Source organism: Ziziphus jujuba, chromosome 2, assembly GCF_031755915.1.
Source record: "Ziziphus jujuba cultivar Dongzao chromosome 2, ASM3175591v1".
Taxonomy (NCBI): Eukaryota; Viridiplantae; Streptophyta; class Magnoliopsida; order Rosales; family Rhamnaceae; genus Ziziphus; species Ziziphus jujuba.
Window position 1 is genome coordinate 15,772,557 of NC_083380.1, and position 69,530 is coordinate 15,842,086.

The 69,530-nt window shown below is 32.2% G+C and overlaps 8 protein-coding genes across 18 annotated transcripts; 3 read left to right on the forward strand and 5 right to left on the reverse strand.

Moving 5' to 3' along the window:
* Nucleotides 1-7,527: 7,527 nt before the first annotated feature.
* On the reverse strand, nt 7,528-11,899 carry LOC107418755 (uncharacterized). Of its 5 annotated transcripts, none has more exons than XM_048473535.2 (4): nt 11,687-11,899; nt 9,129-9,319; nt 8,760-8,837; nt 7,528-7,868 (listed from the first exon to the last, which is right to left on the reverse strand). In XM_048473535.2, the coding sequence occupies exons 1-4, from the start codon at nt 11,846-11,848 to the stop codon at nt 7,781-7,783; spliced, it is 519 nt and encodes a 172-aa protein (XP_048329492.1). In that variant the 5' UTR covers nt 11,849-11,899; the 3' UTR covers nt 7,528-7,780. The 5 variants fall into 5 exon arrangements, with proteins under 5 accessions (XP_048329492.1, XP_048329493.1, XP_048329488.1 ...); XM_048473536.2 differs by having other exon boundaries at nt 7,528-7,789; nt 11,687-11,898; XM_048473531.2 differs by having other exon boundaries at nt 8,760-9,319; nt 11,687-11,898.
* A 3,019-nt stretch (nt 11,900-14,918) lies between these two features.
* On the reverse strand, nt 14,919-21,827 carry LOC107418760 (nuclear poly(A) polymerase 1). The gene is made up of 13 exons (XM_048473514.2): nt 21,623-21,827; nt 20,845-21,520; nt 20,679-20,756; nt 20,258-20,365; nt 19,292-19,354; nt 19,033-19,194; nt 18,289-18,402; nt 18,115-18,177; nt 17,694-18,023; nt 16,991-17,155; nt 15,935-16,900; nt 15,357-15,430; nt 14,919-15,153 (listed from the first exon to the last, which is right to left on the reverse strand). The coding sequence occupies exons 2-13, from the start codon at nt 20,959-20,961 to the stop codon at nt 15,108-15,110; spliced, it is 2,286 nt and encodes a 761-aa protein (XP_048329471.2). The 5' UTR covers nt 20,962-21,520; nt 21,623-21,827; the 3' UTR covers nt 14,919-15,107.
* A 940-nt stretch (nt 21,828-22,767) lies between these two features.
* On the reverse strand, nt 22,768-31,333 carry LOC107418758 (2-oxoglutarate and iron-dependent oxygenase domain-containing protein CP2). 3 transcript variants are annotated; one of them, XM_048473529.2, is made up of 9 exons: nt 30,734-31,331; nt 28,652-28,699; nt 28,337-28,513; nt 28,097-28,247; nt 27,908-27,994; nt 26,231-26,355; nt 25,143-25,261; nt 24,283-24,394; nt 22,768-23,319 (listed from the first exon to the last, which is right to left on the reverse strand). In XM_048473529.2, exons 1-9 carry the CDS (start codon nt 31,067-31,069, stop codon nt 23,284-23,286), a joined length of 1,191 nt encoding a protein of 396 aa, XP_048329486.1. In that variant the 5' UTR covers nt 31,070-31,331; the 3' UTR covers nt 22,768-23,283. The 3 variants fall into 3 exon arrangements, with proteins under 3 accessions (XP_048329486.1, XP_048329485.1, XP_060670524.1); XM_048473528.2 differs by lacking the exon at nt 22,768-23,319 and having other exon boundaries at nt 23,981-24,394; nt 30,734-31,332; XM_060814541.1 differs by lacking the exons at nt 22,768-23,319; nt 24,283-24,394 and adding an exon at nt 26,050-26,144 and having other exon boundaries at nt 30,734-31,333.
* Nucleotides 31,334-32,591: 1,258 nt separating this feature from the next.
* LOC107418754 (probable protein phosphatase 2C 8) lies at nt 32,592-38,526 on the forward strand. Of its 5 annotated transcripts, none has more exons than XM_048473530.2 (10): nt 32,592-33,043; nt 33,205-33,313; nt 34,068-34,104; nt 34,231-34,275; nt 35,003-35,055; nt 35,608-35,769; nt 36,422-36,505; nt 37,121-37,210; nt 37,297-37,344; nt 38,049-38,526. In XM_048473530.2, the coding sequence occupies exons 1-10, from the start codon at nt 32,724-32,726 to the stop codon at nt 38,157-38,159; spliced, it is 1,059 nt and encodes a 352-aa protein (XP_048329487.2). In that variant the 5' UTR covers nt 32,592-32,723; the 3' UTR covers nt 38,160-38,526. The 5 variants fall into 5 exon arrangements, 4 of the variants coding, with proteins under 4 accessions (XP_048329487.2, XP_060670699.1, XP_060670698.1 ...); XM_060814716.1 differs by having other exon boundaries at nt 38,071-38,526; XR_009635789.1 differs by having other exon boundaries at nt 37,121-37,344; nt 38,071-38,171.
* A 1,617-nt stretch (nt 38,527-40,143) lies between these two features.
* On the forward strand, nt 40,144-45,763 carry LOC107418750 (WAT1-related protein At3g18200). The gene is made up of 7 exons (XM_048473540.2): nt 40,144-40,926; nt 41,169-41,231; nt 41,351-41,467; nt 41,611-41,851; nt 42,181-42,339; nt 42,430-42,581; nt 42,970-45,763. The coding sequence occupies exons 1-7, from the start codon at nt 40,736-40,738 to the stop codon at nt 43,130-43,132; spliced, it is 1,086 nt and encodes a 361-aa protein (XP_048329497.1). The 5' UTR covers nt 40,144-40,735; the 3' UTR covers nt 43,133-45,763.
* A 139-nt stretch (nt 45,764-45,902) lies between these two features.
* Nucleotides 45,903-47,998, reverse strand: LOC107418761 (T-complex protein 1 subunit delta). Its single transcript, XM_016027465.4, has one exon. It carries the CDS (start codon nt 47,728-47,730, stop codon nt 46,123-46,125), a length of 1,608 nt encoding a protein of 535 aa, XP_015882951.1. The 5' UTR covers nt 47,731-47,998; the 3' UTR covers nt 45,903-46,122.
* Nucleotides 47,999-53,123: 5,125 nt separating this feature from the next.
* On the forward strand, nt 53,124-64,227 carry LOC107418757 (DExH-box ATP-dependent RNA helicase DExH3). Its single transcript, XM_016027462.4, has 19 exons — nt 53,124-53,746; nt 54,843-54,997; nt 55,089-55,176; nt 55,409-55,645; nt 56,500-56,595; nt 56,816-57,004; nt 57,334-57,493; nt 57,574-57,704; nt 57,991-58,164; nt 58,246-58,518; nt 59,709-59,903; nt 60,442-60,645; nt 60,843-60,912; nt 61,027-61,175; nt 61,847-62,155; nt 62,554-62,613; nt 62,711-62,863; nt 62,952-63,062; nt 63,225-64,227. The coding sequence occupies exons 1-19, from the start codon at nt 53,312-53,314 to the stop codon at nt 63,714-63,716; spliced, it is 3,681 nt and encodes a 1,226-aa protein (XP_015882948.3). The 5' UTR covers nt 53,124-53,311; the 3' UTR covers nt 63,717-64,227.
* Nucleotides 64,228-64,256: 29 nt separating this feature from the next.
* On the reverse strand, nt 64,257-66,757 carry LOC107418751 (oleoyl-acyl carrier protein thioesterase 1, chloroplastic). Its single transcript, XM_016027455.4, has 6 exons — nt 66,172-66,757; nt 65,907-66,040; nt 65,562-65,675; nt 65,295-65,469; nt 65,140-65,208; nt 64,257-65,019 (listed from the first exon to the last, which is right to left on the reverse strand). Exons 1-6 carry the CDS (start codon nt 66,550-66,552, stop codon nt 64,657-64,659), a joined length of 1,236 nt encoding a protein of 411 aa, XP_015882941.4. The 5' UTR covers nt 66,553-66,757; the 3' UTR covers nt 64,257-64,656.
* Nucleotides 66,758-69,530: the final 2,773 nt, after the last annotated feature.

Genomic DNA, 69,530 nt, shown 5'->3' on the forward strand with positions numbered 1-69,530 from the left:
TATATATATATATGTTCAATTTGTAATATATATGAATATATACAATAACATCCAATCTATTAAATTATGTTTCATATTAATATCTATATATATATTACCATAATTAGTTTAATTAATTGGCATGAAACTATTTACCAAAAACAAAGAAAAAATTTACCCAAAAAAATTGGCATGAAACTTGGTACAAACACCTTTGAGCCCTTTAATATATAGAAAATATTGGTTTTTTGTACTTTTTTTTTTTTTTTTCCAATTCTTCTTCATCTAAAAACTAAAACCTAAAGTATTCTGATTGAGAAAGGAAATCTTTACAAGACACAATGGAGGATATGAGGTTAAAGATAGGAAATCTTTACATGACACAATGGAGGATATGAGGTTAAAGATGGAGATCAGCTGGGAAAAAAACAAAAAGTAAAGAAATGAATATACTCGGTCAAGATTCCTATGGAATTACATGTCCCACTAGCAAAATTGATATCGGCCATATATATATTATCGTGCATTAATGTAAGAATATGCCAATTCTTTTCTATCCAAAAAGTATTTTTACTCTATGATGGGACTCAAATGCATGGGTGCGATGCGATATGAAATTAAGGTTGTCCTTTAAAGAATTAGACTCAATTTTTATTTGTTTATTTTTTTGGCTTGGAGATATATGAATTACAGAGAGAGCAACAATATGTCAATTTTGCTCCATTTCTTTAATTTTCATTCTTCCGTACGTGCTTATTATAAAACTTGAAAAGGCTTTATTTCAAGAACCACTTGATTTCACTCACACAAAATGGACTTTTCAAGATTATTATCCCTTCTAGCAAGCACAATATATATATATATATATATGTGGTAATCCGCATTTCATATCTTTGTGAACGATCCGATCAAAGTTGTTACTTATTTATTAGGTTTTGTGAGCCAGAGATCTCAAGCATATGTACACACATATAGACTTCAGCACCCAGAGAAGACCTGGAAAATATGTACCCTAGTGATAGGGACATAAATTCCATCAATAACGATTTTATTGGCATTTATTTTGTACATTTGACAATCTATATATATATATATATATATATATAGACAGAGAGAGAGAGAGAGAGATCAGTTGAAGGCATACATTTTGTCATTTCTCATATATATGTGTGTATTTAGAAGTCATACGATGGGAGCCCTCAAGCGCTAAAAGGCGCCTATATATAAGCCTTCGGATGTGGCTAGATATCCAGAATCTTGATACATCATGATGCTGTGTAGATAAAAATGATGTGTACATATATATATATATATACACAAATTTGCTCGTGGGGAATTAAAATTATATAGCATAATCAATTACTTAATAAAATATATAAATTATAAGCTTCAATATCATAATTCGTTGTTGAAATATATTAGTAAAGTGAATTTATTGCAGATGATAATACTATAAATATTGCTTTATTTGTACATCTGTTAATTAATTTATTTATCTTAATTTCGTAAGCAGTGTACATTTTTTTTAAAATATTATCTATACGTATATATATCTAAAATGTTCTTGAATATATATCTTCAAAGGACACCGAATTATAGATGACTGGTTAGAAATTGTTTTGTGTATCTTTACGCCAAAACTAACAAAGCAAAAGAAAATGAGTTTAGAACAAAATGTTTTAAATGGAATGGTTGTCTTACATCTTCCAGTTACCTCAACGTCAAGTTGAGGCAAAATTCATCCTGTGATGAGAATAGTAAATCCTCTGTTAATCTTATTTCTCATTGTCATGTGCATTGATCGATCTAACTAAAACAAAATAAATTGTTTTTTAGAGACACTTGTATATATTGTAATATATATATATATATATATATATATATATATATATATATATATATATATATATATATTGTTATATATATTTTTATACATATATATATATATATATGGAGGGAGAGGAGGATACATGTATCAACATTTGAATAGCATATAGCATACCAATTATGTTATGAAACACAAACTAAGCATATACTACTAGGTTGATCCTTTTTTTTTTCTTTTAATTTAATAGAATACCATGTAAACCTTTAATTAGCATTTACGTGTTAATTAAGTTTTGTAAGATTGTAGCCCAAGGCGCACTTAAAGTAAAATTTAAAGTATCTTAATAATATGTTTAGAATCAAGTTAATTAAGTTTTAACATAAAAATATTCTTCAAAGTTCAAAAAATAAATTCAAATAAATTTTTATAGGAAAAGGGATATAACACAATATACTTTTGGGAGATTAATTTAATTAGTGCAGCACTAAGAGCATATCTAATACTGGTTTTTATTTTCAAAAGTATAATATTCAAAATAAAAAGTATCTTGAAGTATTTTAAAGAATAAAAAGAAGGATTTTTTTTCATCTAACTCCAATGACATTCTTTATAATCTCTATTTTACCTTTATCCTTAAATAATTATGCTTCACGTATTCCCTCCTTTGGTTTTGTCTCTTCCTTAGACCAAATTAGTATTTAAAAAAATTGAAATATGAAATTATAATTAGTAAATAATTAAAATTGCTTATGAAAAATTGTATAACAATAAATAATTTTATTGGAAGCTTTATATAGAGAATGACTGGTTTAGCTCTCTACGTTTAGAAAACTAAGTCCTTCTTTTTATTTTAGCTTTTCAATTTACAGAGCCCATTAGAATAATAAAAATTTATATATTTATATATATATATATATATATATATATATATATATATATATATATTAACATTTCAATTCTGTTTAGATATGAAAGCATATATATTCCCTGCAAAGACAACCATGTTCTTAGATAATGATAGTGGATTTGAAACCTATAAATATATATACTTAACTTTTGACCTCTTCACATTGGAGCCTCATTGTGTGTGTGTGTGTGTGTGTGTGTCTGTATATATACATACATATATATATATATATATATGAAAGATAAATAAGCACATATATGTAGCTAGGTTATTTATTAAAGGCATAGATATTACACGTACGATTTCATACATCTTTCTTTAGATAAAAAATTTTAATAAAGTTTTCCTTTTTGCATTTATGCCTCTCTATTTTTAAAATTTAGAATTTAACCCCTTCAGATTTTGACTTTGTTCCAATTTAACTCTGTATATTCAACCCATAAATTTTTTTTTCCAAAGCAAAATGTTGACCCCATTATTTAATCATTATATGACACAGGTATAAATTTAAAAATAAAATTTTCAAATTCACTCTTAATTGATATGTTATTAAACAAGCTACTATAGGTAACACTAAATTTGTCAAGAATTTTACATTCCTTAATTGTTTTTATGTAGTTTGGATTAAAATAAAATGAAGTTAAGTTATGATAGATATTTTTGAAAATATTTTGAACATAAAATTAGAACATTATGCTTTTATATGTCAATCGTTGATGGCATTGTTTTAATTGATAATTTAAAATTAAAAATTTTATTGGGCAAGTGGCAACATAAAAGGGAACTATGTTCCCCAATAAATTAAAATTCTTAGTTACATTAAGGGAAAGGATAAATAGTTAAATACATATATACACCATGCTTACAAAACAATTATGTATTTGTATATTTAATCTTCAAATTAACAATTTTTAGAAAATAAACTCGGCTTGATTTTTAAAAGGGAAAGCATGAGGGGCAATCTTATGAATTTTGTAACGACGGTATTTGTTTCACCAGTCAATTTTAATTTGTGCCTCCTTTTATAAGGTAATTTGAATTGGGGAGGTAATTTGAGTTGGGGATATAAACATGTCAATTAGTATCGATATAAAACGTACGAAATTCTAAAATATGCTTGCAATGCATATTTTCAACAACTTAAATACTAATACATACTTTTGTGAATATTTAATATTGAAAGAAATTTTAGGCATTAAAAATTATAGTGCTAGAATTATGTTCAAGTTACTGTCCAATAATGCGTATATAGGCAGTCAAAGGATAAACCAACCCAAAAAAAAAAAAAAAAAAAAGGGATAAACCAACTTTAATTTGTTTTCCACCACGTAAATAGAATAGTAATTAAGAGAACAAACTTGGTTATTGCTTTTCAAGTTAGGGCACTGAATATCACAATTATAAGCTGAAAATATCATTCATTATATTGTAATATTATTAATTTTACTGGGCTTCAAATAAGACTCTTGTTGTTGGCTAAACATCATGGAATCAAATCTAACTCGGTGTAGCTTTGAAGGCTGATCAATATATATATAAAGTCAAATATATTTAGCTAGCTAGCTCCCATTACAGACACACACACATATGATGTGATATCACTTTTCATTCATAATGAGTTATATAATTTTTATATAAGATTTATATATTTTATTTTATTATTTTTAATGTTGCGGATAATTATAAATTATTGAATTTATATTATAGATGATAATTAAGATTGTCTTTTTGACTTCGTTTTTATTATATATATATATATATATATAGACACACACACACACAGAGACAGAGAGATGATGTAATATCACTTTTCATTCATAATGAAACATATAATTTTTATATGAGATTTATATACTTTATTTTATTGTCTTTAATGTTGCGGATAATTATAGATGGTTGAATTTATATTATAGATGATAATTAAGATTGTCTTTTTGACTCCATTAAGAGCTTCCATATTAATTTTGGATTGTTTGTAGGATAAATTTTATCCCCCCCAAAAAAAAAAAAAAAAACATTTATGGTTTAAATGAGCCTATACCAAGGTTCACTTTGATTCATTTGGATCGCCGCACTAGATTGAACTGAACTATACTATAGTATGTTTGGTGCAATATTTTTCATTGGATTGGAAAATAAATACTCCAGCCTTTACCATATCCTTTTAATCAATTGAACTAATTAATCTTGGGTTTGAAAAAATAATAATAATAAAAGAGAAAAACAAAAAAATAAAGAAAAGGTTTAGATGTGACTATTTCATTAGAAACCAATGATCGATGTTGACTTCAATTGAGTGACGTTGCGAATCTGATGATCGGCATTTACTAAAAGTGCACCAGAGTTTGGCCGAGTCCAAAATTATTATTTTTCAATATTTTAAATTAATTTTATTATAAAATGTATGAATAAAAAAATTATATCTTATAATCCAAAACTTTTATTAGTGTTCCAAAACAAGTAATCACAGTGACTATCCAATACTATTAAATAATTTAATATTACATTTTTAAATTTCTACTTTTAAATTAATCCAATAGCTAATAACAAATGTACTAATGATTTATTTAAGTTGTCTTTGTAGAAGAATGAATGATTATATGTATACATATATATTAGTAAAAAAGTACACCTTACTTTCTAAAATAAAGTTCCTTTGAAATTGGCTATTGAATTTTATGTAATTGGGTGGAGACTTGTAATTTAGTGGAATCCAATAACTAGAATTGACCTCACTTAAAATAATAAATAAATAAAACAAAAAAAGGATGCACCTTATGTAAGCTAATTATATTTTATCCTTCTTTACTTTTCAGATACTAGACATAAAATAGGTCAGCGTCACCTGTCACTTTGATTACTGGTTGATAACATTTAAACCTAATTTTAACCAAAGGGAAACTAAAATATATGATTTACTTTTTCCTATGATATATATATATATATATATATATAGTCCGTCTATGATACGGACGGTCCTTATACGGATCACAGTATTGGTGACGGTTTTTCATAGTATTGGTGACGATTTTCTAAAAAACCGTCTTAATACTATGAAAAACCGTCACTAATACTATGTCCTCATGCGGACCGTCTTCACCATAGAATTTTCATATATATATATATATATATATATAATGTTTTCTTTTGTAGACAAAAAGTGCAACACTAGTTTCTAGCAACCAGTAATCTATGTCTTTTGAGGATCGCTACAACATTGCAATACTGCACCAAAGATTAGTATGAGTTGAACATTTCGAAGTGGTTTTTTGATCAATCAAATGTTGAAGTTGTTCTTTCATTTTATTTTATTTTATTTTTTGAATTTCTCTTTTCTTAGTGCATACTAGGGTATTTCCACTACTCAATTATGGCAAGTTACCAAAGTTTGGCTAAAAAAAAGAGAGAAGTAGCATCACAGGGCTTTCGTGTCCAATTTCAATTGGCTAAACAAATCTCGGTGCAAATTATAACCCAGTAGTTGAAGTTTTCCTTGTCATGCGATGCGACTCATGCCTGTCCTTATACCAAGATATATGGAAAGCGTAAGCAGGAGGTTCAACTGATAATGCTCTCTTTTTATGGCTTTGATAACAAGATTTTGATACAAGCTTCGGACAAGGATAATGCCATAATTTAAGATTCCAAATAAGCTTTAATATTTTACACCCTTCTTGACATTTATGTTTCTTTTTTATTTTATTTTCTTTTGATAAATTTTCTGTGGGAAATGTTGAATTACAATTTCTTGATTCATCAAAATTGAACCATTTTAAACAATTTGAAATGGCTCGCAATTTGGCGTTTCTTGTTTTTAATCTTATAACTTGTTTCTTTAAACTTGTAGCTAGTTAAATGAGAATGATGACTATGGTTTGAAAGTATGCCAATTATATACCACCAAACTAAAACCTCTGAAAAGAAGAAGATGAAAATCAAAAAACCATAAATGTAAACATTACAAAACGAGCACTTATATATATATATATATATATTTAATGTTTTTGACTAATGTTCTTCAGTCCAAGACAAAAATTACCCATGTTAGGTTTCTCAACATAAAAATCAGGAATTGGTTTTCCACATGCACAATATTCCATGGAGATAAGTGTAGCTAAAAAGTTGAATTTTTCAAAGCACAACAGATTCGGAATCACAACGACAGAGAATGATTTTGGAGCAGTATTTGTCTGTGACAGTAACAATTGTTGAAGGAGATGCCTAAATCTACTACCCACTGAAGGAGCCCGACCTTGGTGTCCCCACCTGTGTTGGACCATTCAACCTCTTGGATGCATATTCAAAGTGGTCCAAAACTGTCCCATTTATATATCCATATATATATATATATATATACACACATATATATTAAATTGTCATGCACAGTCTGACATATGTCAGAATCAAGTGGGTTAACAATCCATATTTCTCCATAATGAACCACAAAAATGTCATATTCATTGCCCTTTCCTTCATTTTCCTCTGGGAGTTTTATCAACAAGAAATAAATAAAATAAAAATAAAAGGTGATGCTATGCAGAGTTTAATTATCTTAGTACTGTTTGATTATTTACAGGATTCGGTATAAGGATGTCCAAACTTTAACCCTGAAAAATGCCAAACATAACATGGGAAAAAAGACCATGAAATGCGTTAGGTAGTTAGGAAGTACTCAAAACAATTACGTGTCATTTCCACTTGAAATTTCATATTAGTTGAGTAGTGTTTGCATTGTTTGTGAGTTATGCAAGCAATTTCTGTAGAATTTTTACTGAACAAATTTTGTTCAATTAATGGAAATAGACAGCAAAACTCTCAAAAACGAATAATGTAGAAAGCATTCTCTACAGAATATGGAACTCAAAAAGGCCCTCTAAAAGCTATCAACTACAAAGATATGCTTAAAGAGCAAATTATCAGTATTTATTGGCACTACTGCACCAAGCTTACATTAAGAACAGGTCAACCTACCATAAACTACACAAGATTATCCCACGCCAGCGAAGGTAGAAACAGGAGTTTAGCCATTAAGTAAAGGCGTGTGACGTTGAAAGTCCTCAGACTGATTATTTTCCCTGAGAATGGAGGACAAAGCTCTTAAGGCAACAATTTAATCTGAGAGGCAGAAAGATAGGCAAGGTTTTGCTGAAGTTGCTATGAAACAAAGAAATTCAGTCAGCAACATCAGCAGCAGCAGCAAAAACCAAAAAAAAAAAAAAAAAAAACCACCATGTAGAAATTTGAAATCATACTTGACTAAATGTAGGAGCATATCATAAGTCATAGAAGTTTCATAACTTAAATTTGTAAGCAATTACTTACCAAACAATGCACATATATTCCATATCTCATTCATCAGCTGTAAATTTTTTCTGGGAGCTCTTGATCTACTGTATAGTTTACCAATATCAATGTATTGCAAAATATCTGTCTTGATATCTATTCACCAAGATCATCTGAACTTCAAAAAAATATCATTGACTACAAGTATTTTACCGGTTGATATCATTTTATCCCCAAACTGTCACATTTTCCACTTTATCCTCTAAACTACAAAACAAGCATTGCCCCCGAACAATTGCTTTCTTGTGAGTTTAGTCTAATCATGCAATTTTTCTAATGAAGTTGGTCAAATTAGCCATACATATTTGACTTGAGAATTTATATTACTCATCATTCTGCTAGCAAATTGAAAAGAAGTTTCTTGTGTAAAACCCGACTTTTATTCTACCTGACCTTAAAAGGAAGTTAATATTCACCTCATGATCTGTCACTTGGAGAAGACTTACCAAACGATTAAAATTACTAAAACATGACATGCACATTGATATTCTCCAAGCTCCTAGTTATACAATTCAAAAACTAAGCGTGAAAGATACCAAATAATATGTATTGAAGCATATCCATTTCAAACAGTCAAAACAATAAAAAGAACTACCAATGTTCTAGAAAAATACATCAGATCAGTTTGATTCAATATTTTGACTTCCGCTCGTACTATTTACAGTATTTATTATAAATAACGTAATTTTCAACAGCACTTACAATGATTGACCAACAGATTCGACATCACAGGTTCTCGCATCCTCTTTAATTGAGTCACTGTGAAGTTGTCTTGTAAAACTGGTGGTTGTGTCCAAGAAATAGAGAATAAATGACATTATTAGGGAACATAAAAACATGGGTATAGGCCCAAATATCCAGAGGAAGAGAGGGAATGACAGGTAAAATGCTCTTAATCCAAGTGACCAAAATAAGCTTGCCCGGTTCAAATTTCTTGCAACATACTCAATAGGATCATTTTTTCCTTTTGATGGAGGTACAGTGACTAAGAAACTTACATGGGCAAAGTATCTTATAGACTGCACATAGCAAAGAAAAGCAACAAGGAAGCACAACAAGATGGAGAAGTACTTGACTGACAAGAGAACAGGACTCTTATTGCCATATATTATTTGTGATGGTGTGTCACTGGAGTTGCCTGTGCTGCTGACAAATACACCAATCAGTGAACTGAGAGTGAGAGCTGTTGTTGCTAATAGTGTAGATGCCATTATGTTGTTGCGTATTGTTTGAATAGCCAAAACGCCATTCTTCATTGGATCCTGATAATAATGATGTCAAATTAGTTTACTGGAAGTTCAATTTGTTATACATGTTGGAAGACCGTTTTGACTCTAGTATAAGCTTTTGAAACAGCAGTTGATAGCAACAGTATTCATCGAGAAAATGAGTAAAAGAACTAAAGACCATGAAAATTTTGTGGAAATTCATTATCTCGTTACTGCCTTAAGAGCAAAATGTTCTCAACAAAATCCACATCCATCCAAAGTACATTCCATCCACAGATTGTTTACCCGCAGAAAGATGTAATATGAGCATCATATATTGCCAGCAGTATCAAGTTCAAATTCACAGTTGAAGAAGGACACCAAGACCTTTTGAACTCATGTTTACATGTCAAGATCATTGGCTATTTAAATCCAATGATCACTAAATTATCACAAATAGAATTTTGACACATTATATATACTTGTTTTATATGTCTTCACTAACATTTTCAATGATCAGAATTGTTTAGCTAGCAGGAATTACAATATAATGAGTGAAGTTATTATCAATAATCAGAGTTCACATATTCTATTTGAGGACAGAAAGCATATCAAAAAAAATTCATAATAACTTGCTAATCACTACAGTAACACTCGTCAGCTAGATCCAGTCATCCACACAGTTTGAAGAATCAAGAAACAACATAACAAAATGAACTCTAAGACTCTTCTTTTGTGATGCCTTAAAAAGAAAAATGAAAAATGAAAAATCTGCTCTTTTTGCACTCTCTAAAACATCCATCACAAGTTTCCCACCATTTTGTCATTAACAGATTTGCTTGTGTTTCTGAAGCTTCATGAAGTAGAAGATCGGTACTTTCAGCATTGTCCATCCCAGGTACACCACTCAAACTATTTGATATATTTCACTATGCATTTTGCTTACGATGGAAAAGACAAAACAAAAGTTAATATACCTTACTCATCAATTTCACATTAGCATTCAATACATCACCAGTCTAGAGTATTTTAACCATTCCTAATTAACACATTTCGAATTCTAAATATGACTCAAGTGCGCATGAAATGGACGTTTTGTAATGCATAATAAAACCTCCGTTCCTCCAACTTCAATTATAATTTTTTCTCTTGTTTCCAGCCTTATGCTTCTCATTATCATATTTCTATTTGTTTAATTGTTTCAATTTCAGAATTCTTAATGTGGACCAGCTTCAATTACAGTCGAGAGCACTTTAGGAAAGGTACTGAAATCATCTTCAGATAAAGAATGTGAGCGTCTGTAAAGGACACCTATTGCAGTACATCCCTTTATGATTCTTCAACAGAAAGAATTATGAATTTTTGAAACCTATTATAAGGGATTCTTCCTAATGATAACTAAGCACCACACTCTTTTATCACCAGAGGAAAAGAATATACTGCATAAGCTGGTCATAAACCCCAAGGATAAAATGTTCCTGTGGGCTATAACATCTTTTTAATTCACATATAACAAAATGCTTGCTTGTGTTCCAAAACTCCCTTTAAGGTACCAAACATAAACTGATAGAAGGAATATCATAAAATACAGTTTTGGTGCCAACATAAAACCAGATATAATGGATTGTTTAACTGGTAATCCATCATGAACGATGGTGGTATAAAATAAAATTAAAAAATCCAAACCAACCGAAGGTCAAAAGTCAGCAACAACAATTCATGTAATAGGCAGAACAGCGAAGCAAAACAATAAAAGATCAAGCACAAGCTCCCACAGCTACATCCATAAAAAGAGGCAGACCTAAATAGTCTTTGCTAGAAACAGAAAGAAAACAATAAGAACATGCCTGTTTTTTCTTTTATCAATCAACAAAAGCATATCCAAAACCAACTAAAGGATATGCAAAAACCCAAATTCATTTCATCTGGTTAATTAATACTTGCTTAAATAACATAAAGAAAAAAATATTTCTCCTTCTCTACTTTTAGTCCCACAAAGCTACATTAAGTAGCAGTTTTCTTAACCTGTCAAGCCAAAAAAGGAAAAAAAAAAAAAAAAAAAAAAAAAAAAAAAAAAGTCTCCCCAAAAATGAGTAAGCATGACTTTTGAGTTGTCATTAGTTCAAAATTAAAGCAAGAAAAACTTTGAAGCTTTAATCCAAAGAAGACCATTTTTTTACCTCTGAAAAACAAAACAAAAAAATGTTACCACAATTTTCATCCACCCATTTGGTGGATAAAAATGAAATATTGACCAAACTATCCCATACTACATTCAAACAAGTAAAATTCCAAAAGGGGCTTCTAACTATAGCATTCAGCATGTAAATTTTAGAAGTTTCTGCCATGGCCGCCACAATCACCAATCAAAGATCTTTCTAAACAACAGATTAGAGAGAGAGAGAGAGACGAGGGACTAACAGTCATCATGGAGAAGACCCATTGGTGACGAGACTCGGCATTGAGGCCAATGACTGTTCTTCTGGGATTGTGGAGGATGGTCACGAGCAACCAAACATGGTAAATTCCAAACACAAACAGACCCAAAGGCACCAGCACCGAGTCCAACCTATCTTCTTCCATGCCCTGCTCTCTCTTTCTCTTTTACAATGTCTCTACTCTTTATAAACAATCTTAGATACTAAAGAAATTATTACCCAGAAACAGACAACATATTAAGACAAGAAAGATGGTAAATAGTGGACCAAATTCACAGACAAAATAGACAAAGACATGTTAGTTTGCGCTAATGGGTCAAATTTTTGTACCCGTTTATGTTTTCTTTGCTGATTTGACTACACCCTACCCGCCAATGTACCACTTGTTGAGAGTTGAAAGTACTTTTGTTTTTTATTATTATTATTATTGGAATTTGAAATGTGTTTCTTTTTTTTAATCACCAAGTTTAAATGGTTTTTATAGTGATAAATTTGCGTGGCCTTCCTTCAATATATAAAGTTTAATTATGCAACTATTGCTTATCTTTTTCAATCATTATTTTTTTTCAGGGTGTTAAATCCATTACTAATTATTTTGTATTTTTCCCAAGAATCAATTATTATTATTATTATTTTTTTTTTTTGTTTGGCCAACTACAACTTGGATATTGCCCCTAAAAATAAAAAATAAAACAACAACAACAACTTGGATTGCTCATGAAAGATACACCATCTTTCTGTTTAATAAAAAACTGTAGAGTCAATAAAAGACTCCAATAATGTTTCATTTTTATGGACGTAAAAGAAGATCCACTATGCCACTCTTGCTAACATTGCTATCACAGGCCAAATACTGTTGCATTTTATGCTAACATTGCTATCACAGGCCAAATACTGTTGCATTTTATGAAATTTCCATTTTGTCCTTAATGCAATTCATGAATCTTTCCATTCACCCAAAAAATAAATATTTCCTATGGGATTCTTACATTTTCAATTTTGCTTCTTCAATTTCTTTTTTCTTAATTTTCCAAAGCATGATAATATTGTCCTTTTTCATGCAACAAAATTGCATGTATAATAATGTAGTTATGTAGTTTTTCTTTTTATTTTAGTATTCTTCTTTATTACTTTTCCATTTATTCCTACATTTTATCAAAAAATTTATGTATATAATATCTAGTATTCATTGTATTCAAATATGTTATACTAGCATTTTTTACTTTTATTGTTATTTTTTTTTTATTTAGAAATATCAGGATTTAAATTTAAAAATCATTATGGAATGTCGCGTTATAACTTTTTTTCATTATTGTTTAGTATTGTGGTAAACAGGACCCCCTCCTCCAATTTTTTCTTTTAACATTTTATATAAATTATATGTATTTTTTTTGGGTTTTTTACTTTAGTTAAAATTAATTCTAATTTTTTTCCCCTGTAGTCTCCAAATTAAGTTAAAATTATTTTAGGTATCTTTAGATGGATCCTAATTAATTAATTTTTAGAAATTATTGTATTATAAAATTCATAATTATCTAGTCATCTAAACTTAAACATACCATATATTTTTTATCCTATTTATACTTATAATCTACCATACAAACACAATAAATGAATAATAAAAAAATTTCTTCTCCTTGTTTTTTCGTATATATTGACTTCCAATTTTTAATCTTTTATTTATTTATTTTCAATTTCATTTTATTTATACAGAGAAATTAATAACTTCTGCCACATAAGGAAATCAATAACTTTTGCATTTTTTTTTTTAAATTTTCTACTAACATGTTTTCAAAAAAGAAAAAAGATTAGGATAGATTCAATTCTAGATAACTTTAAAGATTTAAAAGAACGAACATTATTATTTTGATTTATGTTTTTTTTTTATGTTAATAAATTGATATGTAATCGAATTTAAATATTATAAAAAAATTATATATACTTTCTAATAATACAAATAGAAAATATGTACTTTTCTTTTTGCTATTATTGAATGTTGTACATTAAACTTTTTTGTGGTGATTTCTTTTTTTAACAAAAACATTGGCCGCCTTAAAGTCAAGATCCTGCTTCGCCCTGATAGTGATGGTAAAGTACTCCTTGATTAAAAGCAGCAGGCAACATGTAGTAAAATTTAATTTCTTAGTCAGGTTTTGCAAGTTTTGATGTTTTGAGCAACATTCTTTTTCTAAATCTGTATTAAAAAGACTTTTTATTCTTTTTCTGAAACATTTATCATAGGATCTGTATCCGAAAGAAATTAATTAGACTTGTTATGAGTCATTAGTCATTTATTTTAAGGAAATCTTTTAATAAAATAATCCTACTCTTAACTAAACATAGACAACATGGAAAAAATATATATATACAAAAATAATATGATATCAAATTTATAAAAATAAATTATGAGAAACAGAACAGGATACATAGTCATTAAATTTGTATATCTGTATATTTTTATAAGCTGTGAATGATTATCCTCATAGTTCGTCAATAAATCCCTCATTATATTAAAATCATATATATTGATATATTAAACTAATCTAATCCATTTTATGGTGCCAGATAATTGACATAAAATAAAATTAAATAAAGATAAAGAAAAAAATACTTAAAATTTTCAATTCTAATTTTTAAAAAATCAATGTTATTTAAACACCATAAAAGAATTTAATTGATTTTCATTAAAGATTTGCTTTCTCTTACTAGATTTATAATACTAAAAAATAAAAAAATTATTTTAAATTAATATTATTATATATAATTTATCCTTGCTACTCTTATCGAACTAAATAATCTATTTACATCATTGTGTGTGTGTGTGTGTGTATATATATATATATATATATTAATTTAATTTCTTCAATGGCATGATGGAACATTTACAAAGTTGGGCATAAATGGCAGAGAATTCATCCATAACAATCTTACTCATAGCATTTCATCATTATTTCATTGACCCAAACAGAAATTATTGAATTTCAGTTATCCTTTTAAATTTATTTATCCATATTTAATTTATAATAATATTCAATCTAAAAATACTATCACATCTTTTGATTATTTAAATTAATTTTTCAACCAAAAAAGTAATATCACATCGTAAAATAATGTCAAATTTTTTCTTTCTTTCTTTCGTATTACATTGTAAGGTTCTTCATCGCTACATATCTGGGACAAAGATAAAATATTAAAAAAAAAAAAACAAACAAACATAAACATCAGCCAACGGGCTTCCCATATTTCTCTTTTACTTTCTCTAATAATTAACATTCTCATGTACATAAAACGTGGCTTTGGTAATTCAACGTCTATTATTGGCCATAAGTATTACAACAAAGCTCAAAAATTGTTTAATGGAAAATAAAATTTCTTATTTTAGATGAGAAAAATTGAACTTCCACTCATGAGCTTTTGCCCGTAGCTTTGGCCAAGGAGGTCAAGTTTAACCTGCAAGTACATGTGGAATCATAGTGATCAACCTATTGTGAACACACTTTGAAATTCAAGGGCAAGCTTTCTTCGCAACAAGAAATAGTACATTTTTTTTTTTTTTTCTAACTTGCTTATATTAATCAAGATTGTAACCCATGGCCATGCAAAACTTTAAATCTTTGAGAGAGAGAGAGAAAGAGAGAGATTGAATCGAGTACCTGATGATTGGCTTCCGCTGTACCACAGGTGCAGAAGAGGTTTGGCTCGATGCTAGTGGCATCAGTTCAGCAGGCTTTGGAGAAGAAAAAAGATGAAAAAAGGAATGAGTATTGTTAGAACAACTAAAACTGAACAATGACATTGATCAATGAAACACAAACATCTTAGCTATATGTGCAACGTCTGTCTACTGGCTAAGTTTATCGGCAAATAAAAAAGTAAGCCAGCAATGATACAAGATAAGTCCACATAAGAATCAGCTCAGAGATTCTCTAACACAGTATTTATTCGTTTTGATAGCTGGAAGTTTAATTTGAGCATATAGCCATATATAGAAAATATTCAAAGGAAAAACAATATAAATCCATCTTAAACTAAAGTTGTATATTCAGTTGATTTTCCACAGATATTATAAAAAGCCAAATGGTTTCCATTACATTACCAAAAGAAATACACCACAAAAGTGAACTAGCAATAGTGCATACATAAACAAAATATATGAACTCAAGAGAGAACATCAAAATATATAAACCGGAAATACGAACTTATAAGCAGAAACGAAAGGTATAGGATTGACCTCAAGCTCCTCTAAGCTCCCATTCAAGTATAAACCAGTGGAAGGCCCAGTTCCAGCATTAGAAGTTACAGGTATTGCTACTGATGGCTTTGAAGACTCAATGTGGCTGTCTTTCATGTTTCCCACACAATGTTTGACCTGATTACTGTTATCAAAATCATCTTCAAGCTCATCCAGCTCTTCAGGAAATGTTTGATGGTTAATGTATGGACCAGACATGATCTTCTCAATTGCCAGCTTCTCTGCTTCTTTAGAGCTTGATGCATCAGCAACAGCTGCAGGAGGAGATTTGGTTGGTGGTAGATCACATCTCGATGATACTTCAGTTTCACCATTCTGAATGTTTGCTGGATTTTCCAACTTTGTTAAGTTTTCTGGTATGCTGTTAACTGATTTTTCTCTTTGCAACTCCACCGACTTGTTGGCATCCATATTCTCATATTTGACGGAAGATGAACTGACAGTGCTGATTTGAGGGCTTGCCACACGAACTTCCCCACTTGAGGGCACTACAGGCTTGACATTTCTTGAATTAGTATCTACATCATCCTCCACTCGCTTTCTCTTTCGCCCATCATCTGCTCCATTTGAAACTGTTTTACTTTCACATGACCTATCTGGTTGTGCATGGCTAGATACCTTCAGGTCTGAAACCTGCCTAACATCCCAAGTTACTTTGGATGAGCGGGCAGGTCGAACGCCACCAGGAAATACAAAATTAGGTATGTTCCTTCGCTTTACATGGGATACACGTATCTCCATTCCAGGCTTCCATAATGTATACAGGTTGACAGAGTGCTTAAAATCGTCAACAGTCGGCCTTATATCAAACTGCTCCCCCTCATTCACTCGTACTCCTTGCTTTCGCTGCAAACCCATAAAGTAACAGCAATGGAAAGGTCTGGACTTATCTGAAAAGTCACCTGGGTGTGGGTGACACTGCAGCTTGTCACTAAACCTCTCCATCTGAATTTACATGTAAAAGCTGGATAAGGATCACTGGTTATTAGGAAGAGGGATAAAAGACAAGAATAAAACCTCAGGAAAAAGGTTCACCTTAAGTGTCAGCTGACGGAGTCGAGACTCAACCCAACCTTTCCATTTTCTCAAGTCATCAGCAATTTCTGCACTTACTTCTATCTGTAAATAATTCTTATACGCTTCAAAAAAGGCAAAAGGCTCAAAAAGAGTATCCCAATCAGCTTTATTTGTCTCCATAGCCTGCCAACACTAACAAACATCAATCCAAGAAAGAAGAAAAACTTTTGGACATTGCAATATCAAGTTGAAGTAAAACATAAATTGCCACACCTATAAGACAGACAGAATTTTTGTCTCAAGAGTGGCATAATATTCATCTACCATATACTTCAATATAATAAGCATTTTTTAAGCTAGAAAGGATTGAAAGACAGGCCAACATAAAGCATAGCATGTTGACCCAAAGAAAAAGTAACTTCCTAATGGTATCTCAGAAACTGATTACAAACCAACTCAACTACAGAACCTGAATGCTACCCAGAGATGAAAACCAGTAGATGGTACATTGGGAACACTTCAAAGTAGATAAATATAAACTCGTCTCCAGCAGGAAGAAAAAAAATCAAACATCCATAAGAAAAACTAAAGAATGCGGCCAACTGAGAGAGAGAGATAGAGAATGCCATGATTTCAGTTAGGCTGATAATAAACAGGCATACCACAGTCAAGGCAGAGAGAAAAAGCCATCACAACTCAATATTAGAATTTAGAATCATACCTCACAAATTTCACTCCCTCTTTGAAACTCCTCTGACATGATCCGTAAAGTACTTGTTGAGACATTGTAGCTAGAGTTCATACAAGGATAAGCTGGAGTAATTATAGGCATCCTATGATACCTGTCCTTCGGATTTCTTCTAGGATCCCAAACTTGAAGTCCAAGAGATCCGTCTTCAATTGCACAAAGCATGACTGGATTTGGCCAACGCCATTGAGTATAAACCCTGAAGAACCGAGACACTAACATATTGGGAAGTGCATTGGGGTATAACTGGCATATGCGAGCAACAAGCAACGCCCAATTTATACCACCAAGAAACCCTGCAACCTGGCAGACACAGAGAGCAGAACACACTGATGACTGAAGAAATAACAAGAACTGCAGAGAAATCTGGACTAATAGAAAAGTTCCACCATACATTAGAATAAACACCACGGCGCTTTGCCCAAAATCTCATGCATCTCAAGGTAGTGCGGAAATTCTGCAACGCCAAAAACAGTAATACAATAAACAAGAGGCAAAAAAAATTATAGAAAGATTTAAACACGATTTCACATCTAACAGATGGGCAAGAGTTAACAATGCACAAAACCTGAATATTTGGAACTAAACGTAAAATTTGATCAGTAACTCTACAACCATTGAGACTACGAACAGTTTGTTCATCTGCATGTTGTAAGACTGAGTCCTGTGATATGTCTAAGTCCTGACACAGAATAATATGTTAGAAATGGAAAATTCAAATACCAAAATAACTAACATTAAAAGCAAACCTAGCTCCCATAAAATTATGACAAAAGATATCATTCTTATAAGCTCTTCAAAACTGCCCATGTAACAAATCAATAATAGTTTTTAGTAAAAGGGGCAGGGCCATATTTTGAGGTTTTCACCAAAACATTGTATTTGTTGACACATTTGTAGGCAGCAGTGGGGGTAAAGAAATGGTAACATTCTGCTAAGTCGAGTCCAATGCCTGTTCGTAGAACAGAACAATAATTCACCCACATAACAAGCCAACATCAATATCTTATTGGCAAAACAGACAGCCAGGTTTTGAGGTTTTAACCAAGACCTTGTGGTTGAAACGTTTGGTAAGCAGTACTGGTGGAAAAGAAATTGTAAGATCCTGCTAAATTGAACCCAATAGTATTCTTAGAACAAGTCAATAATTGTTGCTTGAGCTGTCCCTTGTGCATTTAACCAAGATGAGGATACTTCCTTAAGTGACCCATAATATACCATTATTGATTATGCAAATAAAATACCACAAAAGGCAAGCTAAAAACGAGTTCAAATTTGGACAAAATGTTTTCAGCATAAAACCAACACTTACTTCAGGAATAACATAATGTGATAGTTTTGCATAAAGAAGATCTATTGAAACCCCACCAAACTTGAATGATAAAATTGGGACATAAGCATCAGGTACTGGGTGTAACTCTGTTACTTCAGGCATCTCCGACAGCATTTTATATAGCTCACCAAAGAAATCTTCCTACAGCCAAGTAAGAAGTGAAATTTCAAGTTCATTACTAAATACCATGAAAACTAACATGAAATTTTTTGCACATAAAGGGGTATCTGAATTGTACTTCTCGTGTGGCATGTCTAGGTCCAACACAGAGTGTGTCTATATCTGCTCCAGGGCCATGCACCTGCAAATGAGAGTAAAATGAATGTGCCAAGTATAACAAGCAAAAAAAAAAATAACAATAATTCAAAAAATCAAACACTATTTAAGTAGGACCGGATACAATGGTAATTAATAAAACAGCATGTGAAAAGTGAGAGGGGTGGGGAGGCAAAAAGAAGAGAAATGAAATTTTTTATTTGAATATCTTGCTTATGATTAGATAAATAAAACTCTTAAGATAAAACAGGCACAAATGCATAGTTTATATAGATGCAATGAATAGAAAGTGTAGAGGAAAGATAGTTAGTTGGCACATTCTAAACATGAATTCCAGCCTCTGTAACCTCATTTGAAACCCTCTTTACTTTTTATTTATTTATTTATTTATTTTTGAATTTCTAATAAAAATTATGCAATTCTAAAATTTATAACAATGAAGATATCAATCCCGCATAATCACTTGTCAATAACTGGGAATCAATGAGCAGCACATGTACGAATTGCATGGGCAACACATCACCAAGGCATAGCATTGATTCATCAATTTTACTCCCAAGTCCAAATCTAGGATTCAGCATGATTTCATATAACCCATATCATGAAAACTACATGATATATGACTAAGAACGTATGATTTTAAGGAAAGTTTTTTGTTTTTTAGGTGAATATGATTTTTAAGCAAGGTTGATACGTTAAAATACAGATAAAGCTAGATATTCATACCCCATGCTAAATAAATAACATAACAATAATTTACACTCATAACTTAGGGTCATACTCCCATAACAAAAATAGACTAAATTGGATGCCTAAATGTCAAATCATTAAAAGAAAGGAACTTTTTCCCTTTTTCTACACTAGAAGACATGTGAGAGCTCAATAAAAGTGTGCAACCCTTAAAATAAATTAAATTATACATACATACCCCTAACCGATAGGAACCAAAAGTAAATATCTTTGCATTTGCTTGTTGCACCAGTTGCTCATTCATACCCTTTGCCCGGCTAATTGTTTTCACCCATGTCTTCACAATCTGTCTCATTTTACAAGGACAGCAACAGCAACAGTTAACAGTATCAACAACATCAAACAAGACAAGCAAAGAAACAAAACTCAGATATACTGATCAAGTGTCTGACATAAATGACGCAGTAAAGAAATAAAACCTGAGGCAATTATCACAACAGACCTAACATGCTCAATTCTAATGAACCCTTTCTTACAAATAAAATATTATAACATAAAAGCTGATACTTGAGACAACTTATCATCTTTACTTTGTTCAACATTCTAGGAACCGTACATACGATAGTGAAACTGGCATAAAAAAAATAAAATAAAATAACCTGATCTAGTCTGCCAAGCACCTCCTCTCTCCTGACAGCCTCTTCTTGACTCTCATACAGACCAACATCCTGCAAATACTGATCACCCACAAAATCCAATTTTCAGCACAACTTGAGCTAAAATTTACAATTAAAAAATGAGTCAGACTTGAAAATGAACCAAAACCTTTTCAAGTTCTCGGGTCTTCATCACATCGTACTCTGTTGGTCCACCCAAAGAAATTGGTTCTGTAATGCCTAACCTCTGTCCGTTATTCCGGTTGCCTAATCCGGGACTCCCCATTAATAGAAATTGGCAGAATTATAAAAAAAAATTTATTCTTTTGAATATTTTTCACAGTCTGGGGCCGTTACCAACAATTTTTTTTTTTTTTTTTTAGTATACAGTAATGTTTTACTGGCCTTTTCTTTGTTCTGTTTTTTTTTTTTTCCCCTTTTTTTTTTCAATAAATTCAAACCAGAAACAAATAAATAATTAAAAAAAAAAAAAAAGACTAACAATGATGTAAATATCAATTATACAGTACTGGGAAAAATCCCAAAGCTACAAAAAGAGAACAAAAAAAAAAAAAAAAGACTATAACAACATCGAACCCAAAAAAAAAAAAAAGCAACTAAACTTAAAATCGAACAAAGTATAGCACCATTCTGGGCTTTAATCGAACAAAGAAAAACCAAAACTCTGGACAATAAAGGAGCCACACGGAACAATCATAAAAAACCCAAACTAAAAAACACAGAACACGCTCAAAGTCTGCAACTTCTTTTTTGTTGTATTGATCGGAGGGTCTTCAACAATGATCATTTAGCAGAGCCTCAAAATCTTCCAGCGCGAGCAAACCCTTTGAAGCCACCCCAAAAAAAAAAAAAAAAAGGCGTTAATAGAAAGAGAGACAGAAAGAGAAAGAGAGAAAAAGAAAGAGGAAAATAGAGAGAGAGCTCACAGAGAGATTAGGTTTCGGAGAATCTGGTCAGATAATCAGGCTAGGCTTTTCTGGGCGTTTCTCTGATTTTCCTTTGCTTTTTATTTTGTTTTTTTTTTTTAATTTATTTTATTTTTCTTTATTGTTTTTCTATCGGTTTGTCGTTCTGGAAGGAGGGGCTGGATTGTGTAACAGTTGAATGATGTGCTGGTGAATAAAAAGACGAAAAGAGAATTAATATGTATGTATGTATATATATATCTTAAAAATTCTACAGCTAATATAATATACAGGAAAATACACAATTCTCGTTTAAATTCTTTACCCACAAAAAAATATGTATATATATCTCGTTTAAATTATTAACTAATTACAAGTAATATTTGTATTGGGGTGCAAGTAATAGCCTTTAATTTGAATAAATAATAACAATTTTTTGAAATAATATTTTAATTTTTGACATATTTGGTTTAATCAAATTTTTTTTTTTGAGTGAACAATTAAATTCCACTAATAATATAATTGAAAATGATTTTTCTTTTTTTCTTTTTTGTGGCTTTAAAATTTAATAATTCTGTATTATTGCTTTATACTTTTCATAATTAAAAAATGTTATGAGTATGGTGTTATTTGTAACTACATAAAATCTTCGAGGAGCTTTTACAAATTCTCTGTTATACAATAAATCATTTATAAATAGTTTAGTTGTATGTCTCTTCTAGTGCAATGTCTACATTGGTTATTGGTTCTAATAAAAAAGATAGTATAATTTGATAAGCATTTGTGATAAGTGTTTTGGCATTGTAAATTTATGATTTTATGGTAGGTGTCATCTTATTTTAAATAAAATAAAATGAAATTGTTATAACTAATAGTAATGCTAACCTTTGTTATAACTTCCTAGTGTTTTCTTTTCGTTTATTTTTTTTGTTGATAAACCAAAATCACAATATTTTGTTTTATAGCTTTATTGGCGGTTAAGCTTTATAAGAGGTTAAGCTTGAGAAAATTTGAAATTTATTCATATAAATAAAAATCACATTGTATTTTGTATTTATTAAGAAAAATATTTATTTAATCCATAGAAATAAATAAACAAGTAATTAATATAGAAATTCTCAACTATAAATATTTAATGAGGATTATCATGACTTATTTTAGGCAAATAAAATAATCCAATGGTTCAAATTTATTCAATCCATGTGGCATCATATTATTTATATCCTAATCCCAATACCACGAAGCTGGAGAGGAAATTTTCATGTACCTACAAGGCTACAACAAAGTAATTGTGATAGAAGATTATATCAAAACAGTGAGGGAAAAAAAAAAAAAAATCATTTGCCTAATTGTATTTTGGTTTTTGACACCCTTAACTTCACCTACGTACATACTCATAGCCCCAATAATTACAGACTCAATAACCCAACAATGATTTTTTCTTTTTTTCTTTTTTTCTGTTTTCCTTTTTTTTTTTTTTTTTTTTTTTTGGGTTTTGATAATTTTCTTTACAAAATTTCATGTATATTATTACATGGAAAGCTAGAAGAGTTTATCCCAGTGCCTAGGCATAATTAATGTACAAAGAAGCATCTCACAGTACATGGCATATAAGCAGACTTCTTGGACTAAGATTCCGGATAAATTAATCTTACAATCCTGCTAATGAAAACTGAAACAGATCATGTTGTGGACTCGCCTTCCTTCTTGAGCAACTCCTGCAGAGAATCAACCAAATAAATAATAAACATTTTCCCATAGTTTTCTCATGCATTCCATGATTATTGTGCGTGTGCCCTTAAATCGAAATAAACTTTTACTATAAGCTCTGCAACCAAAGTTGGTGCTTTAAGCGGATAAAAGAACTAACTATCAAGATTGCCGTTAATACTTTTTAGAGTAGTGGTTCAAAATTGTTATCTTCATTCGCTTGAAGCAGATAAATCAAGTAACTACCAAGATTGCTGTTAATGCTTTTTAGAGTAGTGGTTCAAAATTGTTATCGTCATTCGCTTGTAAAATTGCCTTTCCTTTTCCCCTTTTTTTTATTTATTTTATTTATTTAATTTTTTTTTTTAAACTAGTTCAGTTTCACCTAAAACACATCCGAAATAGAGCTTTCACTGTAATTTTATTTCAATTTTTTCATTTATCGTTTCAATTCAAACAAAACTTCATAACTTCCAGTAAAAAAACTAAAATTCAAATGAAGCTTTTGTCCCCAAAAAAACATTACTAGGGTGGGTGCATCTCTTCTTATTGGCATATGAGTACACATTTATGATCTCACATAACACAAGGACTCAAGGAGGACCAAGATAAAAAAGACATGCAATGACAAATAAATATATAAATAAAGCAGTAAATAATTCAAGCATAAAGCTTTCAAATATTAAGTGGGATTTATTCCTTCAACTCAAGAATAGATATAACAGTTATAGCCTGTTGTATGCTTTACTCAACATGAATAAAATGTAATTTATCTCCTGTTAAACCATCAACCACTGAGATATTAAAATTTCACATAACAAGCAAGCTAAGGTAGGCATTATAGGCCATCTCTAAATTTCCTTGGGTGGCTGAATTCGATCCTAAATCCTAAATAATAAATCTCATGTTCATAAATGCGTTGGCAAAGCACATTACCCATTTATTTTTTTCAACAAGAAAAAAGACTTTACCAATTTGGTAGCAGCTATTGAGGTGCGCTGCCTCTCTTTCTTTTCACGCTGGCATTCCCCACACCAACCAGAGAAATCTTTTTGGTACTTCTTCATCTCTCTGAAGACCGAACTGTATAAAGCAATTTGAGAAGAAAAAAAAAATTTACTGAAATCTTTAATGGAAAAAGCCAATACTAGAAATAATGAATGAAGCAGGATTTTGACAACTGCACTCCCTGCACAGCAAGTGTCACAAGAACCAAGGACCAAAATCTTTATCATCTTTATCATTCCAAAGGGACGGTGTATCTTATGCATGAAAAGTCCTTCAAAAACAACTTAAATCACTATAGTAGCAATGCGGACATATTCATTACTTATTGATTTGTAGTAAAGGCTTCAACTTTATTGTACAAAACCTCTGCCTAGACGCTGTGACAAATATAACTCAACGTCATTGTACTAAAAACCTGCAGGATGCACTTCCTTTTCCATTAAAGCTTATAATTTGAAAATGAAAATAAAACAGTCAAAGATACCTTGTCCTAAATAGCTTATTTCTAGGTACCTTTTTAACATAGGGTCAAATAGAACAGTCAAAGCTACCTTGTCCTAAAAAGCTTATTTCTAGGTACCTTTTGACATAGGGCCGAATACAGGGCCTCAAATGAGAGAACAGAAAATTAAATATATATATATATATATATATATATGTATATATATATATATATTGTTTCTAGTTCTAGATTTGACTAAAAGGTAAGAATAAGTTGTTAATAAGCACATAACAAAAGGTTCTACAACAAGCCAGAAGTCAATGAGTAAGAAGTTTATCAACTAGTATAATTGCTTATTGCAGGAAGAAAAATTTAAAATACCTTCTGCACCATAAAAGTAGGTTTATGCGATGACCTGATGTTGTCGCTCTAGCACCATGACGGTGTCGACCACGGTGAAGCACAGCTTGTCCAGGGACATGGGAATAGTCAAATGTCTCCTGCTTCAAATGATATACCTCATCAAGAAACTTTCCAAACACCCATCAAAAGTACCAGAACACAATGTTATACATTAAGTACAACTTAATCACATCATAAAAAACAACCAAAAATCCAAATACAAAATATTATCAATAATTCATTGATAATTAATATAATTTATGATTCTCAAGAGTAACAAACAGAACAAAAATCTAATTCTAAATTTCATAGGAGTGAGATTATCAGACTGTTAAAACTTTAAGGATCTGATGCAGTTCTAAGCTGTTTTTGCACCAATGTTCTAGTTTCATGTTTCCAAAAATCTGTTTAGAAAGCTTGCTACGTAGAAAATTTTTAGTGTGTGCACACATTAAAATTTCGTGAATAATAATCTAATTTCTACATTATCCTTTTTCTTTTTCCGTGCATTTCCAGGACCCAAGCCAATAAAATGCCATGATGGACATTGAACTTCACCTCTGAGGGATTCCAAACAGATTTATCTATTCTGAATTGACAGCAACAAGCAAATGATTAATTTTGAGTGTTTGTGCACGTCCAAATTTCATAATCAATAATCTACTTTCTACTTTATCCTTTTTCTTTTTCCTTACATCTAACATTTCACTAACCACAAAGGTAACATTAAAACTAATAAATACTGTTTGATAGGATAGCAATAAATACAAATTTCTGTCAAATGAGAATTTAAATATATAATATATTTGTACACTCACTTAAGATCTAGAATAAAACTAAATGAAAATGACTAAAGAAGATAATCATGTAGAGAATTCAAGCAAACCTTTCATCATCACCAAATGTACTAATAAACTAAAGAAACAATGAGCACAAAATTTCTTTCCAAAAGCCTTCCATCAGCAGATCCAACTGGGTTGTCTGTAACAATGATAAAACTTCTAAATTGTACTCTTTGCCTGACACTGAGGCCAATGTAATGTTGTTCCATTTAAAGACTAGCTTACCTCAGACTGAGTTCCTGTGTTTACATGCTTATCGCATCGAGTGCCCCGAAAAAACAACTCTCCTCCAGAAAATTGCTTACCCAAGCACACATTCAAAGTTACTTCTGAATCATCAACATGGAAACCTACAAATGTTTATTTCTTTAGATTCCATTGCCTTTAGAATAAAACAAAATCCAGGGAAGAGAGTATGGTAACAGTGATAGATAAAAACTGTACCTAGTGCTACTACGAACCACAACCAAAACATATCAAAAAATAATGTGTCCAATGGACTTTCATGCAAAGTTTGGCATCTCAATATGAACATAAAAGAGAAACTAGTAATTAACCAAACATCCATTTTGCAATACATGCACAGTATTACAGATTGACTTCAAAATAAATTTCTAGGATGGTCATTTCCCAAATAGCAAAAGCATCTAAAAAGTGGTAAATGGTGACAGTGGTGTCCCATGTAAACAATTTAAGCCACTAAATGACAACCAAAGAAAAACTTCTCACCCCTTATTTCCAAACAACCCAACAAACCACTTATAAGCCATTCAATGAAATGTTATGTAACATTAAACCAGAAGTATAAGATGTTAGCAGACACAATTGTGTAAGCAAACATAACAGAAAAATTAACACTCATATTTACAGGTATGCCTGTCCAATTATGGAAAAAAATTTATAGGTGCAGCATAATAGATTACTAGAAATGGCTTAGTGTGATTCTAATACAAGACCACTCAGAAAATTAGACTACAATATGATCTCATGTCATCATTAGACCTAACAACTTGAGCTGTTAGAGAGTGGACACAAATTATGCATATTAAGCCAACACAACAGACAGCTAAAGCAGAAAAAGTGAAGTTCAATTAAGTATTGGTAACACAACCGTACTCTTCAATTAAGTATTGGTACACACCCATACTCTAATCACATTCATTTTTTTTGGCCGAATTATGCTTATTCATTTCTTGACTCCATTCATCTTCCACTACTTTGTAGTTAATATATGTTCTGTTCATACCTTTTCTAACCTCTGGGCTAGAGAAAAAAACAAAATAAAGACATAAAATAGGAGACCTGGAAAAACACTCTTAATCAATGTGACTTTCCCAACATATATAAGCATCGCCTTTTTGATTCTGCATGCAGTTTTTATTTTTATTTATTTATTTATTTATTTATTTATTTTCAAATCCCTTAATCATGACAATATGATTCCACTCCTTGACCAATTTGAAAGCGGACTGACTAAAAAGGCATCCCATGCATGTATCATATGGAAGATATCCAACACTACAGATAGATTCTTCACCAATACATCCATATTGTACTGTACCCCACCAAGACAAAATTTCTTTTCTCCATATTACCTTCAAACTACTAACTGCATCAAAACATACTTGTAGTTGTAGGCATTGTGTATATTGATGTCAAGAAATGTATAAATCTACATGTACTTTCCAAATACAAAATTAAGAATCCAAGAACCATGTTTAACTAAATAAGCAGTCAAGCAATGAGAGGGAATTTGGGCATTATTTAGAGTCCACTGATCTAGCTGTTCTCCACTTCTGTAAGATACCACAAAACAACTTGACTCTACCAAAATTGGTACAACAATATTCAAGCTACATACATATGAATGTCATAATAACAATCAATAAACAAAACACTTACCCAAGTCAACATCCCTATTGTTACCATATTCAACAATGAAACCATGATGAGAATCTAGAGTTGATCCACCAACTTCTGAGAAGAAAACTACAAAAAGAACAAACTGACTAATTATTTTCTGAGAACACCTAGCCGCCTTCCAGTGAATTAACAAAAACTGGCATATTTATCATTAGCAACCATGCTCACCTCTTGATATAGGGCGAATAAAACCCTCCATAAACTTGTCAAGCATAGTTTCAAGGCCAAAATCATCAAGGACAGCACCATATCTGTTCATTGTATTTGGTCGCATGATTCGGAACTTTGCATCATTAACCCATTTTTCAAAATTCTCCACCTAGAAGACAGAAAATATCATAAACAGAAGACATAGCAGCAATATGTCAAATACAACACACAATGTTATGGACAAATTGTTAATAATACCTCTGCTAGCAGTAATTCACAGAAGCGAGGCTGAAGCATCTCAAATGTGAACACTCCTGGAGAGGGTTCAGACATGATACTTCTAAAGCTTTCCTCGGTATTATCACTGATTGCTTTCAGAAACGATGGAACAAAGGTGGTTGCAGGGTGCATAGTATACAATTCTCTATGTAAAGGCTGCAAACATGTAAAATAGCAATAATGAACCTCCATTCCTTTGAAGAACAATATGGGAGTGGTAAGAGGAATGTTGATTGCATTCTTATTTCTGTTCAACATATTTAAACTCAATCAAACAGTTAGCACACAGAATACCTGATAACTTGATATTATCTTCTGTCTGTATTCCCTATGTTTCTGAACCTGATACAAAAAAATCAAATCTTTGCTGAGAAACATTAAACTATACACTTTTTGATAAGAATAATACATAAACAGTGGATGAGAAGTACTCAAAGCATCAACATAATAATAATAACAACAACAACAACAAAACATAGCAAGTGTCATAAAGGAAATCATTCCAACATAAGCACAAAAACAGGTAACCATTGAACACTTTAGAAGAAGATAGTCAACAAGAAACCAAGAACTTAATTTGGTTGCAAATGCAATACATATCGTGAAACTTGTATTCAAAGCTCCTTTCATTCCTTTGCAACCAAATTACAGAAAAAGTAGCCTAAACCGCAAATTTTCATAAAACCTTTGCTTTCTTGTTGCCACCCAAACCCATTGAGCAACTGACCAATAAAAAAATACAAGCCTTAAGGATAGATCCAGCAAATCCCAACTTTTCTCAACACCAAAAGAAAGGCAACAACCTCACAATGTAAGATAAATAATCAATGGATTCCCAATCTTTCCTGCACATGAAACACCATGAAGAGGATAAACTCATATGTAGTCTTCTTCTTTGCAGCAAATAAGAGGTACTAATCTTTCCACTAGTAAATAACAAAACAAAAACCTGAACTTTGGTAGGGACCAAGCCTTCCAGATGAGCTTGGATAGTGAGAGTTAAAGAAAGGTTTGCATGGAAAAAAATATCAAAGGAATCAAAATATCATACTCAGCTTATCCTAATACTCAACTCAACTCATATACACAACCTAAGTATGGTTTGAGATGCTTGCTCGGTTAAATAAGTAAAAATAAGGAAGTCGAAAGAAGGTTTTCAAACCTAGTCCTCCTAGAGATAAAAACAATACCAAGAGGATGTAGACTAAGGCAGTGAGGATGTACATGCTAGCAGCATGGAAGACAGAACAGTATCTATATTATAAAAGACTGAATCGCAAGCAACAATTTTGTTAGGACAAAATTGGAGCTAATGAGTTTGGAATTCAAACATGCAGAGATGTAATCAGCCATTTCTTAACGTATAAATTTTGCAAAGTTGATGAAAGTTGTGGACTATTTTTAGGCCCCCAGAAAGAGCTGGCTATGTCCAGTGTCTAATTGAATTTGGTTTATTGCAAATATACTTACCCTACCTAAAACCCACCAACACATATTTGAAACATTAGATTTGAAATTTTAAAGCATCTATTAATATTATAAACATGAAATATATGAAAATCAAATTCAAAGGTCTTAATCAAGTTAAAATTCTGGTCTATTGGGTTCATTTCAGTCATCCAAGCTCAAGTCTAATCTATTCAATTAACTTCTAAAAACTAAGATCACAGTATTTTCATTACCTAAAGTTATTAAAAAAAATAGTAAATTTATTATCATTTATAATATACAACTTACTATTGTCTATTTAACCTACCATTGCAGAAAAAAGAAAACCTATGCCACTCCAATTATAAAATCAGTATACCATTATTCTCACTTACCCAAAAATAAAATAAGTTAATAATAATTCCTTTTAATTACTTGAGTTAATGACACAACTGGACTCTTAATTGAAGTTCCATTTATTTAATAGACATGTCATATAAATAAAATACATATAAAGGATCTTTCATTCAATAGAAACAGTTCAAAGACAATAATAACCATTGTTATGTCATTTCTGCTTTTTCCTAGCAAATTGCACCAAAAAGATCAAAGCAAAACAAAAGCATCATAATAAAACAAAAATAAGAACACAAAAGGTACCTTTATTTTGCTATACCATCAGCCGCAATACACTTAAATGAACAAAACCAGACTCAAGGGCAATTTCGTCATTTTACTAGCCTATTACTTGCCCGTTGGTAGAATTGGGCTCTAGAAAACCATAAAATTCCACACTGCTCTTTTTTTTTCTTTTTTTTCTTTTTTTGTTTTGGGGGAAAAATAATAACAAGTCCAAGCATTTTCTTTTCTATCATTTTTCTCCAAATTCTCGGAAACCAAACAGAGCACGACCAGCCAAACGAATGAAATTTTTTTTGAATAACTTACTCTGTTACGCTCCCCATGCGGCAGGTACTTGAGCAAAATCTCTCTCATGAACTTGACCTTGTCGTCTCTCGGCATGCCGAGCATGCTCGGAGGCAAATACCTCTCCAGCGAGCTGAAAATCGACGGACTGAAATCCAATTGCAGGTCATCGTAGGTGTCGGGCTTGTGCTCCTTGTTCGGGTTCAACCTCAGCCTCTGGTTCGACAGCGAGACAACCGCCGGTCGGATCGACTCCCCGGAGAAGACGACTCCATTCCCACCTCCGGTGACAACGCTTCCGGACGCCGGTAACTGACCTTCCTGGCGGCCACCGGATTCGCCTTGGCCCGACGACATGGCCGCAAAATGGAAGAGGTTAAGGGATAGGAATTTCAATCGCCGATGGGGGCGTGAGGGAGCATTTTGCCTGTGAGGGTTTTCGAGGTCAAACTGGGAATTTTTGACCGGAAGTTAGGGTTTCGATGAGCTTTGAAGGTGTTTGTTTTTTCGTTTTGTCTTTGTGAAAAATGGACATGCAAATGGGAACGTTGTGTTGCAGTTAGGGTTTCTTTTTTTTTTTTTCTTTTTTTTTTTTTTCTTTTTGGGCAAACGTAGAAGTTCACGCAAGGTGCATTTTTTTATTGTTTATCTATGTTGATTCAGATCTCGATAAAAGCAACGCGAAGCTGGTGCGTGATATCTACGCGAATGAAAATTAAGAACTGAATAAGATTTAAGGCTTATCATAGAGAGAGAGTGGCAAAAGGCGCGTGACTTGTCATCGTTTTCCTCTGACCGTTAAACCCGACCCGAAACAAACTTTGCCGGATCACCGGATGAAGACATTATAACTATTTTTTATAAATATATTTACTGAATATATTTATTAATTTATTAAATATCTATGATAGAAAAATACTATAATAATAGTTTCATTCTCAAAATTCTAAAAGAATGACATAAGTTTTTGCATTGTAAAATGCTAAAGAAAATGAATACCAAATTTTAATATGTAATATTTCAATAAAAATGATAAATAGCAAGTCTGTTTTATAATATAAAAAAAGCACTTTTTGTATTATAACATAAGTTATAGCAATGCTATTTAAAATATTAAATATTACAATTTTTTTTAATAAATGCATTGCCAAATTGTAAAACTTTTTGGTATCCAAGAGACATGCTATAGCTATTGTTTCTTTTAACATTGTTGGTTGTATTAGAAAGACAATAAAAAAACCACACTGTTTTTCAAACAATTATTATTAAGTTCAAATCCATTAAATCTCAAAAAATTAAAACAAAAAATACTTTTTATTGAAAATACAAAACTAAAATCCTTTTTTTTTCTGACTGCAAAACAAAGCTATTTTAGTTTGATCACATAACGGATATTGTTAGTCACAAACAATTATATAATTGCAAAGTTTGGGTAGTCTTTAACTATTTATGATAAAAATAAAAATTACTATTTAGCAAACCATTCAAATAACCCAAAAAAAAAAAAAAAGAAATGAATAATAATATTATTGTTTTCAGTTTGCTTTTTTTTTTTTCCCCCTCAAATTATCAGTTTGCTCTTATAAATATAGATAGGAATACTTAATTGTTGAAACTATCCCTTTCATGGAATAATAATATTATTGTTTAAAAAAATGATACATAATATTTTTCAATTTTAATTTTATTTCTCTAACATAGGACCGGATACTTGATTTTAACGAAACATAATTAGTGTGAAATAATAAAGAAAAACAAATTAAAAAAAAAAAAAGTTAATATCGAATTGTATCTATTTATTGAAATCTAGTATTAAATTGGATATGTATATGTGCATATATATATATATATAGGCACGTCAGCATGTGTGTGTAATTGTGAATATATAATACAGGTGAAAGTTGGTGTGTATATTTTTAGCGCTTCGTTCCCGCACTTTCTCCCCAAATTTTCTCAGCTACCAAACAAGGTTCCTACTTGTTTTTTTAACTCTTCTTGGTGCGAGTCGCAAATGAGTGAAATCGACGACTCAGTCACTGGAAATGAGAGCCAAAGAGAGGCCACCGACGCCGAGCCAAACCCAAAGCACAAACGCGACAGCGATTCCGAGACCTCGACTTCGGTTGAGAAGAAGCTCAAGACCGACGACGATAGGAAACCAGAAGAAGTGGGTTTTGGTGGAATTGGTCCCCAGAAGGATAAACCGGTTTTGAAGGAAATGGGTTTTGAAATTGAAGCCGATGCGGCCGAGGATAAGGGGTCCAGACACACCATGGAGGACGCTTGGGTTGTGCTCTTGGACGCCGGCTTAGATACTCCTGGCAAATTGAGGTTCTTAATCTTTGGTCTTAATAAAGTATCTTATCTTTATGTATATGATATAAAATATTATATATTTGTATATGTGTATGTATATATTTGATTGCTTATAAATATGCTAGTTCAATAAGTGTCCGCTTTTGTGTTGATCTTTGGTTTGTTGTTCTGCTTAGGTGTGCGCATTTTGCAATTTATGATGGACATGGAGGTCGGTTAGCTGCTGATTATGCTCAGAAACACTTGCACGCGAATGTTCTATCAGCTGGGTTACCACGTGAGTTGGTGTGTTCTTTTTTTGTTTCGGTCATCATAGAGTTGGTGTGTTTGGTTGGTTTATTTTCATGTATATCTGTTTAGTTAGGCATTTAATGGATAGAGAATCGAGGATTATCTTAGTTAATTTCTATACTTAAGAAATTTGGTTATCTTAGTGTAGAAGCACTGTAAGACTTGAATTTCAGCTTATTGAACCAAGAGCAGTTAACAACAATTATGAAGGGTTTACTTGTGATTTACGAAATTAATGAAGTATCTTAAAAGCAAGTAGTATTTGTTAGTTGGAATGTTAAAAACTTCGGAAATGTTAAGGCTCTCCCTCCCTAACACTGTCTTTTGAAATTTCCCAATATTTCTAGTAAAGCAACTCCTGTAGAAAAAAGCTGTTGGCAGTTCTAGTTCTCAGGTGATTTACAGAATTAATTCTTGCCTTTGGAAGAATCATGTGCTGACAGGAATTGATTCTTCATTGAGAGTAAGTGCCAATTTCATCAAGTAAAGGAAATAAAAGAAATAGGGGTAATAGAAACTTCAGGTAGTTTTAAGAGAAAGGAAAATTGTTATTATGATTTTCATATTTTCCTCTTTATTGTCCAATATCTCTTATCATTCAATATTGTGCAACGTAATTGGCTTTTGTAGGAAAGTAGCAGAGGTGTTTATATAAGTTCGCGTTATCTGGCTTTCTGCATTTGCATTTTACTTTTTATAGATGTATGTGCTTTGAAATAACATGTCATTGTATTCTATGCTGTTTCAGTTGGATAAAAAAGTTGCCAAAAGAGCCATACTTGATGGTATGAATAAATCTCTTCACTGCATTTGTTAGTAGTATATTTATATTTTTCTCCAATGTGGAATTTGTAATATTCTTTGTCACCAAATGTTCTCATTTGATTTTGACCCTCCCTCCTCTAATTTAGGTTTCCGAAAAACTGATGAGTCCCTTCTTCAAGAAAGTGTAGCAGGTACGTACTAAGTTCTTATTGAGCTCTTTAACTTCTTTTCTTAATGTCTTTCATTAAACCATACAGGCATTATTGCAATGTTTAATATGTTGAAGTAAACTCATTGTCATTTGCATTTTTGTTCCTTAGTAGAATATAAACATGTTTTATGATACAGAGTTTATTATGAGATCATCGGAATACATTGTTCTCTGTTAGGATATTAAATCTAGATTATCCTACCTATGATGTTTACTAACATGCAAGTAGCCTAGTTATCCATTACTAGGGCTGCACCTCAGTTTCTTATGGTATGTTGGAACTACACTTTGTAATTTGTAGATCAATGATCTAGAGGACATTTATTATTATTATTATTTTGGCATTTAAGCAGTTGATTAGTATTTTGAATTCGTTGATGTGTCTAAATTTATTATTTTAGGAGAGAATTGTTCTGGTTTAACAATTTTTAATAGAGCGTTAAAACTGCATGGTTGTCAACAACTTGATAATTAGGTTAAGTAATAATCTAAAATGGTAATAAATATACTGCATATTAATTGTACACCTATTTATCTTCTTAACTCTAGTTTCATCTTCAACTTTTTATTGTCTCACAATTAGTCCTCTTTTCTTCTCTGTTTATTCTCATTTGATTTTATCAAGTATAACCTTTTGTAACAAGTTTAAGGATTGGAAATATTTCCAACTTCCATTTTATAGATTTCTTTTTTGACTTCTTAATCAGGAGGATGGCAGGATGGTGCTACTGCTGTATGTGTTTGGATATCAGGGAAAACGGTAAGTCTGAAACTGTTATCACTTTTTGAGTTCCTCAAATAGTTAATTGAGATCTTTAGAATAAATAATAGTTCAAAGTTGTTGACCAAGTTGTATGGTAAGATTAATGTTGCATTTGGCATTATTGAGTTGCAAGAATTTAATTTATATAGGATGGTAAGATGGAAATATTAAAATTAAGGATATTATTTTGTAATTCTGGAGCTGACTACTAGAATTGCAATATGTTTTGCTTGAAAAACCAGTACCCTACTGCTGCTTAAATTTTTTGAAATGATACCGATAATAAGTATATTTCTGCACCACAATTTTTTGAGCAAGTTCTTTAAAGTACTTGCTTGCCCATGCAGAAAAAAATCATTGAATATGTTTTGTGCTTTTTACTTTCTTGTTTTCAGTTTTTGAGTTTCCATTCAGTGAGAGTGAGAGTTTGCATTTTCTGTGTATAACAAAAGTACTGCATATTGTAACTTATGCTGATTTTGTTTTGATTCTGTCTTTTAGATAGTTGCCTTCAGTATCTGTAATAATATTAATGTTGGATATTTATAGGTTTTTGTTGCTAATGTTGGAGATGCAAAAGCAGTGGTAGGGCGATCATCTACATCTGATGTAGTGCAGAAAGATTCTGATGGTGTAGGTCCCCTGAAGGCCATTGTGTTAACAAGAGAACACAAAGCCATCTATCCTCAGGAGCGGGCACGAATTCAGAAGGTAAGGACTGTAAACACAGCGAATATATATGACCCAGAAAGTAATATATAAAAGTACCGATGAAACAGAGAATACATTGTAACAACCAGGAAATTCACTACTCATCCCCTGCTTCAATGCCAGGATTCAGTCACAAAATGCATTACTGGATAATTATCACCCTGCTTGACACCAAAACTCCCAGATGAATGTTTTCATTTAAGATGAATCTCCTTTTTCCGACTTTTTTATATCAAGAAATTCTTGGATTCTTCTCCACCCAACTAAAGCCACATAAAGGACCTCTCAGAGCAAAAAGCACCTCTCAGAGTTTGTCCTCTTCAATTTTATGTTTTAAAAGAATTGTTCTGTACATCTTCTTTGTGTTGGGTTTATTACATTATTCCAAAAGAATTACACATGATAAGTTTTATATATGCTCCTTTATGGATTATACTATATTCATGTCTTCCCTCCTACCTTTTTTCGGGAAAAGGAAAAGGTAAGGATTAAATTGATGATTAGCAAAAGGGATAAGTTGACTAGCTGGAAGTAAATATCATATCCAGATGATATGTTAAATAGATCTATAACAAATTTGTGACCTTGAATTCATCTGTTTACAATTGAAAATAACCCGTATTCAACAAGAAACATGCTTCCTGATTCGCAGGCTGGTGGTACTGTGAGCTCAAACGGACGATTGCAGGGGCGTCTTGAGGTCTCTAGAGCCTTTGGGGATCGCCAGTTTAAAAAGGTCCTAATTGCTCTTTCTTTTATATACGTTATCCTGTTGTTTTATGTTTCACTAGTTTGTGTTTTCACATTACAGGATTTGTACATAGCCTGATCTTGGAAAAAGGTTACATGCTTGTAGCATTTGCTTTTTTCTTCTTAAGAATCAAGATAAATGCATGTCAACCCTGCACCTCAGGGTAATTTCAATATTTTCCTTAGATTTTCCAATTTCAGCACCTTGAGGTGGGAATATGTGTGATATCCCTAAGAAATGTGTTTGTGGGATGTTCTTTCAGAGAAAGTGGGAACCTTACTCCCATGTCTTTTCTTTTTTATTTTATTAGGATAAAGGTTGGTGAAACTGCACCTCTGTGTGTGTCAATTTTTTCCTTTTTTTTTTTTTTTTTCCTGAAATTTTTAAATCTGTTTAAGCACTGGATAGAAACAGCACGCTTAGCACATGGTGATCAGTAATCAGATAATCAGGGATATCTACTTATTGTTTGGATAATACATTGAAAATGTACTTGGAAATGCACATGGAAAATCAACTTTTGATACTTCTGTTTTTCTTTCCTGACCTGACTTAGTGATTTTACTTAGAATGTAATGAATATCTATTCCTCAAGTGCAGGTTGGTGTTACTGCAACCCCTGATATCCATTCTTTTGACCTTACGGAGAGAGAGCACTTCATTATTCTCGGTTGCGATGGCCTCTGGGGGGTATTTTTTAGACTTATTAAGGCCTTTATTGATTTTGTATCTGTTGCTGGATCTTTTTGAATTCTGCTTTTGTTATTTGCTATCAGGTTTTTGGACCTAGTGATGCTGTTGATTTTGTTCAGAAATTATTGAAGGTTAGAGCAGAATTTTCCTTCCTATATCAAACACGGAACATTTTGAGATAATGTGAAGTTAAATTAACTTGGTCTGTTATCTTATTTGCTTCATAGATATATTTATTGTTTTCCTTTACATCAATTTTCAACTTGTTTTTCTTTACACTAATTTTAAGTAATGGTATGTTAGTTGTCATCTCCTTTTTTATCTTTTCATTTCAGTCTACTTTTCTTATCTATTCTATCTTCAAATGCAATGTTATCTGAAAAACAAACTTTCAATCTTCATTAGGTAAAAGAACCTTTGAATTGTCAAATGATCAAACAATTTCTCCATTTTAGACTTACGTTGTTCTGAGGACTCATTTGGATGCTGATGATTTCTTATAAATGCATTTCACTGGTAACGTAAGAACCATTAAATCTCAACTATCCACCACCTTAGCGCACTGCATTTATTAACTGAGAGATGGATAATGTCTATGTATTATTTTCCAAGTCAAGATAAAGAGTAAGTCTAACCTTGTAATTTAAATTCACTTTAGTAAGGTTTTCTGTTAGATGAAAATGGTAAGAGATTTAGAATTCTCATGAGTTGTCTGGCAACTTACTGTTAGCGACCTTTATCAAGATATTTTCCTTTATATTAACCACTTTTTTGTAAAATTTTATTCTCTAATGTTTATCCAAAGTGATTACCAAGTACCATATTTCTCTGACAGGAAGGATTACCTGTTTCAACAGTGAGCCGCCGTCTCGTAAAGGAAGCTGTGCGTGAGCGTCACTGTAAAGATAACTGTACTGCTATTCTCATCGTTTTCCGGTACAAGTGATTTCCAGGCTTCAACTTTCTGCCACTTGTGAAACACAATGAGGGTTTCAAACCTCCTAAGTCCAAAAGAATTCTTAAGGTATTTGGGTAACATAGTAATTTTTTTGGTCTGTCAAAATGTTTTGGTTTGTTTATTCACATGCAAGACAAGGCAGAATTAGACTCCGAACATAGCTATAGTAACTTATGAGGTTTAGGCCTGACTGTTGAGATGGTAACAGGTATAGTGATTTTGTATGACCCTTAAAGATTTGGTTTTTCATCCTGTTTGTATGGTCCATGACACTACATCCACAAGTCAGGAAATTTGTTTCTTTAACCAGGTATCCTGGACATCAATATCCCTATCAGATAATTGTGTTTGGATTCTTTCAAAATCCGATGTCCATAACCAGTCCCATTGTTATCTGAACAATGCCGGTTAAGGCTGCTCGGGGATTTTGTTCTCTTATGATTGATCAAATAGTTTATGATGTATTATTGGAGAATCAATTGCAATCATAACATGAAGCTCCATTGTTGGTTTGGAAAGCACCAAAACAAATTATTTACCAATATATATATATTTTTTAAAAGCAAAATAAGCATTTTTTTTTTTTTTCTTCTGAAGAGGCTTTAACAAAAAAAAAAAAAAAAAAAAAAAAAAAAGGCAATAATTGAACAAGAAAATACAAACAAGCCAAAGTTAACATGGATTTCTTTCATGCATCATTAGCAATTTGCTTATGATGGATTGATAAATGATTGCATGTCGGGGGCATCTTCTGGAATCCTTTCATGTTATATAACAATTTAAAAAGGAATTTTAATTTATGTTAATGGGTTTGGGTCAAAGCACATAATAAGAATTTTAGACAATTTGTGAAATCCAAATGTAATGAGTGGAATTGGGTTTGTCAATACACCAAGGTCCAAGAGGGAATATTCTCTCTCCTTTCTATTGCAAATTTGTTAAGCAATTTGTAAATCAAGTTGATACATGGTTCATGAATGATTTGGGAACAAGAGCAAAAGAGGGGGAAATGAAAAAAAATAAAAAATGCAATGCAGATACAGAGGATTTGACATTTTTCTAACACATGCTCTACTATTTAAGTAAGATATCTTATATATTATGTTGAAGTAATTTTCCAAAATCCTGTCTCTAAAATTATATGATTTTCATTGATAAAGCTCCTAGTTGTAATCATTCTACATGAAATGTATACAACAATATATTGTATTTATATATATTTAATCCATGAAAAGTAAAGAGGTAACTTATACCCAAAACTATTTCTTGGAAACAGTTTACATCCCATTTGATAATAAGTTTTATTTTTTATTTTTTTATTTAGATTGTGTGTAGTTTGTTTATTTCAATTGTTTGTTAATATTAGTATATGATAGTTAGAGTTTATTAGATATATTAACTATAAATGTTAAAGAAAAAAAAAAAAAACTAAAAATCAAACACCATTTTAAGTTATGTTTCATATTTTTTTTTTCCCTTTATATTTATAGTTAATAGAGATGTCTAACTATCATTAACTAACATTAACAAAGTATTGAAGTAAGCAGACTACACACAATTTAGAATTGAAAAATAAAAGATGAAGTTGTTAGCAAATTGGCCTAATCATTTTACATTTTCTTTTCTCCACAATCTAGTTATCCTTCAAGTTCATTCAGCTTACAACATAATTTACGAAGAATTTACATGAGCAAGGTTTTTCTTCAAAGACAAAACAGGAGAAAAAAAAATAGACAGACTACAACAGAAAAACTGTTTTCTGTTTTTTTTTTTTTTAAGTTGTTTTTAAAAAACAGAAAACAGCTTTCAGCTAGATAAACAAGGGCAAACTTTGGCCATTATAAAAAATATTATTATCTAACTATATGTGCTCTCCCTGGTTTAAGGTCCAGATGGATTTCTCTAAAACTATATATATATATATATATATATATATATATATATATATAATAAAATAAAATAAAATTGCTCAAATCATGAAAACCACATGCCAACTTTGATTCCTGCTGCAAGTTTCCCAAAACAATCAATCTAGAGAACACTCTCATCCATGATTTTCAATCCGAACCACCTAATAAGTGATAATTTGTCCTTATCATAATTAATATTTGGCATCTAAAACATTGCATTTTCAACTAGACAAAATTTCTTTGATGATGCTAAATTCTGGATAAAATACTATAACTAAGATGTCTATGTTAATGCTATGGGACTATAAACAATGATCCAGACAAATATTAAGAAAAAATATATAGAGATACTGGTTTTTATGGCCAGTGGAAAGAAATTTGAGTTGGCCACTCTCTTAACTACCTGGCCAACATGATTTAATTCAGTTTTGTCCCCCCAAATAAATTATTGTCTACTCTCTAAAGTCAACAAAAAATAGAGTATAGGATAATATTCAAAAAATATATAATTTTATATTACATGCAAAACACAAAGCCTCTCCATGCATTAGAACCTTGTCATATATTATAATGATGATTCTTCCATGCATGTATATAAACCATCTCTTTGTGATTGTATTTGAATCATCCAAAGGAAGAAATTGATTTACAAAAATGGGAAAAGGAATGATTTCTGATAACATGAAGCTTCTTCTGGGTTTGCTTCTTCTGCAACTCTGCTTTTCTGGGTTTCACATTGTCTCTAGAGTTGCACTAAATATAGGCGTCAGCAAAGTTGTTTACCCAGTTTATAGGAACATTATTGCCCTGATCTTATTGGGTCCTTCTGCTTATTTTCTAGAGAAGTAAGTTGTGCTTCAATAAAATCTTCTAAAAAGATTTTGAAATATTTATGTTTATATATAGAAATTATCTACCAAGCATCATTAAACAACCTATAATGGATGCTTTCATGCCTATTACTGGTAATAAAATGTTAAATACTCATTTTAAATTGGCTGATGGCATACAATAGATGGTATGTATATCTTCTCTTTGACCTGATATATGCTTTGTTTTTCTTCTTTTTTCTTTTTATACTTGATAGGAATGAAAGACCACCTCTTACTATCCCTTTGTTGGTTCAGTTCTTCCTCCTAGCATTACTAGGGTAAGTATAAGATGAGCTATATCATTATGTAAGAATTTAATTTTCTATACAAATAAGTTTTGATATTATCCTCTTTCTTTCCCATTCTTTCACTTATTAGCTTCTCCTTCTGGTTTCAGGATAACTGCAAACCAAGGATTTTATCTCCTGGGATTGTACTATGCATCTCCAACTTTTGCTTCAGCAATGCAAAACTCAGTCCCTGCGATAACCTTCGTTATGGCTTCTGCTTTAGGGTAATTCCAACTCTATATATATCATCCTTTTTTTTTTTTTTTTCCTTTTTTCTTTTTTTCCCTTCTTTCTATATACAATATTTGTTACGTTAATCTGAGGGAAATAAAATAAAGATTCTAAGCATTTTCTCTGTAATTCTCAGACTCGAGCAAGTTAGTATCACAAGGAAAGATGGGGTAGCAAAAGTTCTTGGAACCATTGCGAGTGTAGGGGGTGCAACTGTAATTACACTTTACAAAGGCCCTCCACTTTTGCCCCAGAGAGAAGAACATGCTCAAGGAAATAACATGGCAGAGGGAATATCAGAAAACACAAACTGGACATGGGGTTGTATATACCTTCTTGGCCACTGCTTATCATGGGCTGGTTGGATGGTTTTTCAGGTCAGACACTCAAAATATGGTTCAACCCCCTTCTATTTTTCAATGATTTTAGACATAAACAGATGCCAAATTGTATCTAGATGTTGTTGTATGCAACACACATGTATACATATTTATCTATATGCTACATACAAACATATGCTGAATACTCAAAACTAACTGAAATACTATATGCATGTTATATGTATATTTCCAATATGTACATGATTAGGTATGTATCAATCATATGCAAAGAGGATAAACAATTTGTTCCCATTGTTTGGAGGTCATATAAGCAAATTACTAATTTCATGAACTATAGATCAAAGTGGAAGTTCCAAATTTTGCAGGCTCCAGTGGTGAAAAAGTATCCGGCGAAGCTCACACTCACTTCATTTACATGCTTCTTCGGATTGATCCAGTTTCTAGTCATTGCAGCCTTTGTAGAAACTGATTTCGAACATTGGAAAATCCAATCAGGAGAGGAAATATTTACCATCCTCTATGCTGTAATACTCTCTACTCCGTTTTCCTGCAATATAATCTTATGATTTACATCTCATGCTTGTATTTAAATTGTTTTGTTTATAATGTTCTAGGGAATTGTGTCTTCCGGGATTGTCATTGCCCTCCAAACATGGTGTATTCACAAGGGTGGCCCTGTATTTGTTGCTGTCTTCCAGCCCCTTCAGACCCTTTTAGTAGCTATAATGGCAACTCTAATTCTACATGATCAATTGTATTCCGGGGGGTAAGTAGAAAAATTCCAACAAATTGGTCACAGAATTTACTTTTGACAAACCAAATAGATTATGCATTTATTTGCAATATGATTCCCTCATCGTCTTTTTTGTTGTTGAATCATCGTCTATTCCAAAAACTTAACTGAGTCCAACTATCAACTATGTATATCAAACCTACACACAATTTATTATCAACGTACCCCGAGCAATGTAAGCTCATTAACAAAAAGTGAAAAAAATCAGATCCTAAACATCACAAAACATGAAAATGTGATACCAGGATCTGAACTTGAGACCTCATTGTCACCAGTGTGGGGTCCACCTATGTGCTTCAAGCCAATGCACAATTTATATGTATTATCATGATTTCTGATGTTTTCCCAACTTTTCTTGCAGGATAATTGGTGCAGGTCTGATCATGCTAGGACTCTACTCTGTTTTATGGGGTAAAAATAAGGAAAACAGAGAAGCAAATCAAGGGGAATCATTAACAAAGCTTCTTCTTGATGAGGAAAGTGTAGATAAAGAAGGTGGTGGAGTCATGTCAGACATACCTTGATACACTCTTCTGCATTAATATCAATATATATATATATACAGTTCATAGTTGGGATCTTACAGGATGTGGAGTTCCCACTAGTTGAGATTTCCTCAACATGTAAATCTAACAAGCATTTTCCTTTTCCTTTTTTTTTTTTTTTTTTAAAAAAAAATGTTGTTAAATTATGTGTGTCTAGATAAGCTGGATTTGACCTCTAAATGTATGGACAAGAAGCATAATTCAGTGAAAAGTAGATCATAAACCCTGTCCTGGTCTGTTGGTGGGTTTCTGTATCATTGGAAGTTAAGCTTCATGAATTATTTACTCCTTAATGTTAGACTTATAGTTCTTATTCAAGATGATCAAAAATAGATGTTCAAAAAGCTGTTGGGTCTAATATCGAACTTCTCTCCACATTAGTTAAAAGGGAGGAACGTCCAATTGATGGAACTTGGCGGGCATGCTAACATTTTTATTTTTTATTTTTTGGTCAAAGGTGGGTTTCTATATGTTCCTCTCCGGTTGCATACAAAATTACGGTGGCAGGGTTAAATATTAGAATAAATCTGAAGTGACTAAATTTTTTTACCAAAATCTTGATATTTATAATTTGATATTTTTTAAATGGTTTACATTCTCATAAATATAGGATAATATTAATTTAACACCATTAAAAAATACTACATGATTGGTTATCAAAATTTTGATAGAAAAATATGATACATGTAATATTGCTCTAAATGTTAATGTATCATACTGTCATTCAAAAATTTCCAACGCTAATACATTATGGTAGCAACAAGCAAGTGGTCGTTTTAAATATTGAATCATTTCTTAGTTATTTTGGTTCACATGCAGAATTTCAAATAAAACCCTTCTGATGAGCAAGATGAGAAAAGCAAGAAAAAAATACTATTTATCACCGTTGGTGATCATCATCGATGGAAATCATTTATCATTTATCAATGTAGCAATTTAATTGGCTATCCTTACCCATTCATTTTTCCACATTAAACTTTTAGCATTAAAAAGTCAAAATGACATTAAACATAACCAATTAATAATTCCCATTTGAACATGAATCCAAAGAGGCATAATGGCCTTTCCATCCAAAAACAAGAGAGATATGTCAGCTTTTTTAAATGACAATTTAAACAGCCTAGTGACTATTTTTTCTTTTATTTTTTGGGTAAATAGCCTAGTACTATTTAATCAAAGCCACATTGTCATTTATCCTAATAAATCGCAATAAAACATACAGTACACATACATGTAATGGGAAGATACCACATCCAGAGATGATGAAAATTAACAATGGCAACACATAATAGCATAAACTGGCTGAATTCAGCATTTATTTCTTTCAGTAGTCTTTAACAGTAAGATTCAATATTTTCAATATCTAATAGTTAATTAAATTTTCACCCAAGAACTTAGGAGACGAAAGCACTGTTGAAACCAGATAGGAAAAACAAAAGGAAAGTAGATACTGAAGCCTTTGCATTTTGCTTCTGCAAGGATTTTAGGCTTTATTCTATAATGCTTAAGAACCAGTTCAAGGAAGGCCATTACAAAGAAATCCTACGTCCATTTATCATTCTTAGAGGAAGCAACAAAAGTTCAAACCCCATGAGTATAGCTTTATTTTATAATGCTTAAGTACCAGTTCAAAGAAAGCCATTACCAAGAAAATCCTATGTCCATTTCTCATTCTTAGAGGAAGCAACAAAAATTCGAACCCCACATGTATAGCTTAGTCGCCATTTGCATAAACCGTAAAATACCTACTGAAACCTTCTTAAGCTACATAGTAGTTGGTGGAGAATCACCTATAAAATGATATCAATAATTCTAAACTCAAATCTATAATTCTAACATCAAAAGGGCACCAGCTTCAGATATCTAACCCTGAACTAGAGAAAACAAATAATATCCTGAACTAGAGAAAACAAATAATATTTTGTCATCTTTAATTTCTAAACTCTCACCCAGCTAATAACTGCCAACTCAAATGAATGAAAACATATGAAATTGTGACAAGATAAACCAAGAGAAGATAACAAGAAATTTTGTTTGTTTCATCTTTCTTTTCCTTTCAGTTCAGTTTGGTCGTTTACCAAAGTGGAATTTAACATGGCCTAATTTTGCACAAGCAATAGCGTAGAACAAGGCTGTAACATTCGAAAGCCTTTCACACACAATTTTACTTACTCCACACTAAATGCAAAGGATTAGTCAGCAGTAGTGGTAAAGTGTTTGTTTCTCTGAGTAAAAATTTCTAGCTGTCAGCAAGGTATTCTCAACAGATAGATAAAGAAAAGTCATATTAACATGTAATCATCAATGACATGAAAGAGGAAGTCAAGTCGCCAGGAATAAGCATGGGAAAGCAACGTGCACAGCGCCAAAACTACCCCTCAGATAGTAAAGAGAACAGACACCCTATATCCTTCATTGTAAAGTTGGACTTCAGTTCAGGAACTAAGATAAGCCCTGTATTATGATGTTTTAAGAGACGTGATAGGTATTACATTATCACCAAATTAATATCATAAGCTTTATAATGTAAGCCTACAACCAATCTTTCAGGAACTAAAAGAATCTAAAAATCCCATAACACGAAAATGGAAGACGTTAAAAAGTTTGATTGACATTCTCTGCCACCAATACATAAGGGTACAAAGCTCCCAAATTGTTCATAATAGCTATCATCACCATTTTATGTCTCAGTGTACTAATTAGGGGGAAAAAAAATTACTAGAGAAGTAACCCAACAGAACTAACAAAATAATGATAAACTCCAGCTGCATAAAAATGAGAAAATGTAAACAACATCACTTTAAAAGCGCCCAAGAAATCCGAATTTAAAGTAAACAGCCAGTAACAAAATTTGCCAAAAGAAACCAAGCTCAGATAATGCACTACTAATTCAACTAGCACACAGAGATCAAACTATTAATAATAACAAAAAGTTCTGTCATCCAAGATCTGCCATTTTCTAATCCAAACTACCTTACAGTAACAATGTCATCAATCTTCAAAATCATCCGCACACACTCGGTCGCCAGGCCGATTGCACTAGTGCTCACAAGTAATGGCTGCACCACATTCTCCTCCAAGATGTTTGTAATCTGCCCTTTCCTCACATTGATTCCAGCATTGATTTCGCCCTGCGCGTGGCGGTTCCTCAGCTCAGTAACAATCAGAATAGGATTCAATCCTGCATTTTCAGCCAAAGTATATGGTATAACTTCAAGAGCCTCAGCAAAAGATCGAATACAGTATCCCTCCATCCCATGCAACACTTTTGCCCAGGCACCCAATTGCCTCGAAAGCTCAATCTCTGGCGCACCACCGCCGGCAATCAAAAACCTCTTGCTCACCAAACATCTAACCACACACAAAGCATCGTGCAATGACCGCTCAGCTTCATCAAGCACCAACAGGTTCGAACCGCGAACAAGCACTGTAGTGGTACGTCCCATATCCTTAATTCCTGTAATCTTGACAATCTTCCCATCTCCCAGAGAAACCTCCTCAACAAGATCTGCATAACCGAGCTTCTCTGCTCGGAAATGCTCAATGTTAGCTATAGGCAAACAATTCAAAGTCTTGGTAATGAACTCGATTTCATCACGCTCCACATCCTTAATCACCAAAATCTTAGCTTTAGCGAGGTAATGCAGTGACAAATCAGTCACAGCGTCTCTCAGAATGCTTTTCTGAATCAGCAACACATTGCAACCAGTGGCTTTTATTTTCTTAATCATACCCAAAATGTAATTCCTTTCCTCTTTTAGAATCCTATCCATTTGGGTATAATCCGAAACAACAATACTCTGTTCAATATCAGTTTTTGGTGGCGAAATTTGGAACTGAATCACAGCAATCTTCGCGTTCTCCACACGTGTTGGTCCTCCAGCAGCATGACTCACTTTCTTATCGAACACCAACCCTTTGACAAGCTCAGTATCGTCCACCGTTCCACCAAGCTTCTTCACAATCTTGATATCTCTCAGATCGACCACATCGGGCTTCGAAGGTTCCACCACAGAGAGCACGGCATCGACAGCTAGAGGAGCGAGCAACGATGAGTACTGGCTCACGACCTTGCTATTGAGCGATGTGCTAGCGGACTTCACAAGCGAATCGCGGTCAGATAGCTCAACGGGAACAGCCATGGCGGTGAGAACATCGATGGCTTTAATGGAGGCCTTGTGGAGAGAATCCGATATAACAGTTGGATGGATTCCGTGAGAGAGTAGAGTAAGGCACTGCTTGAGAAGCGCACCGGCGATGACAACGACGGTGGTGGTACCGTCGCCGGCGGCGGAATCCTGAGATTTGGAGAGCTCGACGAACATCTTAGCTGCGGGTTGGAGAACCTCCATCTTGTTGAGGATGGTAGCACCGTCGTTGGTGATGATAACTTCGCCATTGGCGCTGGAGATCATCTTGTCCATACCTTTGGGACCGAGACTCGTACGGACGGCATCGGCGACGGAGCGAGCGGCGATGATGTTGGCGTGGCGTACGTCTTCTTTGCGCTTGTTGTCGATGTAGGACTCGGTTTTCGAGGATTTGGGCTGGGATACGGCTACTGGTACGGCAGCCATTGATGGTGGTTTGTAGAGAGCTCGAAACCCTAAAACCTAAAAGGGGTTTTAAAAGTGAGAAAAATGCGTAGTGGAAATGGCAGAGAGAGAGAGAGAGAGTTGAAAAGCAAATGGGTTTTCGATATGGAAATCGAAACCCTAAGAGAGAGAGAGAGAGAGAGAGAGAGAGAGAGAGAGAGAGAGAGAGAGAGAGTGATGTAAGCGGCTATTGTTGAAAAAATTAGGGAGAGCGGGAATGAGTGTGAGCTCTGCGTGTGAGCGTGTAGGAGAAGCAGTGCCACTTCGGTTCTTGAAGGACTTCGAGAGAGTTCATCTAATGACGAAAATGTCCCTGTTTAATAAGGGGTGCTGTTCGGACACGAAGAACCTCTTATTCTCTGCATGGATAATAATATTTGCTTCTGAATTGTTTTTTTGCTGGTTATTGCCTTCCGTTAATTATAGTTCTACTTTGGTTCATAAAATTTATTCTTTTTTTTTTTTAATTTTTTTAATCTTTCTTTTGCAAATAGCTTGTAGTACGTGCATTACATTTTACTGTAACAAAATTACAAAATCAAATAATTTCAAACTACCTCTGTTATGTTTCGTCAAACACATTGCATATACTTAAAAATGATTAAAAAAGTAACATAAAATTAGTTTTAAGTACTATAATGCATAGAAAATTAAGAACCAAAGTTCCACTTTATCCCAAAAAAAAAAAAAAAAAAAAAAAAAGAAAACACAAAAGTATGAAAAAAAAATGGGATTAATACAGAACCTATAAGTCAATAATCCCATTTTTTTAGGCCCCGAATAAGTTTTTTTTATTTTTTATTATTTAAAATTGTGTATAGTTTACTTATTTTAATAACTTGTTAATGGTAGTTATGTTAATATCAAAACAATAAGTCAATCAACATGATAATATAATGAACAACAATTTCATAGCATTATACTAACTTTTAAACATAGTTATTAAATTTTTATAATCATTGATCTTTCAAAAAGAGAAAACAATAAACACAGAAGCAGTGTTTAATTACATACTCCTATTTAATATTTTTTCCATTAGGTTCTCACCGATCAAATATTATAAATGTCTCAAACTCTGACCTTAATATTGTATGTATTGTGTAATATTTTTTGCTGAATATGTATGTATTGTATATTATTAACTGGTGGTTTATTTTCCTGTTTATATATATATAATTAATGAATAAAAATATATATAATAATAATAATAATAATAATGTAATAATATAATTATAATAGAATAAGAGTAAACCAACTGAGTTTTTAGGGAGAATGGGTTATTCAATTCAATAAGGCCAGTCGAAGTACTATAATGCGTGTTCAAGAGATTTATTGCAAAAGTTAGTTAAAAAAAACTAGTGTAATTACTTGCACAAATAAGACCATGTAAGTGAGTTACATTATTATATTTAGTTCACATAAATATCTAATAAGTTAGACATCTCTATTAAATATAAATGTAAAGAATATATATATATATATATACATATACATGTATAAATTGAAAACACAACTTAAAATTGAGTTAGTTTTTAGAAATTTGTTTTCCTTCTTTCTTAATATTGGCAATTAATAAATATGTTTAACAAACTCTAACTACTATCAACAAACAATAAGAAACCATTAAAATAAGTAAACTAAATATAATTTAAAAAATAAAATAAAATATGAACTTGCTGCCCCATTAGATAATAATTCATTTTTTATTTTTTGTTTTTCTTTTTCTTTTTGCTAAATTATATGTAGCTTGTTTAATTTGTTAAGGTTAGTTTGTAATAGTTAGACATCTCTATTAACTATAAATATAAGGAAAAAAAATATATAAATACAAAATGAAACACAACTTAAAATTGTATTGGTTATTAATTTTTTTATTTTTTTAATAATTGCAGTTAATTAATATATCTAATAAATTATAATTGCTATTAGCTAAAATTAACAAATAATTGAAGCAAGCAAACAACACATAATTTAAAAGGGAAAAAAAAAACAAAAGATAAAAAAAAAAGAAAATTATTATTAAACAGGGTGTTTCACAATTTTTTCTTTGGTTTTCAAAAAAACTAAATTTTCTGGATGTATTATAAGTGGCAAAATTAGAAGGTCTAAGAATAAGGAGTAATGAAAAGAAATTAAACCTTTCAAAAAAGTTAAGAACATACCTAAGAGGTTTTTTAAATAGGTCATTTTTTTTTTTATTTTAAAGGAACAATATTTAAAAAAGAGTTTCCATAAACTCATTATTTTGACTTTTTAATGTAAAGAATATTGGTCTCCAAATGTAGAAAGCCAAAATTATTTTTTATTTTAATATTATATAAATTTAACTGAATGTAACACATGTTTTTATATTACTATGATAAAATTTAAAAAGTAGATAACTCATATAAAAAAAGAAACTACACATAAAATAATAAATATTTATAAAGAATATAAAAGTAAATAGCATAAATAAAAAATTTTGTTGGAAAATATTTTTAATTTTTATTAGTTATCACATAATATACTCTTTATTATATAAAAAAAAATTTATTTTTTAAGAATCTTTTGGAAATGCTCTAACAATATCTAGAAGTATAGTAAAGTGACAAAGTTGGAGGTTTTTAGAATAAATGAGTATAACTGAAATAACACTAACGTTTCCAAGATTTAAAAATTGAAAACCATAATGTTTTCTATGTACAATGGACAACCACATCTTTTTTTATTGCCAAGCTGCAAGGGTCGTGTGGTATGGCCTTCCGTGGTGTATTAAGTGGGAGACGTTTACAGATTATCCAGTGAAAGAAAAACTCTGTCTGATCTCTAACCCCCTTGGTTCTCTTCCAATGCTCCTGTCAGACAGGGATTTCTTATTTCTTTTTGCTGCCCTTGTGATGGACCAACTATGGAAGGAAAGAAACTCCCGTATCTTTGAAAATAAAACTAACCCTCTCGATAGTATCATGGATGTGCCGAATTTCAGGTTTAGAGAGCCAAAACCATCTTGCTAAAGGAGGAGAAGGGTGTTCTACTCTATAGAGAACCCAGGAGGATAGCAAGAATGTGGGATACGCAGAGCATAAGAATTAATTCTGATGCAGCAGTTAAAAATGGAGTTAGCTTCATTGGACTGGTGGCAAGGGACTATGAGGGCAAAGTTATAAAGATAAAGTCTATTCGCACCCAGACAGATATCCCTAAGCTAGCTGAAGCTGTGGGAGTCCTGCAAGGATTAATTTTAGCTCAAGAGGAAGGCTGGCAAAAAATATGGTGTGATTCTAACGCCAAAAACATTGCATTAGCTCTCAACAGTCAAGACACACACAATTCTCACTGGGCAGTAGAAGGTATTTTGGAGGAGATCAGTTCTAAGAAAATAGGCTTCTAGAAGGTGTGTTTTAACTGGATCACGAGGGAACAAAACTTTTTGGCTCACTATGTGTGCAACTGGTGTATTAAAAATGATGTTACTGGTTTTCTGACAGTTAATTCTCTTCCTAGCAATTTTAGTTATTTTGCAACTCAGGAGATGGGCCTTGTGCCATCATCCTTTTGATGGCTTAGTCATCGGGTTTCTTGGGTTTCACACCTCACCTTGTAAGCAAAAAAAAAAAAAAAAAAAAAATGGAAGTTGTTGTTGAGTTCAAGCTAATGGCATAGAAACAAATAATAATGATTCAATTTCAAAAATTTACAATTATCAAATATCCTCTCTATAACATGAAAATTTGTTGGAGTAGAAAAGAAGTACCGAATCTATATATATAATTAATGTTAAAAGTGTATAAATTTACTTATCAAATATTATAACAATAATATGATATTGTTTTATTAGTTAATTAATTAATATAAATTAAATATAAATAAATGAGTAAAAGGAGGCATCTTTTTTATTCAGCAAAAAAAATTTAATTTAAAGTGCAATTATAAAAAAAATTAATAGAGACAAATAAAATAACACCCTATCATTTGCTATTATCAGTCTAATTTTTTTATTATTATTTACAATAAAATTTTTTATTTTGATATTTCAAATTTATGATTTTTAAAATATTGATATGAATGATTATCAATTGAGTAAATCTACTGTCATAAAAAAAAAAAATCAAAATCAAACAATCTCATCAGGAGTCTACATGTTACATCAAAAGCAGTGTACATCTCAAAATTTTTAAAAATAACAAAATATTGTAAAAAGGAAAAAATAGTACAAAAACTAAAATGTTTTAAAAATTGAAATTTAAAAACTAAAGTTTCAAAAAAAAAAAAAATCAAGAATTAAAGTGTGGGTATAATTTGTTAGGGGACTGCAGGCCAATAAGTCAAGCACCTGAATTTTTTTTTTTATTGTTCACAGTTTTTTTATTGGTTTTTAGAAAAACTAATTTATCTAGAAATATTATAAGTGGCAAAGGTTCTGGGAATAAGAGAGTTATAGAATTAACTTAAGCCTTTCAAAACAGTTAAAAATCGAGAACATCTAGAAGTATATTGTAAGTGACAAAATTGGAGGTTTTAGGAATAAAACAGTAAAATGGAAATAACTTTCCACGTTTCAAAGAGTTGAAAATAGAAAATCATGATATTTTCTAGAAAATTAGAAAATCATGATGTTTTTCTATGTACGATGATGGAAGTTGTCATTCAGTTTAAGATGATACAAAAGAAAACAATATAAAATAATAATTCAATTTCAAAAAATCACAATTATCAAATATATTCTCTATAAAATCAAAATTTGTTGGAGTATAAAAGCAGCTAATTAATATACATGATTAATGTTAAGACATATTAAATTATTTTTCAAATGTTATTGACAAATAATGTGATATTATTTTATCATTTAGTGAATTAATATAAAATAAAAAAATCAAATTTTAATTAGAACAATGATAAAAAAAAATAAAAATTAATAGAGATCATAAAATAATATCCTATCATTTGCTATTTCTTGGTATATGGAATTAAACATATGGGTGTACTGATAAGTTTACAGTATATATGTTTTGAAAATTTTTAATCTGTTTTTTTGGCTAAAACATGTTTTAGAAACTTTTGAAGTTGAAATTATAGGACTAATTTAATTCTCATGATTTATTTACATGGGTGTACTGGCATTTTGTAGCTTAAAAATGTCAGAGAAAATGTCTTTTACTCATTTATTTATGAAAAAACAATATAATGTCAAAAAAATAAAAAAAAAAAGAAAAAAAGAAAAAACCAAGCGTATGGAGTTAAAGCTGCTTGGGTGGCGATTCAGCAGCAACATGTCCCTAGGACCTTTTTGGCTATTTACAAAAAAAAAAAAAATAATAATAATAAATGAAAAATAAAAAATAAATTTAAATTATATTAAATATTATGTTTAAAAAAAAAAAAAAAACTATATATTCATTGAAAATACAGACTACTCCAGCTCCGGAGGCAAAAAACCTCAGCAGCCACAATTTTCTGTTCAACCAAGCGTTGCACAGAAACCTCTCACTCCCCACAAAGAAATTTCACTGTCAAAAACCCTAATTTTGGCAAATGAAACCCATTCACTGCAACTGAAAGAAATAACAAACCCCACCTCCCCAGAATGCCCTGCTCAGCCATGTTTCAGGGCTATATCAGAACCATGTCGCTCACACCCACCACCACCACCGCCACAGCCACCACTTGCATGGTTTTCCGCAGCAAAACCCTCCATTGCAATAATCTGAAGCATTCCTTGTTGAGTTTTGTCATGAGGCACAACAAGAATTCCTTCCACACTCAAAGGTTATGTAGGTTCTACTGCACAAATGGTCACGTGGGTCTTGGGGGTTTCACGTGCTTATCGTCTTCTTCTTCACGGACCGTTGAGGTTGATTGGCGGCAGAGACAGAGGCAGAGGCTGAGACAGAGGAGTGTTGATAATAATATGCTTTTTTGGAATCATCAGCAGAGTTTGAATTATGGGAGGTATGCTTATCAGGACGTTTCTAGCAGCGATGACTCGGATATGGAAATTGGGTCTTCTCGGAGCCAACTGGTTAGTTTTGGTGGAAACCCGTTTTCTTTGTTGGGATTTCTGAATGTTTGAAGTTAGGGGTCTGGATTGTGATGGGATATGTTATTACTTTTTAGCATTTGCTTAGTTGAAAAAAAAAAAAAAAAATAGAAGACTGTTTTTCAAAGCAAAATATGGGAATGGAATTTGTTTTTCGGAAGCAAAGGAAACTGCTTTTGGAATGTTGTACATTGGTTTTCATTTCCAGTTGTGATGGAAGCCAAAGTTTTCTGTTTTAGTTTGTTGTTATGCTTATGGGTCTCGATAAATCAAATTCTAATTGATGATATGGGTAGTATTCTTTTTTACCAATTACCCATTTTTGAAAAACATTGTGGTGCCGTTTTGCCTTTCTATCCATATTATGGCACATCCAGAATGTTTCTCACTGCTAGGGAAAACATGGATGAGTTTGTAATATTCTTAACCTTGTTGATTTCTTTCAGTCCTACATTAATGCATCATCGAGGAGAAAAAATGAAAAAAAAAAAAAAAAAAGAAAAAAAGAAAAAAGAAGAAAAAAGGAGGAAAAAAAAAAAAAAAGGGCCTCTTAGTTTGAAGGGAAGCATGTCTGTTTTTTCATTAGAAAAAGTTCCAAGTTAAAACTTTTGGGGGAGCCTGAAATTTTCTGCTAATGGTTTTAGAGTGAAAAAATGATAAAAGAGGGACGTCAATCAATTTATGAAAAGAATGATGAACTACTAGAATAAAAGTTATTAAATGAGTTAGGGACCAAAATTGTTTATCTATCAATTTCCATATCCCTTTTGATTCTGATTTTCAAATTCTTGATATGACGATCTGATTTCTAGAATATATTTTTTTCTTCAATGCTTTCTAACACGTTGAGGATCATTAGGACAGCCTTGAATTTGGAATCAAGTTACAAGGTTTACTTTTTAGAAAGATATATTATTTGTGCTGGACTGAGGTGTCAAGTATTTTCCATCAATGACATGCTTTTTTTATTTTTTAATACTGTTGTTGATTTTATCTGTAAGTGAATGCTTTCTAGTTTCTAGATGAAAGATGCATGACTCACGGATTTATACTGGTTTTTATTCAACGTTTATGGCAGGGTGCTTCTACCCTTGATAACATTAATGAATGGGAATGGAAGTTAACAATGCTCCTTCGCAACAAAGAAGAGCAAGAGGTAGTGTCTAGGGAGAAAAAGGACAGACGAGATTTTGACCAACTTTCAGCACTGGCAACGAGAATGGGTTTGTATAGGTATACAAGGTTTTTAATATTACCGTATGCATTTGCATACTTTTTAAAATTATATTGCAGGACATCTCTTTAATTGAATTAATTTTTGCAGCCGTCAATATGCTAAAGTAGTTGTCTTTAGTAAAGTACCCCTACCAAACTACAGGTCTGATCTGGATGATAAGCGTCCACAGAGAGAGGTATTTTATTTTATACTTGCATTCCATTTCTTATGTTCTGCTCAATGTGATTTTATTTAGGAACACTTATTTGAGTTGAACACTTTGTGGAAACCTAGACCCTAAAGTAATTTTTAATTATTTTTTATGGGGTTGTTTTTTAAACACTAGTTTCACATAGTGTTGATGTTATCAAGTTTTGTAGTTTACTTTCTGCTTTCAGTGTAATACTAACTTTTAAAAACATATATAGGTGATCTTACCTTTTGGATTACAACAAGATGTAGATTCTCATCTTAAAAAGCATCTTTCTCAAAAGCCAAAGAACAGGGAAGATAATTCCTTGTCAAGATCAAGCAGTGATCTAAGTACCGTTACTGATGAGGGGCTTTACGAGCAGAAGGAGCCATTCGTACAGAATAGTGTTATAATGGAGAAAATTCTACGGCGTAAAAGTTTGCAACTTCTCAATCAGCAGCAAGATTGGCAGGTATTTTTTTTTTTTTTTTTTGATGTGTACTGTATACTTTTCTGTCTTTGTATATAGAGAATAAAAGAAAAATACTTCATGAAACTCTTCCCCCTGCATACATGAAAGAATATTTTTTATTGTGGTTGTTGAAATGCAGCCTTTTTTTTTTTTTTTTCCCCGTCCATTTTATTTGGTTTAGGGCAGCTTGTCTGCGTTTTCAAAGATATTCATGGAGGATTTCTGAATATGTATTGTAAAATAAGTCAAATATTACAAGTATCTTTTGATTTCCGGTACCTTAATTAGTCAAGGAAATTAATTCCTAATTCTATGGTTTCTCTCAGGAAAATTTATCACTTTCGGGGGTTATTATTTCATTATTTTAATTGGAACTCCATTTATGCCAGTTAATAGGACCTGATTTAATGATCCTCCAAACTTTTATAAGTTATCAATGGATTTAAAATATTTTGGGAGTGGAGGGATATGAAACTAAATTCTAAAATTTAGAGATTAGGTTTTTAGAATAGTAGTTACGCTCTTATAGAATTAAAGTTTTTTCTGTTGTTATATAGAGGATTTCACATTCTCAGTCTTTTAGTAATGTCAGAATTTTGATGCTTTAATTGGGAGTCGTTTGTTTATGGTAACATGTACTTCAGAGCAATTTGCTCTTATAAGGCGAAATCAGTGGCAGTGTCTTTTGAATCTTTCTGACAGTTATAAATTTAATGAAGCTTTATAAATCTTTTTTATTATTAAACAATTTCAGTTTTCTCATCATGTAAATATGTACCCTTTTTTGTTTATGCAGTGCTTTTTTACCCCTTCTAAATATTTAGAATTGTTTTAAAAAGTATCATTTTCTACAGGACTCAGTGGAAGGTCAAAAGATGCTTGAATTTCGTAGAAGTCTTCCTGCATATAAAGAGAGGGGTTCATTGTTAAAAGCCATATCAGAAAACCAGGTTTGTTCTGATCACTTGATATTTTGATTGATTGGTTATGGTTTATAGCCTTTATTCTTATATATATAAAGATATTTGAGTGTTATTGAATGGCATCTGCTCTTCATTTCCTGAGGGTTTTCTTTATGGCTAGTATATAATTGGTTGTATCTCCAAGTATATTGCTTCATATGACTATGATAGATTCATAGCAGAAAAAATGATGTTGGATTTTGGATAGGTTGTTGTTGTGTCAGGTGAAACTGGTTGTGGTAAAACTACACAGCTTCCTCAGTACATTTTAGAATCTGAGATTGAAGCTGGTCGTGGAGCTGCATGCAGTATTATTTGTACTCAACCTCGGCGAATATCCGCCATGGCTGTTTCTGAAAGAGTTGCTGCTGAGCGGGGAGAAAAACTGGGGGAATCTGTGAGTTTTTGAATATTTTTATTTTATGCAATGTGCATCTTACTCCAAAATTCTAACTTTGTCTTATAGCATTTAGTCTTTTTTTTTTTTTTTTTTTGTAAGGTAAGTTTAGCTTGGAACATTTATTTATTAGTTAATTTTTTGTAAGAATTTATTTTTTATAATAAATGCTAAGTTGTCTATATGTACATACACTTTTATATTATATGCAGCTCTGCTAAGGTGCATACCAGGTATGCACTGTAGAAAACTTAATATCATATGTGTAAGTGTATGTGTGTGTGTGTGTGAGTATATATAACATCAAAGTTATTTCTCTTTTTGTAAAGGTTGGTTACAAAGTTCGGCTGGAGGGAATGAAAGGGAGGGACACTCGGCTTCTCTTTTGCACCACTGGCATATTGTTGAGGAGGCTACTTGTTGACAGAAACTTGAGAGGTGTTACACATGTCATTGTTGATGAGATTCATGAACGTGGAATGAATGAAGGTAATTTTTGAATTCATCCGTTGTCTGTCTGCTGGTATTGTCAGTTGTGTTTTTTACTCTATGGTTGTTATTTGTGCCAGATTTTCTTCTCATTGTCCTGAAAGAACTTCTTCCTCGTCGACCAGAATTAAGGTTAATTTTGATGAGTGCAACCCTAAATGCTGAGCTTTTCTCTTCTTATTTTGGTGGTGCTCCAATGATGCATATTCCTGTAAGTTCAGGAGCTAGTTAGTGGTTACTACTTTCTCTTTTGTAATTTTGATTTGAATGAATTATGAGCTTCATGAGCAAGTAAAAATGGTGAAATTCTGTAACGATAAAACTGTTCTAGAAAGCAACATACTGCTTTGGGATGCTGCTTTTCAGCTTTCTTTCTTTTTTTGTTTTTTTTCCCCTTTTTTGGAGAGCAATATATCCAACATTTCTCCTTTTTTTCCCTCAGTCTATGTATGGTATGCTGGACTCATGTTTATGTGGCTGTTTTTGTTTATTCACAGGGTTTTACATACCCTGTTAGAGCATATTTTCTTGAGAATATTCTGGAAAAGACTGGATACCAGTTGACTCCATATAATCAAATTGATGATTATGGTCAAGAAAAGTCATGGAAAATGCAAAAACAAGCTCAAGCTCTCAAAAAGAGAAAGAGTCAGATTGCTTCTTCAGTTGAGGTATAGAAATATTATGCATTTAGCTGCTTTCATTGCAACCTGTGGGTTATGTTATAATTTATAATATACCTTTTTGAACAGGATGCACTTGAAAATGTAGACCTCAGAGAGTATAGTGTAAGGACTCGGGAGTCTTTGTCCTGTTGGAATCCTGACTCAATTGGATTTAACCTCATTGAGCATGTGCTTTGCCACATAGTCAGAAAGGAAAGGCCTGGTGCTATTTTGGTTTTTATGACTGGCTGGGATGACATAAACTCTTTGAAGGATCAGCTCCAATCACATCCTCTCTTAGGCGATCCTAGCAGGGTCTTGCTGCTTGCATGCCATGGTTCCATGCCCAGTTCTGAGCAGGTGACCTCACTGTTTGCCTTTTGTTATGTTCTCAATGCTTGTTACAGAGAACTATTAGAAGATGTTAAACTCTTCTACTACCACATTGTATTTTCAAAATGCTGATAAGTGATAATGATTTTAATCTGAGCAGATGCGCTAGCAAGGTTTTAGTTATTAGGTATTTTTGTGTATAAATGATGCAAGATGGAAACAACCTCTGAAAACTTATCAGAGAAGAGGAAAAACAGATTCTAAGGCCCAAACATTAATTTGGCATGATCTAGGACAAGATGGGCTTATTTGGGATCTTCAAGGATTTTAGTAGATTAATTTAGTTTCCTATTTTTAATTAGAGCATTTTATTATTTAATTAGGTTTCCTATTGTTTTCAGTTTCTTAATGTTATTAGTTTCCTTATTTAACTAGGTTTCCTATTATTTTAGTTTCCTAATATTATTAGATGATTTTAATATAAATAGGGTTCTTTGTAATTCTGGGGCAGTTAATCAATATTACAAGAATTTTATGAGATTATTTTCTCTGGTTTTGTGTGATGCAAAACAAACTTAGGTGTGATGCCTAGGGTTTTGGGAGTGATTCCTAAAATCAATCTAGTGTGATACTAGAACCCTATCTATTTTTTTTCTGTTTTTTTTCTTTCCCTATCTGTCCTACATCAATAAAACGTAGCTCAAAGCGAGGGCAAGGGGACTGAGTTCCTTGAGGCCTTTTTCTTGAAGCCTGATGTAGATAACTATGCTTATCATGTATGTATGGGGTGTTTAATTAAAATCGTAGGATTTTTATTGTTTTCACTTCTCTTCTTAATTCAAAATGTTGGTGAACATTTAATGCATTTAGGTTTTAGGATTCTTGGCCAAAAAAATGACATCAGACATAAACTAATTTTGTTTTTTTTAGTTCTAGATAGATTATGGTAAAGGATGGAGCCTACCTCTCTACGTAAGGCAATGCTGTCTTAATATAAATAATTATTGGTGCTCTTTTACATGATTATGTAAGCATTTTAAAAAATGATGTATTGCATCCCAGTCAGTGTTGAAAAGGACCATGTACATCATTTCATTTCTATATGGAAGTTTAGGTAGGAATTTTGCCATCATTTGCATTTGACTTACACATTAGAATAATGTCATATGCTTGACATGTGATTCATATAATTCTTTTTTGTATCATTTTGTGAACAGAGATTAATATTCGATAAGCCAGAGGATGGAGTGCGGAAAATAGTTCTTGCTACAAATATGGCTGAAACTAGCATCACTATCAATGATGTGGTTTTTGTGGTTGACTGTGGAAAGGCTAAAGAGACATCATATGACGCACTAAATAACACACCTTGTTTGCTTCCATCATGGATCTCAAAGGCTGCTGCTCGGCAAGTAAGAATTTTCTGTTAACAATCTGATTATTTTGATAGTTTATGGGTAAATCTGGGTTATACCATTCTAAATTCTGTTGTAACACACTAAATTCTATGCTTATTTGTTTTTTTTTTTTTTTGTTTCTTCTCCCCCCCCCCCCCCCCCCCCCCACAAAAAAAAAACATTGTGGATAAATATGCAAGTAAATTTGCTTTTTGGTGCACCAACTTGTCAATGCTTCTTGGTCCATAACTTTGTTTTCTGTATGTTGATAATTTAGACCAAAATTAGGACATTAAAATCGATGAATACAGTATATTAATTTCCTATTTATATACTCTAAGCTAGTTTGGGGGAAATCAAATTATTGTTTCATATTCATGTCAAAATCTACTATAAAAAAAGTCAAAAATCTGGAGCTTGAGGTTGGGTACCATAGTTGATAAAGTTCAATCTGAGTTTTCTCTTTAAAGGCCTTCTAATCTTTTCTGTAGTCTTGATGTTCCATTGGGTGATTGAACATGAATTGGTAGTACTTTTTCATTTGTGTTTGCAGAGAAGAGGAAGAGCTGGTCGTGTTCAACCTGGCGAGTGTTACCATCTCTATCCCAGATGTGTATATGATGCCTTTGCTGATTATCAACTGCCGGAGCTTCTGAGAACACCATTACAGTCTTTATGTTTACAAATCAAAAGCTTACAACTTGGAAGTATTTCAGAATTCTTGTCTAGGGCCTTGCAACCACCAGAACCTCTCTCGGTAAATGTCAATGTGCATTTGCTTTTTTTTACATGCATATTCATGAAACTTAAAAAGATTATGTGATCTTTTTCTTTTCTATTTTGGTCCATTATGTGGTGGTTCTCACTTTGGTGTTACCTTACAAATGGTTCAGCTTCTTCCAGCAGCTATGTGTGCAAATCTTAATAGTTCTTCAATTTGTGCTTGTTTTGTAGGTTCAAAATGCTGTAGAATATTTGAAGATCATTGGGGCTTTAGATGAACACGAAAATCTAACAATACTAGGTGAATAATATTTATTGTTGTATTCATGTAGTACTGTCATTCGCTTTCTTGTTTATTAGAGATGTTTTATGCTACTGCTCTTGAAACCATAAACCAAAATTTCGTGCTTCACAGGGCGCAACCTGTCAGTGCTTCCAGTTGAACCTAAACTTGGAAAAATGCTCATATTAGGGGCTATTTTCAACTGTTTTGATCCAATCATGACTGTTGTTGCGGGATTGAGTGTCAGAGATCCATTCCTTATGCCTTTTGACAAGAAGGATGTAAGTGTGCTGTAACATTTTCAGTCAAGATTTAATATTCCTAGCCTGTCAATTTTGATACATTACCCCTTTAAATTTTTTTAAATAATTAATTCATATATACATATATTTTAAGGGCCAATGTATTGAACAACAAAAAAAAATTCGGTTACAAACTTACAATGAATTGATACCATTTTTTTTTTTTTTTTTTTGAGAATTATGGCTTAAATCTGAATTTCTGTTTACTGTTTTTGTGCGTAATTTTGTTGAATGTTGGTAGCCAGATAACTCTGTCCATCCTCGTTGGTAAACAATTTAGTTTATGTAGGAAAATATGGTGTATGCTCTGTTAATGGATATTTAGTTATAATGTGACTGTAATTTGAATTCTTGTTCTAGAGATTCTGCTATCCTATAATTTAGATTAAGCAGGTGTCTGATCTTAATATGTGGAAAGTAGGTGTACTTTAGAAATCGAAACAGAATGAGCATTGTTTAAGTCATCAAATCAAAATAAGAGTGCTTTAAAACTGTGGTTTCTAACGTCAATCTGAGAATGTGTGAGGGGTTGTTCTTATCGGTTTGGTGGGTGCAGGATTGGAACTAAAAATTCAACTCCACTAGATATGAATCGGTGATTTGTATTCATGTCATGTATTTACAAATTGTCTCATTTTCATCTTTTACAGCTTGCAGAGTCAGCAAAAGCACAGTTCTCAGCCCGTGATTACAGTGATCACCTTGCATTAGTCCGAGCTTATGAGGGTTGGAAAGATGCTGAAAGACAGCAATCTGGTTATGAATACTGTTGGAGAAATTTTCTATCTTCACAAACTCTAAAAGCCATCGACTCTCTTCGCAAGCAGTTCCTTTTTTTGATCAAAGATACTGGTCTGCTTGAGCACAATACAGAAAACTACAATATGTGGAGTCATGATGAGCATCTTATCCGAGCAGTCATCTGTGCGGGTTTGTATCCTGGAATGTGCTCTGTTGTGGTAAGCAACATATGTTTCCATATGATGCGTTCTTCTCTAGATATTTTTTTGCTTTTATTGGTTACATTAAAGAGTTTCTATTGGTTTGATTCCTTCTCATGCTTCAATCTATATATCATTTTTGTTTTGTGCCTTTATTTTATTTGTGATATTATTGTTTCCAGTGAGAAAAAATAATTGAACAAGGTTTTATGAGTGAAAACTTCTGTTTAATAAAATATGGATGAGTCAATTTTATTTTTATTTTTTTGGAAATAGAATATGGAAAAGTTAAATTGATTAACGTGTTTGAGTATTTAATGTTGTTTTCATATGTTTGCCTTTTGGAGAACTCCTTTTTGTTTTTTTCCATCTTTTTCCTGCTTATAAATGATGCGTTAAGTATTGTTGTTCTGCAGAACAAAGAAAAGTCCATAACTTTGAAAACAATGGAAGATGGTCAAGTACTTCTATATTCTGTAAGTTCTTTGTTTTTCTGGTTTAAATATAAGCACTGATATGAATCACATGCTTATTTTTACTTTTTTGGTTTCTAATAATGGACTGCATTAATAGAATTCTGTCAATGCTGGGGTACCAAAAATTCCATATCCATGGCTAGTTTTCAATGAAAAGGTGAAAGTGAATTCAGTTTTCCTCCGAGATTCAACTGGTGTATCTGATTCTGCGCTGCTCTTATTTGGAGGGAAAATTTCCAGGGGTGGACTAGTAAGTTGCAAAAATTTACTTGTGCCTACTTAGATGGATAATGTGTTCTTGATAGAAACACTGAATGCTAATCCTGTTACTTTGCTAGGATGGACACCTAAAAATGTTAGGAGGATACTTGGAGTTTTTCATGAAACCTTCACTGGCAGAGACATATATTACTTTGAAGACGGAGCTTGATGAACTGATCCAGAAGAAGGTATTCGGCTGCCATTTGTCACAGCTGAAGAAATTAATCCAGTTGTAGCTTTATAATCAACTATTTGTTTAAGTTTTCTCCAAATCATGCACCTGCACACTCTCTTATATGCCATGTGTTTAGGGCGATATAGTAACACATTTATGTGTTTCTTGTATGCAGCTTTTGAATCCCAAATTGGATGTACAATCTCAGATTGAGCTACTGTCTGCAGTAAGATTGCTGGTCTCGGAGGACCAGTGTGATGGTAGATTTGTCTTTGGTCGCCAGGTGCCAGTACCAGTTAAAAAAGCAACAAAACAGACGCTTCCTGGCACTTTGAGAGTAAGTGATAAAGGTGGGGACAGCAATTCCAAAAGCCTGCTGCAAACGTTGCTTGCTAGAGCTGGACATGCAGCGCCCACCTACAAGACAAAACAACTGAAAAACAACATGTTCCGTGCCACAGTGATCTTCAATGGATTAGACTTTGTAGGGAAGCCTTTTGGTAATAAGAAACTTGCAGAAAAGGATGCAGCTGCTGAGGCTCTTCTTTGGTTGAAGGGTGAGAGCCATGCATCTTCCACAGATATCGACCATATGTCAATGCTTTTAAAGAAGAGTAAAAAGAAAACTCAGAAAAGCACCTCATTTCACAGTTCCAAGTGGAGTTAAGCTGTTCGCAGAAAATCTAGAAGAATGATAACATATAACTAATGTTATTTTCTTGAAGCCGGAACTCCTGGTCCATGTTATAAAGTTTGCTGAATGGAATTTGAGAGGTCAATATCACTGATCATGGAGTGACATCTAGAACGGAAGCTACGTTTTGTGGAATCCATTACTGGTGCTGACCTTTTTCAAACCCTTATTTTAGAAAGGGGTGATAAAATATAGAAGGCATTCTTTGCCGGCAAAAGAATCCGTACTTTTGCAAAATGTGGTTATTTTTGCTAACATTCTTTGGAGGCAGAAGATGGAGAATCAGCCTACTTTCATTATAGTTATAGAAACACTAATTTACCCTATATTTGTTGTATGATAGATCAGAGGTCTAATTGATCCCAACATGTTGCGGCATAAGTTGTCTGCCTTACCTTCTGTATATACTAATGTCTGGTGGAGGAAGGATAAGCTAAATGAAAAAGAGCTGGCTAGAAATAAATTAGATCTTTAGAGACCAAAATCCATCTTCCTTCTAGTTGTGTGTGTGTGTTCTCTTTTTTTTTTTTTTTTTTTTTTTTAAATGTATAAATTTAATTTTAAGTCTGTTGGTTAAATTGCTCTTATATTTTGATAGATGGTATGTTGGTGAATTTTTGTGTTAGTTGTGATGATAGTAACTTCCAGTCCAGGTATTGCACTTCCAACTTTAAAACTTGTTACAATCATTTCAATTTCTTTATATCCTAAATGGTGAAATAATTTCTCGATTCTTGGGATTTGTGATATATATTAGTCATTTGCATCTTTGTATTGCACATGGGCATGTATGTTCGAACTTGACGCTAATCTCCACTTCTCATATTCATAACCAAAGTTCAGCATGGAAATAATTAGGAGAAAAAAAAAAAAAATCAGATGCTGGATTCGAATCTAGTAAAAAGAGATAGGGTTATAACATAATCCTCTGTACATTATGGCTCGTTAGGTATGGTATGGGGAAGGTGGTGATCTTTCTTAGCCATGTTGTTCTTCCTCTAACAATCTCTTGACTCTTTGACAGCCCTGTAATCTGGAGGAGATGAGTGTAACTTAGTGTGAATTTGATGGACTTCCCCTGGAGCACTTCCACTGGCAATGAGTTTTCTCTGCAAATTTTTATGCAACTTTCTTCTTCTGTTCTTTCCATAAACATTCCATCTTTATCATCAGGTTCGCTAAGGGATTGAACTGTATCTGAACTTCCACATTCTCTTCTGTATTCTAGTGTAATACTTGACAGTTGGTGGCGCTCCAAAAACACTTCTGGGATGGTCTGTAAACAAATAAATTGCAAACAAAAATGTCAGATTTCAGATTTGGTGCGTTTATGTTTTTTCCTTCCCAAAAGACCTTAAACTTGATAAGAATGGTTCATGGTAATGTAATCTTTTACCTCAAGCATCCATTTAACATACTTCACATTGTTCACATGCTGATTCATGTCCAAGTCACTTCTTTTTGGCTACAGAAAACAAAAGCATGCTTTTCATGAACTATGATGGATTATTTGGGTGCCAACAGATTGATATGATTGATTTCATTCTTTACCTTCAAATTGTGTTTCATATACCTTGCATTGTTTTCCAACTTCTTGATTGTCTCAGGTGTATTATTATTTTCCTGGATTGCTTTCTTATCGATAAACCAAGGAGAAATTTCGGCTCTCACCTCTTCAGGCATTTTCGACAGGCGTCTGGTTTCTTGGTTCATCATCACCCAAGTACTGTTAATAGTTTTAAGGTCATTAGACTGATATAAATATAGCTTCATTCACTCTGAATTTAATCGTTGAAATGAATGGTGATGAATCCATACCTGGTTGCACGTGCATAGACAAGCCCCGTGGCCTGGCTTCTAATAAGCCAGTCTCGGCGCATTCCATTTTTCCCTGATGCTCCCACCCATGTTTCCACTTCCATTACTTCCCCCCTTCACAATATCCAGTTACTTGAAAAGTTAGCACTATAGTTCTTGTTAGGTTGATTAGATATTGCATTTTTGGACTATATAATATATTATATATATATTCAGTCCTTCATTGGGGAAACCTTGATAGAATTTGGTGTGGACTCCAACATTATAGAACAAGTTGCGGGAAAAAAACCTCTTACAATATATATATTGATAATGAGGCCAATGATAATCAATTACAGGACTTACCATATTGGATACTGATCCATTTGAACTTGCATCCTTGTTACAACCCATATGAGCTTATTCCTCACCATGCCATGAGTAGCACCAAATCCATCACCCAGAAGACCAGAGACCCATACATGATTTAGTGCAGTTTCCTGCATATATTCACAGCAAACAAACAATGCCTAGATAATGAGAAAGATATTGATGATGATCAAGTTCCAATCAGCTATATACATAATATTATTAATGGAAGAATAAATAATGTTTTCCAAGTTTCAATTACCTGAAGAAGATTTAAAATGCTCTCTAATGTAGCGGTTTTATCAGCACCAACTTCGTATGAACGTATAACGACTGTCTGTCTGTATCCAACACCCCCTTCTATGATGACTCCCTGACGGACTGGATCAACCAACTGCTTCTTGGTTGGGATATTTTGCCGAGCACTAGGCAATGTTTCATTGACGTATGCAACTTTGGTTGCCATTGTTGCTCTTGCAATGTAGCTGCTAGTTTTCAAGACTTTTCTCATTGATGTTACAATGAGGCTACTAGGAAGTCTCGAAATACCGTTCACTTTGATGCTTAAATTTTGCTCATTTGGATTTCTAATGCAGTAGTATTTAGAAGAAAAAAGGGTTTGAAAATGTTGGAGAGAAGTCATTTTCTTGTTCTGTTTAAAAGAGATAGTGAAAGATCAAAAAGAACAATTGCTTGATTTTATAGGGTAAGAAGTGGACGGAATTAGCAATAAAGAGATTTAAGACACAGAATATTTAATGCACATGTTTCATAGACAACAAAAGAAAACTATGGATTTTCCCAAGAGTCTTAAGCATGGCGGTGTCTTAAACTAAATTGGCTGGAGCTCATAATGAAGTGGGGTTCATAGAAATGATCGATGCAAGAAAAAGAAACATAAGAAAAGGCATGTTTTTTTTTTTTTTTCCTTTTCTTTTTTGGTATTTGGTAACTATATATATATATATATATATATGTGTGTGTGTGTGTGTGTGTGTGTGTGTGTGTCATGGACATCAAATACGAAGTTGGTTTATTTATTTGTTTTTAGCTCCAAATAATGTGGGCTTTGATTTGTACAAAAAGCGAACCATTTGGTATCCACTGTCTCTCTACGTTATACCCTAAAATTTAAAGCTAAAACAAAGTGAAAAGAATGTCAAAAGTCAAGTATACAAGATCCCAAATGGGCTACTTCCAAAAAAACATCCCAAACAGGAAAACCACTATTTCTACACCATTTTGATGATGTTGTAGGCTATGCCTGAAGGTGGGAAAACACTTGTTTTATTTATTTATTTCATATAGAAAATGAGATTTGAATTTAAAATTATTATCTAAGAAAACAGTAATTTTATCACTAGACTATTCCATAAAAAAAAAAAAAGATTATTTTTCTTGCATTGCATATACAAAAATATGAAATGCATGCAAATTATCAACTTTTTAGAAAGTACTTAAGTCTAACTTCACAACTCACCTTCTTCTACAAGCATTTAATAATTTGTTTGCCTAACTAAAATACATATATATATATATATATATATATATGTATATTTATATAATTACTCGACAAGGTTGTGCATATGCATATATAACCAAATGGTAATGCTTAATTATTACGTGCAAACAAGGGCATTGGTTCAGAAAGCCATCACTTGACTTGACTTGCTAATTGTTCAGCTTTTGAAAAGGTCCTGCCAAGGTAGAGTTTGGGAAAAGGATCGAGGTCTAGTATTTTTCCTAAAGTTTCTAAAATTGTGGGTTAATTAGTAGTAATATGAAGAATGCCATATTTCTATGAAATTTTTGAAATTAATAATAAAAGAAAAATTAGATAATTCTTCTGTAAAGAAAGTGAGAATATTTGTATAATGAAGAAGCTGATAATCCAATGTCACAAACACATCTTTTTCTACACATGTGTACTAATAAGCTCAATAAGTTGAGCACCAAATTAAACAATTATATATTAGCGCTCCCACATCCACCCTACACCAGATGAACTTAGAAAAGTACAATCACATCATAAATTACAACAATGACTTTACAATAATTATTAAAGGCCATTATTAGTTTGAAGGTTTATTAGTCCATTTACAGAACACTCTAATGTCTGGCAAAATCCTTGTTTTCTCAAACAATAACTCTGAACTCCAAACCCTACTGTCAGATCCAAAAAAACAAAAAAAAAAAAAAAAAAAAAGGAAAAAAAAAAGAAAAAAGAAAAAAAAAACATTTGATGGTTTATACATTTCAATTTTGTTTCAATATGAGTAAACTCTGCAACAAAATGAATAAAAGCTAGGCTTAGTTGAAATTATGCAGTAATATGAAATGTGATCACCAACCTGGTTATAAAACACTGCAAATTTTAACCAAAAAACTGAAGTTTAGAGAAGGGAAAAAAAAAAAAAAAAAAAAAAAAATTAGAGGGAAAAACACACTTTTCCAGTTTTTGATTTAGAGAAAACATTAGATATTATAACTATGTATTAGAACTGTTCTATTGGATATTAGCAGGCAGCTTATGTTGGGCTCCTAACCCACTTACAAGTGCATTTAGGCGCCTATCAGTGCTCGGTGGCACTTAGTAGGGAAAAAAAACAAAACTGTAAATGCTAGTATCTTAAGCAACTTTTGTACAAAAAGATCGCTTTGAATCAATGATATTTGACAATGTTTATCTAAAAAACCATAAAACAAAACAATGGAAGTATTTGCATAAAAACTGCATTTTCAGGAAGGAACACCATGTTAGTACGCCCAGCTCCATGAACTCCCACTAACAGATCACAAGAATTCACAGTATCTGCATATTTTGAAATAATCTTATCAGCTTCTGCTACTATGACTTTGTATCATAAACTTTTAGCTATCTTATTAATCACTTCTATGTTCATGACAGACCTTGTTCTCTTTCTTGATATGATCAGAAGCTGAGGCTTTTTTCTGTTCATGACCATGTTTGATTCTGATAGCTTTCGATTTCCTTAACGAATAAGAATCTTTCAAAAAAAAACTTTGTGAAATCTGTCATTGAGTAGGAATGCTTTATAGGGTTAATACTCAACACTTTCGCATGTTGTTTAAGACCAATAGTTGCACTTGTGAAGCGATGGACTTCTTGCTCTTTTATCAATGTCTATCATCTTGCCTGGTGGAACTTTTCACTCCACCACGCTTGTTTATTTGATACAAGAAGTTGAACTTCTCCATTATATTGTCATGAAGTTATGAAAAGTGGAATAAGAACTTCAGTGAAGTCATGGACATGGTTTTCCACATAGCCTCTGAGCAAAAACAAAAAGGCTGGAACACTTTGATTTTTGGAGCATCTGGTGATCGCTTGGTTATTCTGATTTTAATGTCCAATTTCTAACATATCTCATAGCATTTGGGTCTTCTTTTCAAGCATACGGTTTGATAGTGCAGGAATTCTTATCTGTTTGAGATGACACAGTGAAAACTGAGGATGATTTCCATCAATCCAAACATCCATTTTGATCTCACGGAAATCTGTTCTTGGTTCCCCTGTATTACAAAGTGGCTGCAGTTTTTCTGTCACAATGCAGTACCAATATTAGAAAAGGTTTTGGTTAGAGACAAGATCAAATTGTA

Excerpts from the sequence above, each read along its gene's own strand:
- LOC107418755 (XM_048473531.2), bottom strand. The coding sequence starts at position 11,848 with ATGGAAGAAGATAGGTTGGACTCGGTGCTGGTGCCTTTGGGTCTGTTT. Across the intron at positions 9,320-11,686 it reads GGGTCTTCTCCATGATGACT|GATCCAATGAAGAATGGCGT; the intron begins GTTAGTCCCTCG and ends CATTATTATCAG. Across the intron at positions 7,869-8,759 it reads GAATCTGTTGGTCAATCATT|CAACTTCAGCAAAACCTTGC; the intron begins GTAAGTGCTGTT and ends TTTGTTTCATAG.
- LOC107418760 (XM_048473514.2), bottom strand. The coding sequence starts at position 20,961 with ATGGGGAGTCCCGGATTAGGCAACCGGAATAACGGACAGAGGTTAGGC. Across the intron at positions 18,178-18,288 it reads GTTTAGTTCCAAATATTCAG|AATTTCCGCACTACCTTGAG; the intron begins GTTTTGTGCATT and ends TTGGCGTTGCAG. Across the intron at positions 15,154-15,356 it reads CAGCGGAAGCCAATCATCAG|GTTAAACTTGACCTCCTTGG; the intron begins GTACTCGATTCA and ends ATGTACTTGCAG.
- LOC107418758 (XM_048473528.2), bottom strand. The coding sequence starts at position 31,069 with ATGTCGTCGGGCCAAGGCGAATCCGGTGGCCGCCAGGAAGGTCAGTTA. Across the intron at positions 28,248-28,336 it reads GTGAATTACTGCTAGCAGAG|GTGGAGAATTTTGAAAAATG; the intron begins GTATTATTAACA and ends TCTGTCTTCTAG. Across the intron at positions 26,356-27,907 it reads CAATAGGGATGTTGACTTGG|GTTTCCATGTTGATGATTCA; the intron begins GTAAGTGTTTTG and ends AAACATTTGTAG.
- LOC107418754 (XM_048473530.2), top strand. The coding sequence starts at position 32,724 with ATGAGTGAAATCGACGACTCAGTCACTGGAAATGAGAGCCAAAGAGAG. Across the intron at positions 34,276-35,002 it reads TCTTCAAGAAAGTGTAGCAG|GAGGATGGCAGGATGGTGCT; the intron begins GTACGTACTAAG and ends CTTCTTAATCAG. Across the intron at positions 35,056-35,607 it reads TTTGGATATCAGGGAAAACG|GTTTTTGTTGCTAATGTTGG; the intron begins GTAAGTCTGAAA and ends GGATATTTATAG.
- LOC107418750 (XM_048473540.2), top strand. The coding sequence starts at position 40,736 with ATGGGAAAAGGAATGATTTCTGATAACATGAAGCTTCTTCTGGGTTTG. Across the intron at positions 40,927-41,168 it reads TCTGCTTATTTTCTAGAGAA|GAATGAAAGACCACCTCTTA; the intron begins GTAAGTTGTGCT and ends TATACTTGATAG. Across the intron at positions 41,468-41,610 it reads GTTATGGCTTCTGCTTTAGG|ACTCGAGCAAGTTAGTATCA; the intron begins GTAATTCCAACT and ends TGTAATTCTCAG.
- LOC107418761 (XM_016027465.4), bottom strand. The coding sequence starts at position 47,730 with ATGGCTGCCGTACCAGTAGCCGTATCCCAGCCCAAATCCTCGAAAACC.
- LOC107418757 (XM_016027462.4), top strand. The coding sequence starts at position 53,312 with ATGCCCTGCTCAGCCATGTTTCAGGGCTATATCAGAACCATGTCGCTC. Across the intron at positions 55,177-55,408 it reads ATAAGCGTCCACAGAGAGAG|GTGATCTTACCTTTTGGATT; the intron begins GTATTTTATTTT and ends AAACATATATAG. Across the intron at positions 62,156-62,553 it reads CTGGAATGTGCTCTGTTGTG|AACAAAGAAAAGTCCATAAC; the intron begins GTAAGCAACATA and ends GTTGTTCTGCAG.
- LOC107418751 (XM_016027455.4), bottom strand. The coding sequence starts at position 66,552 with ATGACTTCTCTCCAACATTTTCAAACCCTTTTTTCTTCTAAATACTAC. Across the intron at positions 65,470-65,561 it reads GTCTATGCACGTGCAACCAG|TACTTGGGTGATGATGAACC; the intron begins GTATGGATTCAT and ends AACTATTAACAG. Across the intron at positions 65,020-65,139 it reads ATGTTAAATGGATGCTTGAG|ACCATCCCAGAAGTGTTTTT; the intron begins GTAAAAGATTAC and ends ATTTGTTTACAG.